Raw genomic sequence first — 72089 nt, 5'->3', positions numbered from 1 at the left:
TAATTAATCAAGCTTGATCTTTATTTAGAGTGAAATGTAACCCAAGATTGTCTTCTTGGCATCTCAGTTGGGTCTGTTTTGATGTTCGATTGAATCTTTAGCAATTCCAGCTTCTGTAGTTTACTAGTGTGCAGGTGAAATTCTTAATGTGTTGTCCTCTCTCCCAACCTCTAAGCTTGTTAACAGTGTCCCTTTGAAAACACTTATCTGCCCCCTTGCCAGTCTGTCAGTCTCTGTGACTTTTGTCTTGTTTTTGTTCCACCTTGAACTTGTGCCTTGGCCCACAGAGAGACAGGAGGCAGATTAATGCCATTCCTTTGAAATCTCAGTCACATAGCAGCTCCACCTCAACCATGAAAATAAATCTCCAGTTTCCCATCTGTCAACACTGACTAATGTCCACTGCCGATACCCATCCAGATTTCTTTCCAAAATTGAAAAGACGTGAGAGAGCAATTCTATAAGAGCACAGTCCACTTATCTTACTACTAGTCTGGAAGTGAGTTTGCAAAATATGATGTTTGGGGAGGGGTGAGACATGTTTGCATTGAGTAATAGATTTTTATAATAATTATTAGTTATTGATTTTTTGTGAATGGTTAATGTTGATTAACTCATCAATACAAGGTAAACTGGGTCCGTTTCATGGAAATTGTCATTGAATAAACAAGCCGTCTTTTTCGATTTTTCTCATTCCTACATTTAGTAACTTTCAAAAGTATAGAGCCATTCATGTTTAGGAGTAATGCAGTATCATTGTGTGGTGGAAGGCTGCTAAACTATAACTTATTTCAGAACAGAACAGTTTATTTATTTGCTATAATCACGGAATACTTAGGGGAATTAAGAAAAGAGGAACAGCTTCATGAGAAGAAAAAAAATGTTTTCAGTTGAGTGACTTATAATTCAACCAGATGTCTATTCCATAAACATAATGAGATGCAAATTGAAGTTGTCACAAATAATCAACTATGGCAGTGTACTGCAAATTATTATTTGTGAGAAAAGGTGATTTTACCTCCATGTGTTTGGAAATCTTGGACTATTTACCTGATTCAGTGTAGACCTTTGTAGTGTAGTTGCCTGGCATTATATTTTACTCTAGGGGGAATCAAGAGCTTTGGCTGGTCCCTTGATAAAAACCACACTTGGGGAGAGACTTGAAATGATACAGCCATAAGCTTGTTTGGTTTCCTAATACAAGCTTTCTTGTGTTGGATTTGACCCAAAATAGCAAGCTATGCTTAATACATCTTTACAGCATGAGACAGAGGATGAAACTGGAACAGTGACACATTGCAAAGAGTCTTTCTCTGCATTTTTAAGCAGCCTGTTACTTCAACATGTCATAAGGATTCAAGACAGAAATGCTGCATAGTGTAGAGTGACAATATTCTTCTGTTACATTTTAGAGGTTAGGGACACTTGACAGACCCCTGAGAGATCAACTGTCAACTGTAAGATTGATGTGTCAGTTTTTATATAGGTAGTAAATGGTTTTGATAATAAAGGACAAGAAAGCTTGAGCCTACCTCTTGGATTTCACTCACCACTAGCATTGGAAAGCCGCATGCCTTGATATTTTATGTTATCAACATAAAGGGTGACTGCTGTTTGCATGATTCTGTGTGTGAGTATGCATGCAAGTGTGTTTCTACAGTAGATGGTTGTGTCTCACAGTGTGAGCATTAACATGTCCTGACAACCTAAACTGAACAATGTCTTTTCATGCAAACAAACCCTTCCTTATATAGCTTTGTGTTTGTGTCTTTGATCTGAATTATTGATACAAAAGCATTGATTCCATGAATTAACAAACATTTGGTGAGACTTTGGAAGTAGCAGTATTGGTCTGTGTTTGTTGGAGTGAAAAACGATTACATATTTCACGACATGAAACCCAATTAATTCAGGTTCACTGTGTACAATGTGTCACAAATTCCATGAAAAATAACAACAAAAGGCATGTGACTTAAAAACACCCTTTTGTGTTCTAAATCATTCATTTATTAAACTGAGACTTGAACAGTAGAGCTGTGAAACTTTTGGCCACAACGTTGGTGTGTGTGAAGTAAATATGTTTAGTGAGAGGCACATTAACACGTAACCATAACCTACATCTCATAATATGGCTACACCCTCTGTAACCATAAGATCATGTCATTTCTACGTATCATGGCAAAACTGTATATCATTGGAAGAACTAGTAAACTCTTGTACTGCATGCTTGTTTTTTATGCCTTGGATATATGGCAGGTTGTTTTCTGCTAAGATTCTAAGGACATTGGCATCCATGCTGAAACCTGCCTTTGAAATGCAACGGGTGATTAAGATGAGTTTACTAATCCAAATTACACACACAAGCTTTGCAGAAGTAATGCCTTAAAATCCACCTCGCCCCAGGCACCTGATGGTAAATACAATTTTTAATGTGGGTAAAAAGACATATTCAGCAGGCCGAGTTTACCTAAGTAAATTTAGCTTGTCACATATATCAATTTGCTTCAAATTTTATAGGGTATTACAAGGTTTTAGAGTAACATTTCTACAGTGTGAGAAACTGAAGGCTATTTGGACGTGATTGATTACATGTAGTACATTGAAAATAATAATGGCTGGTTTTAAGACAGTACTATACATGCGCATTATATTGGTGTAATGACACAAAGAAGACCCTGAATGAACCCACATTTAATTGGGCCTTATTAGAGGCAAACAGGAAAGTAAAAAGACAAAGGACACAACACTTAAACAGACGAGAATCCAAATGTGCATCACATGAAATATGGGGGCATTTAAAAAAAGCTATTATGGGAGGAATTATGGGAGGAATGTGTACATTCCAGTGTTTAACGCCTACATCAAACTATGAAACCAACTTTACGGTGGTTGATAGTGACGTTAACAGATGGCGGCATCCCTTCTTTGCAATTTATTTAATTTATTACGTTTTTGGCAAAGTCAAAAGAAAGTCAGAATTGTTTTCAAATGCCTTTGATTATATGAATATGTAGACAGCTTGCATTTTAAAGAGATGCAATGGACATAGAAATGTAGTGGATATAGATTTCCCACAGGATTGACAAATGTTGTTGAACTAGGGTGGAAAAACAGTTTATTTATGTCAAAATGAAAAATGCCATATGGTGTAAAGTGAAAATGTGCTATTGTAATGATCCAAGCAGGAAAAAGTTGTTGGTTTTTCTTCTTTCAGTGCACCTTCCCTCTGAGAAAGTTATGTTTGAATGTGTTTGCAGCATACCCTTAACAATGCTGACCCATCCATTTCTCCACAAGACAAAGTAACAAAATTAATCATCTGTTTGGTGGTTTGTTTTTGGGTTTCATCTCCCACCTGCTGCCTGGCGACTTGCTGTGTCATAGCCTTTTCTTGCCAGCCCATTCATCTCCAAAGGGTTTGAAGGTTAAGCTCTACCCACAGAATCACCATGTATCATTGATTACGGAGTAACACTGCACAGCTATGAGAAAGTCACACTGTGCTTGTTCTCCTCCACTGTTCTTTCTAGAGAACCCCGACACATAATGGAACATGCTGGAGCTATAGATCTGTGATCCACCATTGCCGTACTGTCTGTTCATGTCTGTGTCGTTTTAGACTTGCTTGACAGTATTTTTGTGTGTCTGTGGGAGTGTGTGTATCCCATGCTAATACTTGGGAACAACTACATAAAACCAGGATCTGGGTGGACCAATGAAATTGCCAGGGCGGGATTTATACAGTGATGGACAGATGATCAACAGTAACGTAATCACCCACGTCACGAAAGAGCCCTCGGGTTGAATTCGTTTTCAACAAACAACATATTACGTTGCTCTGATTGGTTGTAGGTCTATCCAATTGAGCAAAGAGGCATTTGTTTTACGAGTTTGGTTGAAACACGCCCCATAGTCACAACCCAACTGAGAGTTTTCAGACTCATATTCTGACTAGAATTATGAGTATGACAACGTCAGGCAAGTCTGCTCTACCCTGAGGTCGGTTGCATATTGAATCAAATCAAATGAAATAGAGGTAGCAAGATGTAATGGGAAACAAAGTACCTGACATGCAGAGATGCAAGCTCATCATTTTCAGTCAAAGCCAATCCCAGACACCCCTACTTGATACAACCCCAATTCACACCTAGCTTACCTTAATGGGATACCTGGTGTTCTGACTTCTAAAACCATACCATTCAAAGTAATTTGCTAACCCTCACCAATTTTATGAGTCATTATGGGACTGTGGGGTACAGGAAGCATGGTTGCTCACTTCCTGTGGAAGTCCACGATGCTGCATACACCTCCCTTACCATCTCTCCTGTCTTCTCCAGACACTCACTTTCTGAACATGCCTACTGTCTTTTTTTCCTCACCATCTCTCAAACTATTTCACAGCTGCCCCCCCCCACACACACACACACACACACTGCCCCACCAGCCCCATTCGCCCTGCTGCGTCTTTAAACGTTGTCATCTGTGTTGCGGCGGTGGTGGCAGTACACCAGCAGGGCCACTGCGGCGGCACAGTGTGCTCCATGTCAATAAGCTCCCGGCTCAGTGGTAGTCCCCGGACTCCCAACACGCCCGGCCTGATCACACTGCCCGAGAACCGAAGCTACGGATGTAAATAGATCTGACCGTTGCCCGGCCACAATGTGTACTGAAGAAGCACACGCACCGATCCGCCTGAAGTTTAATAGAAAGCCTGGGCCCGCCAACTGAGCCATCGGCTTCTCTATAGAATTCAGTCATTAGGAGTTGACAAGGATAACAATAAGTGGGCCAGGTCATCATCTTCAGATCAAAAGTACAAAATTGGATGTTTGTGACCGGTGGACGGAGGGGGCCTTTTGTCCTTGCAGAACTGTGTACAGTGCAGGCACCACTGCAAGGGAGGGCAGCAGATCAATATGAACTAAAGGCTGGCTCCTATTACCCTAACAGGAGAATGATGAGTGGGATCATCCACTTTGCCGCTCCACCCCAGCGCAGGTCATGACTGGTCACACCACACACTCTGTTGTCTATTTTTGTGTTTGGAATGTTTCACACAGGCCTGGCATTAAAAAATCCTACACAGAAATCCAGGCATCCAAGAGAGACATTGTCTGTGGTCAATGTTTATCTGTAATAACACATCTTGCTTGCTTGTCTATTGAACTGTACTTGTCGTGCAACATTTGAATGCTGAGTGTCTTTCAGTTCAACTACCTTGATCATATTGGAACAGCACACTATAACAGCAAATTCTGACATTTATGTTGTTTTTCAGAAAAAAGCATACTGTTTCAATTGGTTTTCAATCAGCATACAAAACAAATGTAGTCAGTAGTTCAAGTAACCTCTTCTGCAGAGTGTTGCTGTGTTGAAAGAGCCTGTCTGCATTAGAGTTTAGATTTGGCTCAACCTTCTTAAAAGCAAATGTAATTGATAGAAGTGTTTAGACTAGCTGGGGACAGAATTAGCGACACCATTAGCAGGACTGGTTGAGTGCAAATCTGTTAAAAAACCAAAGGATGAGTGGAGACTTTTTTTTATTAAATCCACTGTAAACACTGTGACACTGGGGTTAGTCAGCTTTTGAAGCAAGACTATCAGTGGGGTTCAAAATCCTATAACCAGTTAATCACGTGCAGTTTACTCACATACAGATAGTTCACAGTGGAAACATACTACATACTGTTTTGAGCAATGCATAAATCAGCATGTTTCATTCCTCTTGCTGTGAACACACAGAGGGAATTTCCAAGAACACAAACATATCTGTAGATCCTGGGGCTAAGAGGCTTTCTGATTTACTCTGGTAATCCCAAGTGGTTTAAATCCACGTACTCTGTACAACGACTGAGCTATAACTGGAAGTGTACAGTGCCAACACTAAACAGTAGAAGTAGAGTGCAGTAAATTGTGTAATTATTGTGTATCTTAATTTCACTCTCTGGTAATTAGCCCTGTAACATCCTCATCTTGGCAACAGGTGTTGCTGTGCCACTAATGCAGAAGGTCTTATATGGCATGCAACGCTAACCTTTATCAGAAGTGACCCTGCTGAGCTCTTGGCTGAAAAAGGAATTTACAATGCCACCTTCCATACAAAAACAACTTGATTCCATTTTGTGCTGAAGCATTGTAGGTAAAGAATCGACCTGTTGTTGTTTTTCATGTTTGTTTTTTGTTTGTTTTTTGTTTTGTTTTAACGAGATAATGTAACAGCATTTAACACTAACAAGAAATACTTTCAATTGTGATAAATAAGAAAGGTAAAAGTTATTGACTGACTGTGGACAATAACTAGGGCATGAAAGCTTCTTAAAAAAACATCTGTTTCTCTTGACAGACCCAATCATTTTGGTGCGTAGGAAATTGTGATTCCCTGAGATTGGGCTTCAACATCATACACCACAGTAAGAGGAAATGACTTTCATTAAATTACTCTCAAATGTGTACATCGCGGTTCTATAGGCTAGACAAATCCCCAGAACCATGATTGAAGTCTACCATCTCCCACACTACAATACCAAGAAATGAAGTTTCTTTTCATTTTCTGCCCATGTACTGTATGTGTCAAGGTAAATGAGATCTGAAGATAAGAGGGTGACAATGTGGCAGTGAGAATATGGATATTTCCTATGTGTCTCTCGAAAGTATGTGCTGGAATACAAATGTGAAGCAGGCAAGTGTGTGAACAGTAGGCCCATTGTTATGCTTAGCTTAGTGAGGAAAGTTATTACAACAAGCAGATGCTTCAATCTAACGCTCCTAATCCTTCATGTGATTTGATTAGCAAATTGTCAATATCGAGTGAGGTAGGCTTTTAAGCGAGTCTCTTTAGCTGGCTTGAACAAGCTTTACAAGAACCCTCGGTTGCACAATGTTTACATTCACCTTAAAGTGATTCAAAGGCTGGGTCAGCCAACTGCATTAACCTTTTCAATGAAAATGTCTATGCTCTCATCTTCTAACCTCTGGACTGTTGGCAAGGGTAGCAGGTGTGTCTCGAAGCACATACGTGTTAAATTCCATATCTGTGGATCTGAGCTTCAGATTCCACCAGTAGAGTAGCTGGACGATGTCCCGGGGTTATCTTATGCTGGTGGTGGCGACTGTCCCAGATCTATTAAAGAGCGAGGTGAGAAGTCAGGGAGTGAGAGTGAGGAGAGGAAGTGCCACAATTAAAGCAGCCAGCCATCGCACATCCACAGTTGATTTATTACCAATTAAAGCAAATTGACTTAGCCTGGTGAGAACACTGCCTCCATTGGATCTTCATCAGTGCTTGTGCTTTGAGGTGGGTTTGGAAGAGAAATGTCAGCCATTGTATATCAGGATGCCTGCAGATGTTGATCCAGAATGAATACAGAAAATATAGTATGGAGTAATAATTACTCTTACTAGATACCAATTACTGTGGCCAATGGTATCTGAACACTACTTTCTATATTGACAACTGGCGACTCCCTATGAATACCCATGGTTTCGCAGTACATGTTTTTTGGAATAGCATATTCTGAATGACCAGCAAGCTCATAAGTGTGATGGTCAGGTGTCCACACACTTTGACCTTGCATTTTTTTGAGTAAGGAAGTAACAATTTCTTAATTTATAGTGTCATGCTTACTTATGTACAGAGTGAGAAAAATACCTTGCAGTCATTTAGAAACAGAGTGAATTGTATAACTATTTAAAAAAATGAAACTGAAGATACAGTTAGCAACAAAGTTTGGTATCATTATGGAGACAAGAGATGGAGAGATGTGCCTAAATGCTTAGTGATTCACTGCTGCTTTCGTCTTTGAAGCAAGTGATGAGGGGAATCTTTAGTTCTCCTTCTTGCCAGATTTTGTTGTTCCCATAGCAGACCCACATAAACCATAAGTGACTGGAGAAGGTTGAGGGAAATTGATGGAGGCAGAAGGTTTTTATAGGTCAAGATTCACAACCTGCCATCCCCACATCACTTTTCAGGGTGAAAGTGTTGTCATGTAGACTGGACCGGTGCCCTATTAATTTACACTGCTTCACAGCGATGTGTTGCAGAAGAGAAATGTTGCCAATAATCTAGATGTGTTGTAAATTCCAAGCATTCCATGCGCATATGTTTCTCTTCTCCTCTGATATGGATAAATTGAACATATCATGTAGATGCCTTGGTCATGTAAATGTTGTGTGGAAGCAGTAAATACAAATATTCATAGATTAAATGTCCAAAGTGACAAATTACTACATTACCTGAATAATAGGCAATCACTCATTTGTGAATAATGTTGCAGAAGAACATTGAATGGAAAACAAGCCTAAAGACGGAGCCACATTTTTCTGAATTTCACATAAAGACAGCACTACAAAGCAAATGTAAGCAAAGCTTGAAAACATAGTTACTAAAAATGAAAAAAAGCTACAGTTATGCCAGAGAACACAACCTTTATCTTTTCTTTGGAAAACCATTTCCAACCCTCTTATCAAAGTCCTTTTTATTCATTTATCATCCCTGGGTCTCCTTTACCCACTGTCTGGAGGACCCACTATCACAGTGGATGTTTGCATTTGGCCAGTCACTTCTCATGTTTTTTAATGGACAACAGTTCATCTGGAGGTGACTGATTTCACAGGATGAACTACAGTAAATGAACAATTCCAGAGGTCAGCCCTCTTCTTCAGCTGCTATGCATATAATTTACAAAGAAAAACAAAACTTCTATTCACCAGCTTCCAACAGCCCCACCAGATGCGGTATCACATCTGAAGATGAGGCTTCTCTCACAGGAGAGAACTATGCCAATCTGAAAGCAAACAAAACACAAGGAACAGTGTTGTCTTGTCAGCTCAAGATTGGCCAATTGTTGTTGTTATTGGTCCTGTGTTTAAGTTAGCAAGGACCTTCTTCTGAGGAAGCAGCCGATCAAGTCTCCATTTCAGAGACAATGTGACATAATTTGTGTTGGCTGCGTGTCATTCTCCATGTGAGGATTAAGGCGTATGGTTGTCAGATCAAATTGCAACTGTGAACTGAAGCAGAGAATAAGGCAATACAGAGCCATGTGTGTGACATAACGTGAGAACATTTGCGCATGCACTGATGTGGAGCTGCAAGGACCTGGTGACTAAGGACTTAACATTTGTGTGAAAGTAGAAAGTATAAGATAGGACAAATAAACACATCACAGAAAGCTCATGAACTCGTGTTTTGTCGCATATAACATATATTGTCACAACATATTTCAAAAAGAACCTATACAGATGTTCAGCATAAAAGGGAATGCTATTCAACCAGTTAAAGAAAGACACAATGAAGTGTGAAAACATCTACCTAGAGTGCATCAGGGTCCAGAAGGCTATTGTAGTCATCACTGTAGTGGTGGCCTCACTTAACCACATCTCTCCGCAGACTCTCCTCTGCTTAAAGGCTCTTGCCATTTACTTCCCTCTATCTAAGACTGATGGACAGCTGCAGTGAGTGAGTGAGTAGCAGTGTTTACCCGCTAACCCTGCTGGCTGGAAAGCTACCCTCTTGCAGTGAGAGCACTCAAGACTGCAGGCCTCTCAATCACATCTGGTGATAAAGCACAAACGCTCCAGGAATTCTAGATTCTTCATTTACAAACTTTGTATTTCCAAAAAGAGTTAACTGGAAAGTAACTATAACATCTAGGATGGATATTGTCAGTGCCTTTTCCCCTCAAACAACCATTACAAGTTTTATCAGAATTACTGTAACAATGTTTGTAACATTTTTTTGTTTTTTGAATTGTGCCAGATTGCCCTTGCGTTTTGTCATAGGAAAGCCCTGGAATACGGGTAAACTCAGTGCAAAGTTCTTAATTTAGTTGTGTATCTGCCTTTGTCATGCCAACAGATGTTATTGGACCCAACATATGCGTAGAGTCAGAAATCCAGATTACCAACTTGTTGTGTCACTGCTCAGGCCATATGGTCAGATTTAGGATGGGTGCTTTACCCTTAATCTGAGGACCAAATCCTCCAGGACCGAACAATAAAAGGTCTGCTCAGTGTACTACCTGTGTACTGTACTTTGTCAATTATAAAGAGTACCGGTACTTTCTTCGTGTTTTAATTTCTGCTAGTACAAATGGCTTTTGTGGTATCCCTGCGTGCCCTGGCGTCTGTGTCTGCATATTTTTTCCGTGTGTGAGTGTACGTGCTTCTTCTGTGTGTGCATGCTTACAACATCCTGAAGAGCTCAAATTTAAACCATGTTTGTGCCACCCTCCCTGAGAACATTCATACATACGCATAGTCACACAAGTAATCTCACAGGTCTTCAATACCAAAAACCAAGGTCTCAAAGATTTGCAGCAATGATCTAGTCTATTCTACTGTTTTGTATTCATCATCTTTGACTCAGAGAGGTGACATTTGATGTGTTTACCATGAGAAAGTCATCCTCTGAGCATGATAAGGCAAAAGGCAGATTGCTTGACTTCCTGCAGGATTTCCTTCACAGAGGGAAAATGACACAAGATTTAGTCAACATACTTCATGCCCATCCAAAGATCTTTTCAGAAGGCTGAGACTGGAATTTTCTGGAATTTGATTATAACTGTATCCATCTGGGTAATTTGGTATATGTAGTTACAATACATTCTATATAAATGGAGCAATAGCTGTACATCTATCACCATTTGTTCTACACTGTTCAATGGCACAGCACCAGTCCTGATATCTTCCATCAGTAAATCTGTAGCTATGTGACATGTTCCTATGACAGTTCTCAGATCCTAACTTTTTATTTTCTGGGCAGCAGATTCCACCATCTGCCTTCAACAGCAGCAGAAGGGCCCAATAAGAACAGTCTTATTTTGGATTTTGAGGAATATTTTTCAGAATTTAAATCACCCCTAAATCCCTCTCTGACGGAATGCGTAGAGATTCTCTCAGGTCTCAAATGGACGAAGCCCCGGGACAGGGCAGCATTCCAGGCAATGCTACCCACCTGACAGGGCCCCATAGCCAGTCTAGCCAAGCTCTTGAGGTGCCAATGCTGCGACAGCTGCAGAAATCTCAGCCACCCGGGTCTCTGTGACGGAGGATCTCTCCCTGCCAGGAGGACAAGCTCATTGTCTGGCTGCCTTCCCTCCACAGGACCATGGAAGATCACTGAGACTGACAGAGCCCCGGCAGAGTTCTCAGGAACAGGGGGGTGCCCGGGGGGAGGCTTAAGGCAGTAGCAGAGCAGGGAGGATTTCTACAAGAGCAGTAGGTGAAAAGCCTTCTAGTGAGCCTCAGAGCAGTTGGCTGATTGTTATCGCTGGGATGTATTAATTAGGGAAGCGCTGTGGTCGAATACACATCTGGTCATACAATGTGTCACCAGTATGGATAGCCAAATTGGTATACCCACAGGGGTTGCACTAAGTAGGCATCTCATTGTCCATAACAGTGCCCTGTGCTTGTCCAGTTAATTCTCTTATACAATGGCATGGTCAACAGAGGAGTCATTTGAAATGACATACAGCTATTCTGTATTGGAAATGATTGCACCAATAAAATGTGTATTAAACACTGTGCGTTGTACTATGCATCGTGTGGCAGAGGTTAAGGATGCTGTATGATGGTAGAGAAGCTCTACCTAGGATTTGTGAACCAGAATGAGCTGCATGGATGTCTGCAATGGTACTCTTGATAGCAGACGTGGACCCTGTAGGAGCTTTATGGCATCAATATATAGTTTGAATTCCACCTAGTACACCAAACCTAACATAGAACATGTTCAAAGTCCATCTGGCATCCTGTACCCTAAGTATTATATGGCCAGATTGGAAGTATCATTGAAACATGGACTTGACACATTTCATTCAATGTCCCTACTACTCAGCAATCTCTTGATTTGATATGTTTACCTAAAATGATGATGTGGGATTAGCCACACAATTAACTGGGACTCTGTTAGGAGCTACAGCTCTTTACTTTGTTTTCCATTGTGTCCAACACATTCTTTGCCAGGGCACTTGTCTGGCATTCCAATACTGTCTGAGTTTGGGTTGGAAATGCAATGATTCAGCATTTTACAGTTTAATGAAGATATTAAAAACAACTGAGATTAAGATTGCCCTTAAATAGCAAAGGTTCTTCATTACCGAGGATTCTAAATGACTTTTCCAACCCTTCACCCTTCATTGCATTGGTTGGACGGGTAGAGTATAATTGAGTGCCAGCTGATTATACCGAATAGCTCTGATTTAGACATTATTCAGACAAATGATCCTGCTACAGAATGCTGGTGTGTGGTTACACCCACAACTTGTTAGTGTACAGAGGGGTTAACAAGTCAAATTGGTCTACTGTCTAATGATCCATGTGCAAATAGTAATATATATTTTTTATTTAAACTTTATTTAACCAGGCAGAATCATTTAAGAACAAATTTGTATTTCCAAAGAGGGCCTGGCAAAAAACAAAAGCTTTTGGAGGGAGAGGGGAAGGGGGCTAATACTGCTGGTAAACTGAATGTTAATACAAAGGCGCAGGTCCAACGTGTAAGAATTGTATCTTATTGTAAGAAGTGGAGAATTGTGGAGAATTTAGGAGTACAGGCAAAATTACATGGGTGCTCAAGTAGCTGGTATGTTTTATGTTGGTTCTGGTGTGATCTCAGGACAATTGAGGAGTTCTCGTCATCATCTTCCGCTTAAGGAGTTTGAGGAGTTCTTTGTGACAATATTTGCAAAAGGGGCCAAATAAAATTTTACTTGATGATTTGATGTGGTTTTGGGATTGGATAATAGAGGATTGGATTGATGTTGGCTTCACTTTTCACCTGTGGAATTGAAGGTCCTCTTTTCTCCGTGTCATGGAGCTGCCTAATGTCTAACATTACATCACAACACTAAAGGCTCCCGATGGTTAGGATCCATTACACAGAGTACAAAGGCCACTCCCAAAGGCCAATAGAGTACACGGCTAAAATACTTTTCTTCCTTGAACCAACCAATCCACGTAGACCTGCACTATTTAAAGCCTTGCTACTGGAATGTCGCATTTTGAAGGATTCAAATGCCCTTGAGGTAATACACCAGTCTAAGATTAAGGCAAGGCTCACTCTGACCTCATGTTGAGAAGTGTTAATCTTGGGGTGAAATGCGTCCCTTTCCAATCCCCCACCATCCCTTACTGTCTGCAGAGCTGAAGTGCAACAGATGGCCTCCTGAAGTATACAATTGATTAGATATAATTGAAATGTTGAACTGAAGTTCTGATTTGTTTCAAGGAAAGGCATTAGAACACCAATGAGTATACAGAATGTTGATTCCGTGAACAAACGCCTTCTGGTTTACCTTTGCTTAACTCGACCTACTAACTGAGCCCAGTAACAAAGTTAAGCTCATGTCCCAGTATTCCCTTAGTGCTACAGCACCTTGTCGACTGTGGCTGTATTTAGCAACAGACACTGACATGCCTGACCTCTGTCAGTGAGACCCACAAGCAGGATTAGCTTGTGATATGCTCCTGATTCCTTAATCCCAGCTCTGTCTCTCAAAGATTACCACAGAAGAATCACCACAAGCAAGACTGAGGAAAAATGTTCAACCTGCCCCCAAAACATCTGCATCCATCATTCAAAAAACAGCATTACAAAGGTTATTCATTGTGATCAGCAACACCATTGTTACGATTATTTAATAGCATTGCAAACACCATTTGTTGAAATAGCTGCTGGAGACAGTGGCTTTAAAATATTAATGGAGTTACTTCTATCTTTTGCAAGCATTTTTCTCATTAGGTATGGAATACACCCAATGGTGTAGTGTAATGCAGGAAGTGTTTCCTAGTTAGTTTGTTCAGTAAAAAAGTAAACACATCCAAGACGTGTCAATGTCACGCCTAAATTTGAGCTGCGGTACGACCCAAAGCCATTTTCTTTTACAAGCCTGGCTTTCGTGGGAGGGGAACATAATGAACGCCACCTCCAGAGCAGGAACACATTGTGTGGGAGAGAGGAACTAAAGCCGAGCCCACATGCGGATTGAGAAGCTTGCAACATTGGAGATCGGTCTCGCATCCCAGTGGGAGGGTATTCATACTTGTCCAATATTTGGAGAAAACTTTCCAATCGAATAAACGCAAAGGGTGGTAAAAGACGATTAATCGTCAGTCATGATGCTGAAGGGGTCAGTGCCACTGGATGGCCTCTGCAGCACTGCCCACTAGTTGTTAGTTGATGAAATGTGGCTTTCACATGAAAGACCCAAGTAGGACAATGGTGGCATTCAGTTTAGCAGGAACAGACTATAAGGACGATTTCAAGGCGTTTTGTGTATTTGAGGCATCTTTCCCCGAGTTAACCATTTCCTTAGTCAAATACATTTAATATGTTGCACTTTCCCCTCAACATTTCCTTGTGTAGCAAACCAATGAACTAGCATAAGCTTTGATGTTTTAGTCACACCTAAATTAAACTTATTTTATATTATTTGTTCAGCCAGCATTCTGAGAAATACAATTCCAATCTGAGTTAAAATACAGTTAGTTAGTGTAAACAACTTTCCAAAAAATTATTACGTTTCATCACATGCAGTAAACATGCATGCCAAGTTTACTGCCTTTAGTGAATTCATAATTATTCAGTAGCCTGCTGTATTTTGTGTCCTTGGGGCATTGTCGACAATGTTAATGTTTATCATCAGATCCAACATGTTCCTGCCAACCCCAATGCCCCCATCTGACAGCTGAGGTGCACAGGTGCTCCTTCAGCTAACATTGTCTTCAGTTGAATGGCATCTGACAAAACAAATAGGACTCTTTGAATGCTCTTCAGGCCCCCGGCTCAGTCATAGGGGTTGATTGGCACAACAGCTTGAGAGAGGAACTAGACTTAAGAGCGTTAAACGAATACTTCTTACTGTTTCAATAATGATGTATTTCAATTTCTCTTTAAATGAAAAGAGTCTGTATAATATGCTAATAGAACACAATGTTTTTTTTTTACCTAACTAATGCCTTGAACTACTTGTGACTAATGGCCATTAAATCTCTAAGAAGTCTAAACTTGTCACCAGGCCTTATTGTTGGATTTGATAGAAAGAACCAAAGACAAAGGCTGACTTCAGTGTTATGGCAGATTATTCTAAATGGTTTGTGGCATTTTATTTAATTAATTCAATGTTTAAACATTTTCATTTCAAAATAAATTATGCGGATTTAACTTCAGAAATATGTTTTTGTCACTTTTAGTCAGACAACTAAAAAGCTGAAATTATCATCTAAAAAGTACCATGTTCCTTGGCAAAATTCAGGATTGAAAAAAATGCCTCTTTATACTTTACAAAGCCTAAAGAAACCTACAGTATTTCTGAGACTAAATCTAATGTGAAAGTCACATTTTGTCTTTTGAGATGATAGTACAAGATGGATATGTGTAGTAGTTACTTGATATCTGGCGCCTCTTCCTACGTAATCAATGTCCATCTATAGTGGATTTTTTTAGTGTCTAATTTTAGCACCAATGAAATTGTAGATATGATATTTAGAGTAAGAGCAGCATTAGCGACACAAACATCATCTGAATCCCAAAAGTTCATTGAGACATGTTGCCGTGAACTATTTCAGCAAAGCCATTTACTCTGGGCATTTTGGAAACAAAGAAGAGCAAAAACAGTTGTTAAAGTTAGTTTCAAACATAAAGGATGTGAAACGTCATCAGACATGCAGTCTCATGTACAGCTTTTGTTACTGGGAAGATTCAATGGCTTTGTGGTTACCTCGCCTGGCCTGATCCCTGAAGTCCTGACTTGGATTTCATCTGCAGGCGCACCACTCGGACTTGGTATTGATTGTGTCCTTGATACAAAAGGCATAGTGAATCACTAGATAGCCCTCAAAGATACTGTACACAAGCCTAACTTTTGAGTTTAGCTCCAGTTGGATGGATTGTGAAAAAAAGAAAAGAATAGCACTCCAATATATTCTTTTTAGGCAAGGCAAGTTTATTTTTTAGTTGTTTATTTTATTTCGCACATTTCAACATCAAGGCAATTCAAAGTGCTTCACATAAAACCATTTAAAGAATCAAAACAATGCAAAAGAAAACAAGATTAATACTATTAGTCATATTAGTCATAATATTAGACTTTGATGATCTTACATTCAGATGGTGTTTGTTACCCTGAAACTTGACTGGGCAGCACATCACCAGTGGTTGGTGTACTGTGAAAGGTTACTAAACTCACCTGCCCCTTCAGAATTTGTGATACCATGACAACCTTCCTGTTCAGAGAGGTACTGGTGTTTTATTTGTGAGTCACACACAGTATGCAGTGGCATCCACTTGGTAGCTTTCAAACAAGGACATGGTAATACTTTTACTTTCCAGTGTCCAGTATGATGACTTTAGATTCTGAGTTCAGGCTGGCAACGGTGGATACCAGGACTGTAGACCTTTCTGGTGGGCTCTGTGTGTGTTTCGCATGTTACTTTACCTGCTGATGAGAGAGAGACCTTTTGCAGTAAAGGCCAGGCAGTGCCTGAGGTAGTGCCAGGGGCAATGTATGACAATCCATTGTTAACTTTCCTTGTCTGCAGAGTTTGCCATAAGATCTCACTTCACCACCAGGCAATTGTGAAAACATCCCTAACCACCAGTGATACATTTCCTTTCCTATACAAATTATACAACACCATAACATTATGTTCATGACAGCCCCATGTCTCCCAGTTGCTTCAAGAATCTTTCTTTAATTCTCCAATGGCTGCCAATCATCAGAAGGAACCCAATGGTCTCCTGTCATGCTTCATTCATCTCTAAGAGTGGCAATTACTGCCTACACTTAAGATGTATAAGAACAACATGAATTCCAAAAGCATGTTTCCAGAGGGGGGGGGACAAAAAACATCCCAGTAGCAATAATTATTATTCCTCCACTGCCCACTGATCAAGGTTACACTAACGTTTTGACAAGGGGAGTAACCGTGTCCTGCTGAGCACCCCTTGACCTGCTGTAAGGCCTTAAGGTAGATTGAGAATGAATGCATCGGAGCACGACTCATTATTGCATATTAGAGAAATATTCAAGGTCATCTCAGAGCATGAAGTGGTCTTTCTATGAAGACAGAAATGTCCTGTGTTGGGCATGATGACTGTGCCTTTGTGTGAGGCAAAGTCTGTGCAGAAGCGAGACTTCACCAATCACACAATAGCTGCAGTAATACATCGGGGAGGCATTTTGTTCGATGGGCTACTGACGAGTATTGTCTTTGAGGGATACAGATTATGGTAATATCTCTGCATTCGATTGGAATAATCCTTCCAGAGTAATCAACAATATATCATAAATATTGTTTTTGTTTTCCCTCAAAACACATTAATTTCGTTTTTACTGGGTAAATCAATCAGCGCTTGTTTGAAAGAGATTGGATTTGTCCATATACTTTGGAAAGATTCATATTCCTTGACCCAGTTCTGTAATTGTACTTCCTGTTTTCATTAGCCGTTGTTCCATCATTCATTGGAGGTTCGGCAGGTCTATTAGCAGTTATCACTCTTCACTCGTCTGTCTCTGCACTCACAATTTCCTGTATTTACAAATTTCTTAGACTAGCACCAAAAGAACATTACATGATGCCAGTCCTGTGAACTGGTCTGTCGTTTTCTGAGAAAAAAGTGAAGGGGGTGTATTTTTACCTGAAGTGAAGTGACACGCTGTTCACATGGTTTCACAGGGAAATTCCATACTTACGACCCGGATGTACTTGGAAATACTTTTAATGAAGTAGGTCACAGACTGTGTGAATTGGTCATCTTTACACTCAATGTTAAAGTGTCATCACATAATGTACTGTACATGCATGTATTGCATATTATTTTCCCCTGAGAGTTAAATCTAGTCTATATTCAAATTATTTTTGGTGTTGTGTCAAAAGTGACTGAATACATGTAAATAATGTGAGTGTATTGTAAGCACTATCAGCCCACATCTCAAAATATAATCATGCATTCTTTCCTTTAATTTTTTTACATCTATAAACAATTATTTATTGTGGAAAATGGCTGGTCTTTGAGCACAGACGATACGATTACTTAACATACAATGATCTCAGATGGAACACAATATGTTTACAAACTGAAAGAAAACTACTTATTTGTTTGAAGTCAGCCTCTATTTGTTTATGCCTGGGGAGAGAACAAAGGCTACTGAAATCACATTATTATGTACATGTAATAAAATGGTGTCACAATATATCAATGGTTGTTTATGGATGATTGCAGGTTAACCTTGATGGCTGGTCTGGCAGACATGAACTAGACAAGTTACAAGAGGCTAACATTATTTTACACTGGCCTGGTGATGTGTCTCTCCTGGCACCTCTGGAGCTCACTGGGTTAGCCATTTGTCTGTGTCCCACGCACCCACTCACCCAAACCAGTAGCTTGAAATGAGATTCACTTGGCTGCATAATCTCTCAGTTCTGCTTAGCTGTGATTAATTGGCTAAATGTTTTTATATGGAGAGGACACACCATCTCACACATTCCTTCTGTACCTCACACAGCCTTCACACAAACACTGTTACTGTAAACCAGCAAAGAGGCAACAAGGTCCAAACCGTGACAGCCATGTCTTGAGTCAAGCCTGTCTAACATGGCGTATCATTTAAGACTCTTTCGCAATTAGCTCCCTTGGTGAAATTATTTAGAGAGCTGTCATTAAATGGCTATCAAGGAAACGGACACCATGCAGAGAAATGGCCTTTAGATCAATACGCACAGAACCCTGAAAGACCCCGGGAGCAGGCTATTAGGGAGACGTGTTCTATGCAGAAGTCTTCTCTGTCAGAGGGGACTGAAGCCTTTCGACCCCCATCAATAAAACATCAATAAGCTCCATTCACTTTCCTCTATAAAAGCACATGCATTAACTGTAATTATTGTACATTAGTGAAAGTATATAAATGAATGTCCATATATAGGCTATATATGAACTTTCACTATTTATATATTTTCATATAACCATCAACTAGTTAAGTGACAAAAAAGGTCATTTTTGTGGACTGTACACTAAGTCCAAAGATTCCATGTAAAAAAAATGAAAGGGCACACGGAGAACATTTTCTTTTGTGAAAGCTCAGTTCATTGTTCATCTGACAGATCTGTCTTACAGTAAAAGGCGAGAAGAGATGTGTTTGAATTATTTAGCAGACAAATAAGCAATCTGTGTAGAGAGATGTGGTTCTAGATGGTAAATGGAACAGAGGCACTGTGTTGAGGAGCCTATGACGTCTTTCATTCCCCTCTGTCTTTCAATGTCCGTTTTCCCTCTCATCTTGGTCCTGGCCTACTTGTCTCTTGAGCTTAATCTGTCTCTCTGCTGAGCGCCCTCTTTGCTTTATAGACCTCCAACACCCTCAACTTCCCCCACTTTGTACATCCTCCATTCTCTCCCTCTCTTCTTGTCTCCCTAATTGATGGGTGAACACTTTGGAGTAGCCCTCCTTCCATCTCTCCCGATGTTTCCATGATCCTGAAGGGGCTCTTTCTCTCAGCTGCCCGTCTCCTCCACCTCCTCTTTCACTCCTCTGTTCATTATTCATTAAGTTTCCCTTTGGACCCAGAGAGAACGAGAGCAGCAGAAAACGAATTCAGAGGCGGACTCCACGGCTAGCCCTAGGGTACCTGTGTGTGCGTGTGCGTGTGGTTTGCGTGTTGGCACCGGCACTCATACGAGGGCTTGAAATTGTCCGTGTACGAGCGTTAAAAGGACACAGAGAGACGTTGAGAAACAGAAAGTGTGGCAGGAAGAATAAAGACATGTGAAGTGATAGAGGAATAGAGAGCGAGAGAGAGAGAGAGAGAGAGAGAGAGAGAGAGAGAGAGAGAGAGAGAGAGAGAGAGAGAGAGAGAGAGAGAGAGAGAGAGAGGGAGAGAGAGAGAGACAGAGAGAGAGAGAGAGAGAGAGAGAGAGAGCAAGAAAGAGAGAGAGAGAGAGAGAGAGAGAGAGAGAGAGAGAGAGAGAGGGAGGGAGAGAGAGAGAGAGAGAGCAAGAGAGAGGGAGAGAAAGAGAGAAAGAGAGAAAGAGAGAAAGAGAGAAAGAGAGAAAGAGAGAGAGAGAGAGGGGGAAGGTAGTGTGGAGACTAAGAGGCTGGTGGAAGCCTGACAGACATGAATTGAACACCAAACTGACCAATCACAGCTCAGCTTCTCCTTGAGCTGCTGCAGTCGGAGAGCCGTAGCCGGGCAGGATTGGAGGATGGCTCGTCAAGCGCTCACACTCACTTGTTCCACGGCGCACACACGCCAGAGTGAGAGAGAGCGAGAGAGAGAGACAGCGCGAGAGAGAGAGAAAGAGAGACAGAGAGAGAGACAGAGAGTAGAGAGTAGGCTCTCCTCCAGCTAAGCTCTAAGCCCTAGAGAGACTGAGGAGGTAAAAAGAGAGTGAAGAAATGAGGGATGCACTGAAGGTCCTACAGCCTCTTCATAGAGCAAGAGCTGTCATGAGCGGTAATGAAGAGATTCCCAGCAGGTATGGAAGACAAATTTAACTTTCACCAAGGCTGCCGGTTTTGTACTGTTCAAAGTGTGTGAGTGAGAGCTTGTAGGTGTGCGTGTGCACTGTGTAAATCCTGGTGAGCGTTTGTGAGCGTGTCGTTAGGGAGTCTTGTCAGTGCGAGGCTGCAAGCACGTGAGTTTTTCAATCACGCTAGTGCAATTGTGTATATTAAGTGACTATAAAGGAGAGTGAGAGACGGAAGCACGCGAGAGGTGTGAAGAGGGGTGGGGGTAAAGGTTCGGCGGCGGGAGCTTCATCTCCGGAGTCCTTTTTGGTGATAACGAGCTCTCCTGCAGCTTTTCCTGGCTTCTTCTGTCTCTCCCATGGCGAGCGGTCCATAAACCTGGCTAGAGTTATGGATCGCTGGTGAGGAGGAGGAGGAGGGGGGGGTTATCTGATCTGCTCTGATGCATGAGCTCCGCTCCTATGAGCCTACACAGAAATATACATGTGCTGCAAGGAAACTGGAGTCCACTCATCGATTTCAGCCTTTTATTAGCAGAGGTCTTTCTCCACGTCCGATTCCATAACTTAACTGAGGTACGAAGGGTCAGATCAGAAAGACGTGACCCTGGAGACATTCGCCATTGAAGATAAATGTTTTAAGTCTGCTTAGCAATATTAGAACCATAGAATGTTTAGTATGCTGCTCTGAAAATACATCTGAGGCCACTCTGACACCATTTTGATTTGAAAGCATGTAGCATAGCAATATGTTTGAGTTAATATTAACAAATGTTTTATTGCTGTAAGGGTTACAATTGACTGTTCCCTCAAGCTGCTTTATTTTAGGGGTAAGGTGAAGTTGGTCATTTTTGACCCTTTGGACAAGGGGAGTATACAGAAGGGTTAAAGAGCATCTTTTTCAACATCATGCCAATGTATACTAGGGCAGGTTTCAATATCAGCTGTTGGGATTTTTGTAAAAAAAAAAAAAAAAATTCTATCAAGATTTTTTTCACTTACTGAAAAAAGAGCATATGTCTGCCAGAATTGAGGCACTCTATTCATCACAACTCATGAACAACAATCTTTCAATTCTAGACAGTTTTTTAAGCATTCTTTGGGAATATAATGTCCCAATTGTCTCAACAGGCACAGTCAATTCCTTCTCCCTGCAACCATGGACATTCAAGGAACAAGAGTATGTGACCTATCATGTCCCCACTTTAGTTTAGAAGATTTGAGACCTTTTTTAACAAAATATCAAACCATGGGAAATGGAGGAGGCTCTTGCTGGGGGGCTAAAATTGCTTTTATTTCTTCTGCTGGCTCTGCAGAGACTGTGTGTGTTCATACTTTTCTTGCTTGTGTGTGTATGTGTTCATACTATGTGTGTGTGTGTGTGTGTGTGTGTGTGTGTGTGTGTGTGTGTGTGTGTGTGTGAAACTAGTGAGGAACTAGGCTTCCTATTAGTTGTACTGGATATGCAGAGGTGTTTGTTCCCACCAAAGGATATACTGTAAATATACACATCCACAGAACATAATATTTATTACAGAATCAGATGGTCATGCAGTTGATCTGTCACCAAGCAGTAGTCTGTGAGCGAGGATATTGTACACACACACTGACTGATGTCCAGACTCATAACAGCCACATAAAATCTCACTAAGTTGACATGGCAGGATTTATATCTACTGTGAAAGTACCATTTAACAATCTCATTAGGACACTGTGGGCGTAGCCAGCTGTCTCTCATTCCCTACCCTAGAACATAACTCACAAAAGCACACAAGTATGTGCTAGGATCCACTATGTTCTATAATATGGACCCTGGAGAAATGGTTCATGCCTAATAGGATACAGCGGTCACATATATTGAAAGCTGGAACACCTATGGGACTGTTAATTGCCATCGTCTCTGAGTGGAGTAGGTGGATGATCAGTGGTTGACTATTCAAAATAAAACAATATTACAACTGAATGATGTTGTCTGGATGTTGTGTTAGACGTGGTGTGAAGCTCTAGTTTGTATTTTATGTGGCTAAATGCACTGCAACGTCCGACAGGGATTAAGTTCACCTACAGTATTGTTTTTGGAGAGCCAGCTGTGAGTAGTTAAACAGCAGGACTGCACAGTGGTAGCAACTTCTCCATCTCCTTTCTTCTTTTTACTTGAATTGATGAAATTCTAAAAGTTGTGGAAGTTCTGAGCGAGAAGGGCAAAAAAATACTAAGAACTGCAACCAGCAATGATAAAGCTGTACATAGCATTCATCCATTTCCATTGAGACTGGGAATGAACTCTTCAGATGAGTTTACAGCCTGTCAAGCGAGGAAGCAGGAGGGAACCAGCCTTCCTGTTTTTACACTAAACTGTCTTTTTCAACCTAAATGTTTTCAGAATTGGATCTGTTTGAAGTAAAATCCAGATATGAGTTGATTCTAAAATTAAAAAGAAACTGACTTTTTTTTTTTTACAGAAGATTTCTATAACTTGCCATCTTTGGACATTGAGATTTTTCTCCTTGTTCTTTAGTAGTTGTAATTTACAAAATGCCCACGCTTGGGGGACCTTTTTAAATGTCTGTATTGATATATGACAGGCATCAAGGGGTCAGATGGCTGAGTGGTTAGGGAATTGGGCTACCAATCAAAAGGTTGTAGGTTTGATTCCAGGCAGTGAAAAAAAGACGTTGGGTCCTTGGGCAAGGCACTTCTCCCCACTTGCCTCGGGAGAATGTCCCTGTACTGATTGTGTCAGTAAGACTTTGTATGCATTTCATGAGACACACAACCTATGCTGGACACTCTGAAGTTTCAGTATGGTCGTGTCCGTTGATTTTGCACACACTAACCCTATGCCATGAGCAGTCGCTTAATTAACCACACAGTAACATATAGCTTTCTGTGAATTGCATGCAAAACAAAGAGGCCTGGAATAGTGTGGAGACTGAGATAACAGTACATGTGATTGGTTTGGATTGGGACGCCACAGGATATGAGCATAACCTTTTGGTAGTATATTTATGGTTGTTTCCTAGCCTGGCTGCCAGCCCAACTTAGCCCCGCCCACAAAAAAATGTGGTAGGGAAGTCGGGTCTGGGGGGGCACGTTTGGGGAAAAACTATGTCCGAACAGCTCCCCAAACGTGCCCCCCCAGACAAACAGGAGCTGTTCGGACCAATGATATTGTCAGGGTGGGCTTTATACAATGATGGACAGATGATCAACAGTAACGTAATCAACCACGTCACCAAAGAGCGCTTTGGTTTAATTTGTTTTCAACAAACAACATATTACGTTGCTCTGATTGGTTGTAGGTCTATCCAATTGAGCGAAGAGGCATGTTAGAGCAAACACGTTAGAGCAAAGGGTGAGACATTGTGCTCTACACCCTCCTGTATGGCTGACATGCTAGATGATGTGATTCCTGGGAGAGCAAAACTTACAGTCCTTATTTCTAGTTTTGCCTTATGTTTAGACATAAGGCACTGCACTGAGGCATCCACTGTGGTATCATTTCAGGTCCTTGCCTCAGACAACCGTGAGCCCAATACGAAATGGCAGACTAATTCTCCCAATTAGCCAGCTAAAGGTCACTGAAGGCGCTGTGTAATCATGGCGGTTGCTGTCTAAGATGCAGAACTACAGAACAGTGGAAGGAAAATGGCAGCACAGTTGTATGATGGAACAAACCTTAGTCTCCAACACGCATCATGGTTGTACATGTCAAATAACCTGCAAATATTTATAAAAACATTTGAAGAAGAAACTTGTATTGGTTATACAGTGGGACATACACACATGCAGGGTGCAGCAAGACACGCACACTCGGGTTTGCTTTACTATCCAAGTGAGGAACACCCATTCACTCCCATTCGAAATCATGTCATCCCTAACCCCTAACCTTAAACCGTAAATCAATGAGCCTAGTCTGACCCTAAACCCCCTAGAAACAGAAATTAAGTTGCAGGGCCCAGGGAAATGTCCATAACAAGATATTATTTTTCTTAGTTTACTATCCTTGTGGGGCCTTCTGGTCCACAATTACATTTTTTCCCCTGCATTTTCCCATGCTGTAGCCCTTCCTCAGGCGGCAGCCAGGAGCAGTGAACAGCCACATCAAGGCAACCAGGAAACCAGTCCAAGTGCTCATCTCATGCCTGGCTAGGGGGTTGGGGGAGAGCAATCTGTTCTGCTCCCTTTTCAAGGGGTTCTTTTTGTGATGGAAACCCTTTTGAGGACAGGTTGAACATGGAAATTCCTTATAGGAAGGCCCAGGAAATACCAAAGAGTGCTCCAGAAGGAATCGAACCCAGGACTTTCTTCCTGTGAGGCAACAGCCTCAGTGCAACCGAAGGAATTCAGTGGAGTTACTCTGGTACTCTGGTAAAATAAATGAGATGTCTACTTTGCGTTTCAAGCAATATCAGAAGACGGAACAAATATCAGTTGTTGTTTTGATGGGATTGAAATGTGTGTACTTTATGTAAAAAAAACGAATGCGTTGGCAGACAAAAGTACAAAATAAAGAAATAGGGGGAATTATTGGCAATATGCCGCATGAATATTTCATGAGGCATTACGGGAACGGATTTCCCTCTCTTCTTCATCTCTGGTTTGAGAGTGTTTGCTCAGACCTCTTTTCCTTTTTAAAGAGCTGTTAAGAGGCACCGATCATTATGTAATCTTTGTGTGTTTCTGCTGGGCACCCGCGGGCTGCCTGCCAGTATTTTCTTTTACTTCATTTCTTATCTCTGACGATATACAGTATGTCTCATGGATACATTCAGAAGGAGACACCTGTGTTGAGTTCACCCACTGTAGGTTCCTCCTTATCCCACCTTCCCTTCAGCTCTCCTGTATGTGAGGGTGAAGGAGAAACAGTCAACAGCTGTCTTTACCCAGGAAGATGTCTGCCGCTTTTGCAGAAACTATGTTTTTCAAGCAGATAGCTGAGTACACTGAGTAGTCTGCTCAGCTGTGATGCAAAGATGCATCATGTGGCATGAGTCATGAATTCAACTACCAGGCTAGCCAGTCACTCAATCAATCAATCAATCACTCAATCACTCTCACTCACCCACTCACTCACTCACTCACTCACTCAATGACTCACTCTGTCACTCACTGACTCACTTGCCACTTTTGGAGTGCAGCAGAGGAACCTTGATGTGTTCCACCAATAAAACATCAGTGTGCCGAGTGCCTAGCTGTCAGCCCGTCCGCGCCCCTTCACGTGCAATGCAGAGGCGAAGGAATGTGAGACAGATGCTAATGAGGCAGTGCCAACGCCCGTCAGAGATGGGCAGGGGGGGATGGGTGGGGGGGGGGTTGAAATCGTAGACAATTTGCAGATCTAAACTGAATGTGGGAGCCACCACACATACACACACACACACGCACAGTCTTGTTTACCTCACCCGCTATCCTCCACACAACTAATGTATCTCTGCTGACCACTCAACGCTGGTACTGCTTTTGTCAGGCAGCCAATGAGTGGAGGAATACTTGTCTGTGGAGACCCCCCCCCCCCATGCACACATCCATCTTTTCTGGACACTTCAAAAGGGGAGCAAGGGTTGGTGGGGGGGTGGAGGGACTGTGAAACCTTACACCTCTTGTACTCGCCTCCGCACTCATTCTCTCTCACTAGGGAATCCACCTGGTGGCGGGCAGACTTATCAGTGTATGAAATGCTAATGTAGATGGCCCTGGCACAGCTTTGAGGATGGGGAGTGCAAGGGCCTTTTCTCCTCAGTAAAAGCAAGCTGCTCCGTGTATTTAGCATGTGTAAAATGGTGGAGGATGCCAAACTCCAGTAGCCTCACCCTCTCTGTAAGCTTCCCAGACGTGAAAGGAATTCAACGCTGCAGGTGATCTGAATATATTTACCACCCTGTCTTTTCTTCTTCTTGCTTTTCTCTCTCTCTGTCTCCGTCTCTCTCTCTTCCCCCCCCTCTCTCTCTCTCTCTCTCTCTCTCTCTTTCTCTCGCTCTCTCTCTTTCTGTACTATCAAAGGGATAATCAAGGCATGAAAACAATGCATTGTGTGGTGTAGAATCCCATTAATTGCTTTACAATGTGTCTTGTGTTCTCTAAGGACATTGTTTCCTTTTTTCTGTTGACTTTGTTCATGTTGTTTTTCCCCCTTTCCTGACATGCAGCGCACCTGCATAATCATGATGGACTCTTGTCTACATTCTGCAGCAGTACTGCAGTAGGAGTGGAGAGGAAGAGAGGGAAAGGGAGAGAGAGACAGAGAGAGAGACAGAGAGAGAGAGAGAGGGGGGGGGGGAAGAAAAAGAGAGATGATGATGAGAGTTGAAAGTAAATAGTGTATTTTTCCCTGCAGTGGCCAGCAGATGGGTGCTGTCTGCATCATCCTGACTATCCTACTCTGTATGATGTGAAACCAAGAATACAGCCATTAAACACACAACAGATGGGATGTTTCCCATCTTTTACTCTGTTCTCATTAAGAAGCCAAGCCACACATAAGACGGATAAGGAGTGGAAAGGATGTTTTTTTTCTGATTTACCACCTCTTTCAAAGGTGGCATTCAACTCGTTTAACTTGGCATATCAACACGACAAAATACATGCATTAGTGGGGCTTGCACATCTAAGGCCTTTCTCTGCCAAGGAGAGGCAGGAAGTCACTCCTAGAAGACAGGTGATCATGACTGACGCGGGGTTGGGACAGATGGCGTGAAAGAGAGACAGAGCGCAAGGCGTTGTTGACTTTGGGAGCGGTGGCAGGCAGGCGGGCAGGTGGGCGGGCGGGCATACAGGTGCGGGGGTGGGTGCGGGGGTGGTGTGAGGGTAAGTGACGCATGCAGTTCTGCCCGCTTTTGTCAGGGAAAGTAAATTCAGCGACAAGTCTAATTACATCATGGCCTAGTCTGTGTTGAATTAATTACCCACAAGTGTTGGAAGATATTCAGACACCATATTGCGTCCCTGACTGCATAGGCCTCTGTATATTTAGATGTGTTTACACTTTGACTGGTTTGATTTACCTTGTTAGAGCAGGTTGCCTTCATTTCTAAAGCTCACACCTCAGTTTCAAACCCTCATGGAAAATTCTTCAGTTGTTATTCCTGGCGGAAAATAAATTGGAAGATTTCAAGTTTTATTAGATTTCAGTTTCACTCACAACATCCATAGAGAACAGGTTATCCTTTTTTGGATGACGTGAAAGCATTTTCATGGAAACTATGCACCTTGTAAGGAATCAAAACCCTCATTAACAGCAGGTGCTAGGCTGTCAGCTTCCATTAGACTTTAGAGAGATTCAGAAAATATCATTCATGCTGTTGCCAGACACATTCTTGCTGTTATGAGAATGTGTTTATGAATATTCATCATGCGGTTGGATTTTTTTTCTTCAGAATACCATTTCTGTGAATCTGGAAGACTTCCAAATCCAATATTTGGAGTTGTATCTGAATACAAGTGACACATATATAAGATCAGGAAGGGCCCTGTGATTTTTCTCACCTCACACAGAGACATATGACTATAATTATAAGAAAAGAATGTATGAAAAAACATTTACAACATAATTGGTGGAATTAAATATAATTTGGCTTTAGATCAACAGGGATAGACATCACCCAAGTAAATTATGTTTTTTGTTCTCTCATCCTAACTGCTGTACTTTGAGGTGTGTATCTAGACGTCACCATAGCTCCAAGCCTGACAATTACTGATCTAATACGGTTTATTAAGCCATTTGTAATTTTATGTCAACATTCTGCAGTGACACGTGGAATCTGCCGTAGCACTAGAATTGTATTCTAGCAAAAGGCTTTTTCTTTTTCTCTATCTCCAATAATCCATCTCTCTCGTTCTACCCTTTGCTTTCCATACACTCTCAGCTCAAGGGGGCTTGACATGAACCTTAAAAGTGAGCATATAAATGGTTAAAGAAATGTTTGTGTCATTCCATTTGGGGGTGAAGGGTGAACAGTTAAGATCCTCCTCGGTGTGGCTCTCTTTCCCCATTTGGCTCTGAAAAGAGAGCAGCCGTACAGTGATGTGTGTTTGAGCCAGAGAAACTTACACCTGACTGCTGTTTGACATGGCAGAAGGTTGACACTTTGAAATCGAATGCAGGTGTGCTCTTGGTGGGAGGTGAAACTACGAGCCATGAACGGCAGTGGGTAGGGTTCTCTCTCTCTTTCCTCATCCAGTTGCCTTTTCCTTCCTTTCTCTTCATCTCTGACTTCCCTGCCGTAAGCCGTCTACATCATACATTTGCATCATTAAACTCAAAACCGCCAGTCACGTGTCCATCTTTTCCAAGAATACTGAGCATAAACACACTGCATACATTCTGCATGCATTCTGAAGCCTACCATCCCAATGAAAAAGCCAGCTGCTGCAGATTTCATGGTTCTCTGAGACTGGTTTTTACTTACAATCAGCATGATAATCAGACAATTAGAGCACTGATTGAAGAGTAACTCAGGAGGTACAAAGAGCTAGCGGGGGAAATTACGCTCTCACACTAAATCTAATGTAGGCTACATGCAGGTGGATGAACCAACCTACAAGCATACCATTTTATGAAGGTATTTGATGAGGTCTTGGGACCAATATATGAGGAGGCTGCTAGGGGAATCCCTCGAACATGCTTTAAAACAAAATAGAAATAAATAAATAGATCCAGATAAAACTTGGAAGCTAGTTTCTGAGGATGGAGGAAATACATTGCAAACTTTCACTATGACTTTGCAAGATTTGTTTATAGTTTATGTGAATCCGTGATGATGGGAAATCATGTCAGAGATTTGCAATGTGGGATATTTGGTTCACATAAATAGCAGTGCCCTAATCCCCATTGCCACTGAGTAGGTTTGCCTCTGAGTGACGAGAAAGGCGCCAGGAAGTACTCCCAATGACCCATCCCAGTTGCAGCACATTCTCCTAAACTACAGCTGAGCGGCATCATTTGCATTTGGAGATTTCTGAAACATGGGGATTAGTCAAGGACTCCGAGCATTATTTTAATCCATATATTTTTAAAGGGATTCTGCGATTATCCTCCACAGAGTATGTGACGGTTGTGACTGCATTAATACCTAATTCCAGCATTTTCACAAGTTGTCAGATTACATTGTAGGTGATAGAATGCTAAGCAGTTGCCTTTGATGTCTGTCAGTCTCCATATCCCATGTACACTTCAAACATGTGTTTTTCATTATTCTTACAATAATCTCAGTAAAAGCCATAGTTGTACTGAAATACTTAGTGAATAAAAGATTTATGCTCCTGTCAAATGGAACAGTGGTAAGGTTGCTGTTAATATTTACTTATTTTGTAGAAGATGAACACAGAGATGCATATTTGTGAAAGTACAATGGCTTCAATTCAGTTAATATTCAGCAACAGCAGCAGTTACGGATTTTGACCTGCACAAAGGACATTCCTGTAAAAATAACTTATTTGTGTAAGGGCGCAAAGCATTTATTAAACAAAAACAACTGTGTGCGTTCTGTAATGTAAAGCTTCTGTGTAGTACTACATTGGATGTATTATCATCAGGAATTAGATGTAGGCCTTAACAAGATGAAATGTACTTGTACAGATCAATATTATAGAAAGATATTTTGAGATGTTTCTTTATAGACAAGCGACAAGCGTTTACAAATCCACATTGTACAGCAACCTAATTGGCAATTTAGTAAAATAATATTTTATATATCGGGGGATATTGTTTACCTTATTTGCCGCCTCACCACCTAGCCACAGACAAGCTTTGAATAACTAAACTACTTGTTACATTCAAAGTTGTTTTATCTCACCTTTGCTATAGGTGAGGAGAGGAATGCTAAGCAGTGACTTTCTTAATTTAAAGTATTTGCGTTATACTTTTACTTGGGCCTCTTTGTGTTATGAATTTTTATGGGTTTCAATTTATTTGGGAATAATTTTGTACCTCCAACCTGCATACTATTAATGTTGGGTTTCTCTCTCTCTCTCTCTCTCTCTCTCTCTCTCTCTCTCTCTCTCTCTCTCTCTCTCTCTCTCTCTCTCTCTCTCTCTCTGTTTTTCCTACTTGCTCTTTTTTAGGACATACATAATGGTGTACGAAGTCCTCTACCGTCTCTGCTAAAACTGTCTCCAAGTCTTCATTCACCTGCTGTTTCATCAAAGGCCTTGGATGTTCCACCACAATGTAAATAGACACGGCCAGTTTCCCTGCATCAACACTTGTAGGCCATGAGCCCTAGAAGATCAATCAGGACCACGTCTTTTTCAGTTGGGATTTAGCAGCGCCGCCACCCCAGACCGCTCTTCGACACCGCAGCGGTGGCCAGTGGTGGTGGTGGAGGCGGTGGAGGACGGACCTTCATGCACCCAGACGAAGGGATTTACTTGCAAACACGCACTCCGCCATGAGGCTATCCACCACCGCCTGTCTCTGTCCCTTTCTCATGTGCCTCTGCTTCATCCAGAGGTTCTCTGGGGCCAACCACCTCTCCAGCTCTGCCAAGGTACCAGCCAGGAACCACACCAAACTAGCCAATGGAGAGACAGAGGTGCACCACAGGCCTAAACGGGGCTGGATCTGGAACCAATTCTTTGTTTTAGAAGAACACATAGGACCGGATGCTCAATATGTGGGAAAGGTATTTATTGTCTCTTTACTTTGTGTCTCCCTCTTAGTTCAGATGGTAAGCTTTTGATGCCAGAAACCATCTCTAGCTGTTGCTGTTTTTCTCCTCCTCTTCCCCCATGTTGGGCGTAAACGTGTTATTATGGCAGGGACAGGTTTGTTTGTGGAGAGGATTGCATGTTTGTTGTCCAGGTGTTTTCATTCTGTCTACTGATGTGGAAATCAAAATCTCGCTCTTGTTTGTTATTTCACAAAGAAGATGGTTGGCCAGATTACTTCTTATGACAACTCGCAATGTTTTATTCAGGTTAATTAAGGACTTACATCCAACACTTATCCTTTTGAGCAGCTCTAGAAGAGTGCACTGGAGAATTTTATTATTTTCTGAATAGCGTTCCACATCAAACTCTTGAAACCTAAAACAAGACTCCCAGCTCTCGGTAGGGGATAAGGCTTTGTTGCAAATTGAACAATAGTCTACGTGGGTCCTAGGATGTCGGGTTGGATTACTGATCAAATGTGTCATGAATCTATTACCTTTGAGCTCTGAGCTGTCAGAGTGATTGATGTCATATAGAGCAAGTGTGGCTGGAGATAGCCGGGGTTTCTCTGTCGTTCTCAGAGGGTGAGAGCATGTTCCAGCAGGTTGAGTCTGTGATGGCAGTGACTTGAGTTTGTCGTTTGTTCCCTCAATAAGCCACAGGAAACTGGTTAAGTCCGCTGCTTGCAGATTGCCATGCTGTCCCGTTATCTCCTGCAACGTGGAAATGTGTTTCTCCGCTGCAGTGATCATTATTCTAGGCACTTAGGCACAGGATAATCCCCTGCAACTGCACTCAGAGAGAAAGAGAAAGAGGAAGGCAAATCACCTCTTTGACTGCACACATGTCTGTATTTCAACAAGCGCATGATGAGAAATTAGAAAGAAAAGAAAACTGATAGGGAGGTGGAAAGAGAGTGTGAAATCCACCCACTAGAAATCAGATACCCACAAAAATATATGACCAGAAACATATAAATTACTGTACCATGACAGCTGAGCACGGTATTGGGTATTTGTACATCAGAGTTGCCTTGTTGACAGTGCAGAGAAAAACATATTGTTAAAGGTGTTAATCATCGATGAAAACATTGCGTCTGTTACGTTAGATGCATGAGCAAATGTAAAAAATCCCAAGGTGCCACCAGAAACAGTCTTTGAGCATTAACATGGCATTGTAGCTGAAGTGGTACAAGGGTATTAGTGAAGGGATTCAGAGCTAGAGAGCATTCTTCTATAATGGCAGTTTATCAGACCGTTAATTGCATGAAATACTAATTACTTTCACGGATTATATCAACATTAAATTCAGCTGCAGTGCTGCTTTGAAGTCAGTGATTGGCTGGCTGGCTGGTTGATTCTGGCACATTAAAATAGTCCTGGCTAGCTCCTTGACTGCATTCTCTTCTCCGCCTGTCCTTTCAGGGTAGATGTGGGAAGGGCTGGTTGTGGCAGGGGGCATGAAAGTGGCAGCAAAGTAAATACAAACAGCTAATCCGCAGGGCGATAATGATGCAGCACTAAGAAGCAACGTACACATTATTAAGGAATCAATTTGACACACATGTTTGGAAGAAGATGAAGTCTCCAGATGTTTCGCTTTAAACATTTAATTACGTGGGCTGGGATTTCTGCGCCACGTCCTATTGTGGCCAGGAGATGGAATGACCCTTAATTAAGCTCAGACAGAGGAGGATTAATTCTTTCACACATTGTTTCCATCATGTTGCTTGATTAAAAACTGTAGACCCAAGCAAGCGGCAAAATACTATTCCCCTTCCGGGATTGGCAAACCCTTTCATATGTTGATTCTTATAGAATGTTCACTGAACCAGAAACACATCTCCACTTACAACATGAAGGACTGTGAAAGTGCATCATAGTTTCCTTCAGGTCAAGCCTCGTGTAAACTACGGTAACCACATGGGACGCATGACGGCTATTGGCCCACATGATTTTGCCCCCCATCCTCAAAAATGCTCTGTTCAAACAAGGAAGTGGACGCTGGCAGGACCAAAAAACTCACCGGAGGAGGGCCAGTTTGTCAAACGTGTTTTTAATCCCCCGGAGGTGTCCCACATAATCCCCAGTGACAACCCTGTGGGACCCCATGCATTTGGGAAATGGCAGGTTTGTGTGTGAGTGAGAGGCAAATTCTGAGCCAGTGACAGGTCTTGTGGAGATAGGCTCAATTCCAGACAGGAAATGACACACTGGGCTTGATGGGCGGTGTGAATGTCTGCGTGTCACTCATGGGGACCCATGGGTGACGTGCGAGGCTGGTCACTTTCTAGCTTTCAGTCATGACAAAGACATTGCCTGTGCAGTGGAGCTAGCCTGCTGGTCTGGATGGTCAACTTCATGAAGAGTTGAGAACATTCTGGTTAGTTTGAGATTGGTACTGGGGAAATGATCATGACTATAGACATGTTCTATGAAGGATCTATTCAGATACTCTAAATCTGGCTTTTTTTTACAATTAGCTTTATCCTCCAGAGATACGTGTCCAGGTTTTCTATCTAATTTGGAAAAGTTTCTACAACACAAATAACAAGTGTCCAAGCATTTAACAATAACTCAGACCATGCCAATTGCCTTTAATTAACCTGGGAAAGTGTTGTGGATGATGTCTGACAGATCGGGTGCTTTGAAATAAGAGGAATCGCCCCCATGCATGTCTTACTTTATGTTCATTTGCAGAGCAAAATGCCAAGCTCTAGAAAGGTGCCCAAATGTTTTATTCATACAGCTATAAATGGATTGTGCTGTGACAGAATCAGGCAACTGTCTTGTACCTAATGGTTCAACGGTAGAAAAAGTGCAGTAAGGGATTTACTTAAATTACTTTTCTACCACATTTTGCAAAATAGGAGCATAGCGCTGAGAGTTTTGAATGCTCATTACACATTGAGTGGTAATTTAGAATGAAATAAAATACACTGTCACAGCTCATGTGGGTGTGCATTTGTAATAGTGATAGGAGAAAGAGCTCTCAGCGTTCTCCTTTTTTATAATAAACAGACAGTTACTGTATAGTACAGTTAGGCAGCAATCAATATGGTAGACACAAGCAAGGCATATAGATTCTTTTGCTATGCCGCAATACCTTTTTGTACCTGGATTGTACCTGTGTGTGTGCAGCATGTGTCTGTGTTGAATGCATCTTTGTATGTGTGTTTGCTGATGTGTGGGCGTGCATCTCTGGTGTGGAAGCCTGAGTGTATCTGAGGGAGCAAGAAAGAAAGAGGGATTGATTTTTCTCACCCTTCTCTGAGGCCATTTGGATTAGTGCACACCCTTAGTCTGTCTAGGGCCCATGTCCTGTCAGTGATCCAGTCAGCTTACGAACTTTCCAGAAGGCTTGTCCTTGATGGCCCAGACGGTGAAAGCCCAAACATCATTACAGTAAACAAGTATATCGGCCAAGGCCAAGTAAATGACTATAGATTACATAAAGTTGGGGATTGTTCAGCTATTGTGATGGGCCCCAATTTAAGACTTTAAACATTGACATAATTAATAGTCTGGTCTGTTTCTCCATCCTCCCATATCTAAAGCCATGCCCGTACTGTCGCTCAGCATATTATTGCTACACAGATCCCAGTTGGGCTTGTTCGATTGCAAGTTGTAGAACATGGCTGCCAAATCTTAAGGTTTTCCAAATTTGATTTGCTGGAGTTTTCATTTATGTGTCATTAAACCGCAACTTTGAAATGTAGGAAATCGTCCAGAGTAGAGCGACGCTATTAAATGAGTGTCAAGACTGATTCCCAGACTCTGATAATTTCATTACTGTACATCAGGAAGTCAACCATCCCCATAGGAAAGACGTTTCATTTTACTTCCTCCTCCCCCCTCCTTCTGTCTCTCCCTTGCCGGTTGCTGCAGAAGTCAAAATAGAGGACAACCATTAGGGCGGATCACGGAGATGTGCATCAACGGCACGTCTTTATCACGCCCTTGCCATCGCCCAATCTCCAAACGGCGCGGTCATTAGCCTTGTGCTCCATCATCAAGGTGCCGCTGACTGTGACTGTTGCGAATCAATTGCGTAGAGAGCGCTCGGGAGGATTTGATTGGGGGTTGGGGTTGGAGGGGGGGAGCCTGGCCAAAGCGCAACGATAATCAGACAATCAAGCACACCCACATAAAAAGTGATTAAGTCCTCTTGAGCGAAGAATAAGAGCTGAGATTTAATCAAAAATGAGCCCCCCTCACTAATTGCAAGTATGAGGCCTTAGCACTGAGGCTCAGCCCCCCTCACCCCCCCTCCCCCTCACACACACACACCTTCTCCTTACCCTTTCTTTCTTTCCCTCCCCTAGATTCTCTGCCGCTCTCCTTTTCTTTTTTCTTCCATTCATCTTCCCTCATAACATCCCGCCCTAGTTTAATCCCTTCTGTTGGTTTAATAAGTAGACCCAACATTTCAGGACACACACACTTTTAACCATATCGATGGCAAGTTGAATTTTAAACTTTCATCTGTAAAAGTTCTGTAACAGGTTTTTTCCCATCAAAATGATTGAGTCCATTTCTGGCAGGATATATATCACCCAAGTGACAGGTGCAGTGTAATGGCACACATATTAAGACAAACTGATGAGTCCAGGTCATCACAACCCAATGAGAGGAGCTCCTAGCGATATAGAAGATTGACAGACAGGCAGGCTGCACTCTGTGTTCTCTTATTAAATCTGTTTGGAGGGGGGGAGGAGTAAGGGGGAGGAGTAAAGAGGGAACGAGAGATAAGCAAAAAACCCTTCTCAGCGCCCTACAAAGGTAAACAGGCTCTTCTGTGCTTTATGGGTTGGAGAAGAAAAAAACAGGGTAACATAGGCCACCCACAGTTCCTCAGCGGCCAATCATGACATGCTTCATCTGATTATTTTATTCTGGCCTTCAAGAAGTGCATTGAATTTAAGGGGATTTTCTTGTTTCCTTTTGGTTTTTATGAGAGCTGGCCCACACAAGCCTCCTGTTGGGGTGGTGCAGTGGTTTTACTCTTTGGCCTGTGTGTTTCCCACACACTGTGGTGTGTTGAGCTCTTATCATCCCCGTTCCGTGGATTAACAAAATTGACGTTAATTACATTCAAAAGGCGGGGAGTCATGAAATTTTCTGTGTGATCATCATTAATGAACTATAAATAAAAGATCCCTGTGCTGAAGTCAAATCACTGCATTCATAAGTGAAGGCCTGTGAAGGCACAATTTCACTGCATTCATAAGTGAAGGCCTGTCTGAAGCATTCTGTGACAGCACACTTACAAATTTCACAAAAGGTTAAATAAATCCTTAGAGACTAATCGGGGTTCAGTTAAACAGTTTAAAACTTTTACACTGATCTACCTACTTCCTTTTAGTCATATCTCTTTATTGTTTTCATGCAGTGTCACAATGCTGTTTTGATGTTTGGATTATTTGTCGTCTGACCTGTTTTGCCCAAATTCTTTTTTGAAGCATCGGTAAAAAAACAATAGGTGTGATTCTTAAAGTGATGCATAACTATGAACTTTCAAAAGATTGTGTCCTCAAAAGGAAAAACGCACAATTAAAAGGGTCACTTTCCCACAAATTTCAGCAGCGACATTTCAATTCAAAATTAGGCCAAATAAAAGTGAATTTGATGCGAAATAGCAATGTAGCAGGGGTGGGGGCGTCCCTTGTGAAATCTTGCCAAGCCTTACCTCTGTGTTTCCTGTCTGTGTAATGACCCGCAACCTGTTGACACTTTTATCTCCTCTAGCTTTGGGAAAGCAAGCCATAGCCACCATGTGCATCAGTGGTTCACCACCAAGCGTGATGTATTAGCTCCTGCCAAAGAAGTCAATGGCTAAATTAGCACTCTGACTGCAGGCTAAATGAAATTTATGTGCTTGTGTCGAGGGGTGTTCCTTTGGACACGACTGTACTGTAAGTGCTAGTTCGTGGTGGTGTACTACCTCCAAAGTAAAATCAGATTTCTTATCTTACAAAGATACAAAGAATCATTTGTTCAAAATTGAAAGCTCCTATGATATAACACACTTCCTGGTGTTGCCAATGTAATACAGTCATTCTGAGGTAATACTGATTGTCAGTGTATTGTCCCTTTAAAAATAAATCACAGCTTTGTGATAGGAGGAGGATCAGCCCCGCCTGATTAAAAGTGCCCTTTCCACCATGTTTTCCTGTCCTATGAAGCGGGTGGAGCTCAATCTCATTATTGATCCAGGTCTAGACGCACCACCATTGGATAAGTAAACAGAGTTGATTGTGCTTTTTCCTCATGGTGGTGGTTCATAACGCCTTAATCCTGCCACTGATTAAAAGCTCAATTCAATGGGAACTTTGACTCCCCATCTAATTACAGGCTTGATGTTTACTATAGAAAACACAATTGAGAAGTAAGTTCGTAATCAGTGAACAGGTTATTAATTAGTGATTCATTTCCTAGTCACATGTTTGATTAGATTTGGCCACAGAACCTTCCCTTGTTCAACTTAACGCTGGGCGATAAAGAGGTAGGTAGGGGCTGTGGTTCTAGAAATGCACAACTGCAATTAAGACAAGTTGTGAGCCATAAGCTGCTTTTATTTTGCTCATTTGGGACTATCCATTACACAGGGATCTGCTATTGGCATTGCAAATAAGTTGACATATTTAATGGGATTTAAAACATTTCCAATGGGAAGGTTTTCAGGCATGTGTGTTCTCAAAAGCTAGATACAGTCAAAGTTATTTTAGTTGAGAAATTGTGGACGTGAAAATAGAGCATTTACTGTTCAACACAAAGGAACAATGTAGAATTAGTATAGAATAATTTTGTTGGAAGTGGTCTTTGCTTTGTTCCTACTGTTCTTACTGTACCTCTATTGAACTTGAGGAGCCTAGTATGTTTTATTCATTGGAAATAATGTAAATTCATAAAATTATGATTGTGTAGTGCCCTGTTTTAAAACTGAAAAGGATATATATTTTTTTTTTATAATCTATGTTTGTAATTAAGTTTTAACAAAAGCTCTGTAGAGTAAATAGCATGAACACATGATCGTGTTGATAATAATTATGACATTACATATTTAGATTTCTTCCCATGTCTTACTCCTTGGATGAAATAAGTTGTAGCAAATTCATATTTAAGGGTTTTATAGATTTCACGAAACATTAAACCGTTGTCTCAAATGCTATGCTTCTTTTGACATTCTAAAGAACAGATGCATTTAAAAATGAAATGATATTATTATATTATCACCTCAATCAATCTAAGGTGAATTGTCTCATAATGTCATAACTCTGCTAAGGTGGTCAGATGACTGTTGGACATGAAGGCTGTATAAACTCTGAGGTCATCCCTATGATCAGCCTTACACACAACTTTGTTTGTGTGTGAATGAGGATTGATGTAGATTATCATCTGAGATTGTCTTCTGAGAACTCATGATCTATATCTGGTTTCTCTTCTAGCTTCACTCAAACTCGGATAAAGGGGATGGATCGGTCAGGTACATTTTAAGTGGAGAAGGCGCTGGAACTATATTCATCATCGATGAAGTGACAGGAGACATTCACGCCACCAAAAGTCTGGATCGAGAAAGGAAGTCTCACTATGTCCTGCACGCACAAGCTCTCGATCGCAACACCGAAGAGGCTCTGGAACCAAAGTCAGAATTCATCATCAAAGTCCAAGATATCAATGACAACGCCCCCAAATTTCCAGATGGACCCTTTGCAGCTACAGTGCCTGAGATGTCTGCCCTGGGTGAGGACAGAACAATGACTTAACAATTTCACTTCTAACTCTTGTACTGTTCACAGTTTGACAGTTTGAAATACTCAACATTTTAGTATGGCATGAAAGGTTTTGTGTATTGTGTTAAGGGCTTCCCATCCCTGTTTGTGGAGGGCTACCATCATGTTGGTTGTTATTTCAACGCCAGTTTCAACACACAATCCAGCTGTTCAATCAGCAAATGATCAGAATCAGGTGTGCTGGATTAGGGTTGAAATGAAAACCTACAGGATGGTTGGCTTCCAGGAAGAGGGTTAGGCAGCCCATTATGCACATCACTTATGTCGGACATACAGATAATACACGATAATTGTAAACATTAAAAATAAGCTTTTTTATGTATTCAGGCACCATGGAAAGCTGTCAATCATTTGACAGAAGAAGAAGAAAAAAGATCACTAAATGGTTCGGTAACACTTTAGATGCGCTCACAAAATTCATAATTTATTAACAAATTTGTTACCTATTAGTTAACGGTTTGTTCAGCATTAGTTATTTATTGTTCATACAAAATGTATCATTATTAAAGCATTTGTTCACACAGTTAGGGTTAGGGTTCGGGTTTAGGGCTAGGGTTTAGGTTTAGGGTTTAAGTTTTGGTTAGGGTTTAGCTTTGCTAATGCTTTACTAATGATACATTTTGTATAAACAACAAATAACTAATGGTGAACAAACCGTTAACTAATAAGTAACAAATTGGTTAATAAATTATGAATTTGGTGAGCTAATTGAAAGTGCTACCAATGGTTCTACTGTGTGTAAAACCACCTAATATTCCTTTGACCTCACTTTGTCTTTGATCCATTGAACATGTCCTGCCCGAGCAGACTGTTTCTGGTCTTGTTTTTCTTTCAGAAATATATCTAAAATATGTTTTTGTGTCTTCAGCAGTGTTGAGATGGGGGTTTTGCTGACTGCATTAACCTATGCAACCCCCCAGAGGGCCTGTGTGGCTTCTTCTGTCAACAGTCAATAAATGCCATGACATCCTAATGCATAATTCTATACAAAGATGCTTGCCTCACCTTGAGCCAGGTCCATGAACATGTACAGGCCACACCCAGCAAGTGTAAACATGCATGTATTAATCTCCTCTTAGTAAGTGTGATACAACATGATCAGCAAGATCAATGGACATTCAATTGACGCTGGGATTCGAATAGTGCTGTGCATGTAGGAAGAAAGGAGTTCTGAGTCTCCAGGAGATCTTAAAGTTTCCTTGTTTGGTCACAAACTTCCTCGCCAGTTGTACAGGGAGAATCAATCAACATTGATGACCCGGGGGAAGGAATCAGGGACCGCGAAGGGGAAAATAATTAGCCCTTTTCCCGCCCCCTCCTTTTGCTCATGTCCATTAAAGCCATTCCTCTTCGGCAATGGCGTCTGGGGCGTCAAATCGGCTGTAACAATCAACTGTCCTCACACTCCAGAGCACTAATCCCCCTGCGTTTGTCAATACCAGCGCTCTCCAGCGCAGGAAGGGGCTGTCTGGGAGTATGGCGGCTAATTGGCCGTGATGTTCTTTTTTTTTTGCCCTGTCTAAATTGATTCGCTGGGCATGTGCCAGGTGCTTTGGCATTGGTGTTTTTTTAACTCTTCCGTTCATCTGCAGTATACAATTTTGCAGTCCAACCTAAAAGGGATATCCATTTTTTCCCCCTTCTGCCACACCTGCACCAAAACAATGAACATCTAAATGGTGTTCTATTCATCGCACCATTGCATTTTGTCTCTGGTTTCTGAGGATAGCCTAAGCCTATTTTTTTTATCAGACATGGTACTCAGTGGGCTTGAGCCAATATTGTGACAATCTGCAAATCTTGATCTAAGAGTTGAGTTGAAAAGGCATTTATTGCAAATATAACGCTCATCAATTGGCATCATGTCCTCAGGCAACACCTCTCAAAAGTGACAAATAGGATTTCAAGTCGGCATCATCACCAGTTTGAAAATATGTGTCCCCAGACTACATTGGCATGGAAAAAGTGCATTTTCCAATCCATATTACATGAAAACTCATTTATGTGACTTTTATAGAAGTATTCAAATTCCTCCTGCCTATTCTGTTTGGATTAGAAACTTTGTTCAGACACTCCGGCACATTCCGAATTTCCAAGAGCCTATCCTAAGCTCTCCCTACTACAAGTACAATAATACTTTTTGTACTTGTACAAAATACTTGTTTGCATCACTGTAATGCATTATTTGAATTATAAAGTGTGTGGCAGTCAATGAAAGCATACACATACCTGTCCTAACCAATCATTGTAGGAATGCTGCTTCATGAACTTCAAGTACCTCTAATATTTATATTCTGAACATACATCATGCACTTGCACAAAGTTTAAGAAAACTTAGTGGAAGGCAAAAACAATTAGCAAATATGGCCTGGAGCGACAACACCAACAGAAACACACATGCTCCAGTGTCCACCAATTAAATCTTTCCCCTGCCTTTTCCCGTCCTGTTGTCTTTCCTCCGAGGGCAACCAGGAGCAGGGATCAGCCAAATTGACCTGGGGCCAAGACAACCAGGGGCCAAGTCCGAGTCTGATTTGTTTTACATGTTTTTATTTAAATTCTTGAGGTGGAAACCCTGTTGAGCACAGGAAAGACTTGCAAACTCCACACAGTAAGGCCCACGAGACAATGTTCAGTGTCCCACCTAAGAATAACACAGAAACTTCTCGCTGTGAGGCAACAATGCAAGGTGCAATACAGGGTCAAATTTACTGTGTTTAAGTTGCATCTCACTTACAGAAGAATGAAAGAAGCATATGCTTTGTCTCTTTACAAATGCATTTTCTAATTTACATTTATCAAAAAAACAGCTGCCTTCACTTTGCATATTTCTTATTATAGTTGACTATTAAGTGTTGTTATAAATATCCATGTTGTTAATGTCAGTGTTATGAGTAATGTCATCTCTTAATGTTCTATATGCTGTAAAGTACTTAGCTGTGCCTGCAAAATACCCTTTGGTCTAGTTTTGACCTAAATGTGTTTCTTTCAGGTACTTCTGTGTTCCAGGTTACTGCAACCGACGCTGATGATCCTACCTATGGAAATAGTGCAAGGGTTGTCTACAGTATTCTTCAGGGACAGCCATATTTCTCTGTTGATCCCAAAACCGGTAAGAAATACCATACATCTTCCCATTACTGGAACTTGTACACAAACAATGCGGATGTCCTTGCAATGCACATAATAAGAGCTATGAAGCATGACTTGTTATGATGGCCGTGGGTATTCTAAAGTTCTGCTTTTCATTGTTTATGCTTGTTTACGGTCACGTTATACACCAAAGCTTATTCTGACAAAGCACTTTAGGACTTTATGGTTATGGTCTCTCTGTGATCATATAAAATAGCTGTAACCAACAGAATAACGATGGGGAGCAGTGCTGCAGTGGTTCTGTTTAATATCACAAGTACGTCCGTCCAGGCTAGAATCTCCCTGTGGGTTTGCAGAAAGCTAAAGCATACAGTAGATGCTCTTACAGAACCATTGTCTTTCTGCTTTGAAAAGAAGAAGTGCTTAAAAATAGTCTCTGTTCAAAAAATCCTCTTTTGTTTGAGAGAGACTTACAAGAATCTATAAAATCTTAATGAACAAACCGAAGTGCATACTTGTGTGGCTGTATGTGCATGCATGCAAGCACATTTTATACCTGTGTGCATGCAGTGGTATACTAGCCAATGTTTTGTTTTTCTGGTAGAGCAAAAAGATCAACTGATAAAAGTCTGGTATTTATGCTGGCCCCCACAAGACTAAGCAGCATCAAAAGAAAGACTGGAGAGAAAGTGAGGGACGTTAACTGAAAAGCATTGCAGCTTCACCTCAATATAAAAATCATTCCATTGTTTTGTATGAACTCTAGTCTGGAATACAGCACATGGTAATGACTTAAAATATTCCTATCACCCAGGTTGTTGAGATCTCATCAAAAATCTGTTAGTTAGTGTTGACATTTCTTTCTTATTCTGTCCCTGGTGCAATGTCCATGCACCTCTCCGTGTGCAGCTGTGTACATGTGGTCATGTGGTCATGTGGTCATGTCACATGGGTTGTTTTCCTGTTTCCTTTCCTTACGCTGCATCTTGTCTGCATTGCAATTCAGTGTGGGGTAGCATGGGAAGAGAAGGAACAGGGATGCGATGGAAGGGTTGGCCAGATGCTACAGCTGCCCTCTTTCTCTTTCCCTCTTTTGTTATCTCCCTCTCTCTCTCTCTCTCTCTCTCTCTCTCTCTCTCGCTCTCTCTCTCTCTCTCTCTCTCTCTCTCTCTCTCTCTCTCTCTCTCTCTCTCTCTCTCTCTCTCTCTCTCTCTCTCTCTCTCTCAGCCACAATCCACTGCTTTCCACTACACACACTCCCACACGCAGATAAACCACAACTTCAGACTCTAGGCTCATAGGGCACAGTATGAACACAATATGTACCATACAGAACCTGTAATATTCAAACAGAGGCCCTAAAGTCTGTTGGCCCATAGCCCCATGCGAGAAACGCACAAGGTTGCAGAAAGATCTTTGGATCTATTCTGGAGCACTGGAGCATGCTATCTTGCCAAGATAGCTTCCTTGCCAATGTGGATCTGGTTCCAAAGACACAACTCCAGCACCGCTGTGGTCGTCGTTGGCTTTCACGTAATACCTAGCAGATCAAAAGGTGTTTTGCTGTGTGTTTGTGCTTTGTGATAGCCACTGTTGGTCTGCTGAATCAAAGAAGACCTAATGTAAGGTGAAAGATAAGGTCAGATGGGGACAATGTTCATTTTGATTGAATGGTGCCCCCTAAGTTCTTCATATCATATCTCACTGGAGTGTCTTTAAGGCTGTTTGAAAGTTGACCCAAATCCCCAGAGAAGATCAACATAGGCTGATAAGCGTTTACAAGTTGGTCTTTTTCTTTCTACTCTTTACAAGAGTTGGCTTATTTAGATCTTTCCCCTGGATATTGAATCACAATTTAGGACATGTCACCTGTCCTAAAGTCCCTTCATTGGTTGTCTGTCAGTTTTAGAATACATTACAAGAACCTTTTTATCGGTGTTAAAATCACTCACTTGAGTGATGCCTGAATACTTACTGAAGACATGCTTTTAATATGTGCTCCCTCAAGATCACTCAGGTCGTCTGGTGATGGCCTTTTGCTGTAGGTGTTCCCTGGTTGAGGACAAAGAACTGCAGGGAGGCAACCTTTAGTGTTTGTTATGGTCCCTGCCTCTGGAACACCCTGCCAGAAGAGCTGCGGGCATCGCAATCAGTACACCTTTAAAAGAAATATGAAGACATACCTTTTTTTAAACTTAGCATTCTATTAATTAATTTAAATGCCCTACCTTCTACTGTACAACAGTGGTCTCTTCGTTTCACCTTGTCTCTCATTTAGTAAATTATCGTTTTCCAATATTAGCATTTTTATTCATTGTATTGTTGTATTTTCATTGAATTATCAAGCAGCTTGTATTGGAATTTTGCACGAAGATGCAATCAAATGAGTGATTTGGAAAATAAGTCGGGAGAGTTGAACTGCAGCCAGACACAGAACAAGCGTTATACAGTTACAACAAGCGTTGCACACAGCTAACAGGAATACTTGAAATAAACCAAATTGCCTAGATCACAAAATTCAACAAACTGCCGATGAGTAGATGACGGAAAACCGGGGCCTGGAATAAACTCCAAACACGTACAAACACTGATCCGGCCTAGCCTAGGCCGGGGAATCAACACTTTAGCTGTTAGAGCATCGCAAGCCAAATTATTATCTGAATTGACTGAAGGATAATTATGTCACATTATCGAGGTTAGTTCCAACCAAGTAATTTGAAGAGGCATTTCATGGTATTGATCATTTGAAAAACAATCGGACTTTGAGACAGGTGTGGTTGAGTAGCAACTGTAGATAATGTGTTCCATTAGCAATTAGATGGGTTTTTAAATGGGAGGTTGTAAATAGTAGAATCATTGAGTACACCAAAGTCGGGCAGGCGGGAGGGATTCAAATCAGAGACTCCTTCATTGCTCTGGGGAAATTGAGGAAGAGATACACAAATCAATTCACTGGAGAGCAGAGAAATGGAAGAACTACTTACCCGCCTGTTTCTTCCTTGCCAATTTTTTTCTTAATTACACAGTAGGACAATCGACATGTTGTCTGTGGGTTCAAGATGATTGCGATCATTAGGCTAATAGATCAATTCCAAAGGCAAATATATTTGCATTATCATTCAAAATCTGATCAGAATGCCAACAAACCCCGATGGAATTTTGTTGCACAGACAAGGAGGATGTTGAAAGCACACAAGAAAACATCCACAAGCAGTCAATCCAGTCACCTTTCAATCAATATCTATTCAGGCAAAAAACAGGCTGTCATGTTCGGTCTCTCTCTTTCTCTCTCTCTTTCTATTGCTTTGTCTCTTTTTCTGTTTTTGGCTCTTCTCTTTTTTCCATGCATCCACCCATGCCATTAAGAATAATGTTGCACAATAGCTGTAACATAGCCGTTAGACATGAAGAAGTGTGAAGGAATGAATCCAACAACTAAAGATGTGTCGGAATTGTATTTCTGATACAATAAGTGAACAATGCATTTGTTTTACTTTTAATGAGCAAGTGAAATGGACATGATAATGCTTTGAAAATCTCAAAACTGCAAGCTGGCTCTTTTTTCTTTTTTTTCTGCCAATGAAAAAGAGACGATGATTACATCCTTTCTTTCATAACCAGGTCATTACTCTCCTATCTCACCCATCACCTGCCGGAATCTGTAACTCTCCCACAGAGATAGCAGAGGAAATACCTCTGAGTCTTGAATGCTGATGACCCGACCCCAACCCCTCCCCATTCACCCCTCTTCACCCGGATCCCTTAGCCTTTTAAGTAGGTTAATTTCACTGCTGATCTGGGATTTGGAAATGTTGGACTCCCAATAAAAGAGCTGACACAGATCGAGACGTTTTCTCAGAGCCTGGATTAAGTCCTTCCCCCAATTGGATCTACTTAAATGCTATCACTTTGTTAGCCTGACTATGAATCCCTCCTTACTCTGCAATGCATGCAAGGACAGTTTTTTAGCATGCAGCACACCGTTGGTGGCTTAAACTGCTTAATGATTGGGGGACTGAAAAATATAAACTCCAAATAGATTTAATTTACAGTATATTTGTCCAGACTAGTGCAAGTTCATGCAGTAAAAACGCCTCTGTTGTGTTTCTCTATTATAACATCACAGCAAACATACTGAAACTCTGAAGTACACAACCCAAACATATCATACAGTGAAAACAAACCTGTCCAAGTGTCTACAAGTGCATTAGTCCCTCACTTTCACAGGCCTTGTAGTTTAAGAGAAACATACTATATTAGAGAACTGTGTGGACTCTGGACCCTAGCTCCCAGCTCCTGAAAGCAGGCGCTGGAAGAGAGCCTTAGTAATCTTCCATAATCCTTTTTGTTCACCCAGGAGATTGTCCTTCTTTAGAAGTTTCCAGCCAGACAAAGAGGTGGATAGGGTGATGGTATCAACTCTAATAGACTGGGGAGGTTGAGGAAGAGGCTAACCACCTCACTCTGTCAAATGGACCCAAGTTCAAGGAAGTCAGTTCTTTCTCAATTATTTTCTAAATTAACAGCCCTGCTTCACGGAATCCCAAAGCTTGAGATTGTGAGGGCATTTTGCTGCCGGTGAAAGTCAGAGTGGGAGACTCCAGGAGATGGTATTTCTGTTCAAGTGTCAAGATGCTTTTCACAATCATAAATTCACCACACAGAGATACTCGTAGGGACAGGTTAGAGAGCAGACACATGGTCTGTTTGGATGTGCTCCTTAAAACATTGTGTTGGACCCCAATGCTTATGTCTTGAAAGGGATTTGTAAAGGGATACACAGCCTACTGAAAAAAGGCATTTGAGTCTACTGTGCAAGGTATTGGAACATTATGCCTTCTGTTATGCAGTTTGGAATGTTGTGTTGGATGCAGCTCTTCATAAGCATCTTGAAGAGCTGCATTGAGATTCATGTTTGTTGTATTATGGTCACGTTTTCAATTCAGTATTTTAACATTTTCGGTTTTGCAAGTCCTGCCACAAAAGTTGTTAGTGAATTTACTAGACGGAAATTTGCCCAGAGCAAAGAATACAGCTAAACTGAAGAGAGTAGAAGGATTAACAGAGTAGAAGAAACAAAAGAGACATGAGAGAATATCAAGCTAGCAGGATGCCAATTCAGATGCCACATACAAAAAGATAAGTGTAAAATACACCTGCCTTTTCAGTTTGCGTGGTGTGCACACTGTTTTTACTGTAAACAATATCCAATGAGTGATTGCTCGGGGGCGATATGCCTTTGTGAGTAAAGCGGAGAAAAGGGACTGGAAAGGTCATATCATTTGTCTCTCTATATTGTTTTAATGGAAAGTGTGGCTGTCTGCCAAGGTCTCAATTTCTTTATAGAAGATACTTACAGCTTAAGTAAGGCTAAGACTCCTGTTAATAACTTGAAACTTCCAAGAGCTTTTTGCACATACTCTCACATGCATCGGGAAATATTACATATCATAAGGTGGTGAACATGAGATGATTCAAAAGAATGAACAGAAAAGGTTGCAGCATACATGTGTGCCAGCTAGTGGTCAACAGTGAAAGGAAATACATTTGTTCTCATCTCGTTCACATAGTTCTCAGTTTTGCCTTTTGAAAGGTTACATATGTACATTCTGTACTTCAACATTCTGCAAGACAGTGTACCATGTACAAGACAGTGTACCATGTACAAGACAGTGTACCATGGATTAAATACATGTCGAACAAAGCAGGTCTGAGGTGTTTTTAGAAGGCCGGTATTATAGGTGAACACGCCTCTCTTTTATACTGAATATTTCACATGACCTGTTTCTCCAATGGGAATTTCTCTGAGGGTTTCAATTCTCATATTCACAGACATTGGCAAGGAAGTATGAAAAATCTTTTTTGTGTTTGTCGTCTCTTTCTCTGATTGGTGCCGTTGTTTTGTTGATCAGCTGGCAAAGAACAGAGACAGAGGGATCGCCTAAACTACTTTATCTCCCTCCTGTCCCTGTATGGCAGATGATTTGTAACCTTGCTTCCCCTGGATGTTAATACTGTTGGCTGTCTTGTTCCTTGACCCACTTCTAAAGATTATTCTGCCCAAGGCGGGTGGATTTGTTTCAGCCTACAATGTCCTGAAGAGATCTGAGAAAACTGGGATGAAAACGATTATTGAAGCCTTTTATTGTCACAACAGGAAATTACAGAGCTTGATATAATCAACTTTGAGCCTTGTTTGGTGACTATATTTGAAACGACAATGCCATGCAACAGGATGGTGTTCATATTAAATGCACTGTGAACTGCAAAAATCTGTGTGAAATACAGGCTGTAATACGGATTTGGTTTGTTGTTGCTGTTTTAGAAGTGGTTTCAGGGTGAAAGAATAGATTGAACATGTAAAAGAAAATAACATAGAACCGTATTATTATGCATACAATTTGTGATGTACATTGCATTTTTTAAATCTTTTTTGGGGGGGGCCACATCCCTTTCTGAGGGCTATTATAAGAACCACTTGTAGACATTCAACTACCCTACTCTTATTTTCATTTGATAAAATGTGTACTCAGAGACCAGTAGTCAACACACACTTATTTTCAAATACCTCAAGCATGAGACATTGATAAATACAATTTTAAAAAATTATATTGCACTTTCAGTCAAAAATTAACAACTTCAGTCCACATGTTCAAACTAAAAATGGCATATAGTCCCTTTCGCTGCCCTATTCCAGATGAAATCCTGGGATGCCACCCATGATGTATTCTATGACCTTATCATTGGCAGGTGTGGTGTCAAACAAAGCACAGACAGACGAGCAAAGGCCATTTTGGTCATGTGATAATGTTTTCCCATCACTGTAGTGATCCTGAGGTTCTTGGTATTATTGTCATAGTAGAAGGTTCACAAGTTCACCAGAACACAAGATTACCAGCGGCAGTAGGTTTTGCCTCAGGGGGGGAAAGACGTATTTTAAGAAAGAACTGAGTAAACCAACAGCAGATTAAATCAGTCTTCTGTATGTCGTTTAAAGAGATTAAAGAGATGGTGGGAGGACCCACACAGTGCCACAAACACGCAAAACCTGGCACACACACACTCACTCACAAACAGTATGTAGTATTGACATGGAGTATTTAGATTATTTGAACTTTCCTACCCAGTAATTGCTAGTGAATGAGTGGCCTCTCTTCATTGTTTTGATAGCTTCCTCATTACCATAGTCTTAGTGTATAATGGCCACCGTGTAGCCATTTGTGTTTTCCCCCAGTGAAAGTTCATGACAATGTTTTCTGTGTTATTGTAGTGATAAACATGATTGAATGGGTGCCTTGGAAAGCAGCAAGCTCCTTCCCACCAAGGTTGTATTGCTATTTGAAATATAATGAAAAGTGGCAAAAGGCTAACCTTGGCAATGAAAAACTGAGAGAATTAAGAATGAAGGAATACTGGAGAAGCCTATATTTATGTTATTATTCTTTTATATGAACTGTCAAACTCTATGATTATTTTCCACAAAGCCCTTGATAAAAAAAAGAGAATTTTGTGGGAGACAATAATGGTACATCAGTTTAACTTCTAAAATATGATCCCGTCATGAACTATTTTCTCTTGTACTGGTGAATAACAGACATAGATGTCCTCGTCCTTTGTTTTGTCCTCTGTTGTTTTCTACGCCTTCTTTAGATGTAATACTACTGAATGTCGACCAAAGCTTATCCTTCGATGTATTGAAACGCTTATTTGTGACTTGACCATAAAGTGGCATTCTTACAGATTGAGTAACAAAACATTTTAGTGTAACAAATGTTCATATTGACACACAGGGTTGCATTTGATATTTTCACTATGATACAGTCTTTTAAATTATATCCTGCGTAGGGCATCGTTGGTGAAGAAGTTATCTGACCTTGTTCATGTTCATCGTGCTGTAAAGAAAAGGTGGTGAAATTTGTGATATTAAAAGGTTTTTAATGAACATTACCACAAGAACTAACTTCTACCCGTATAAAAGTTACAGTGCAAAAGAGAGCGCATATGATGCCACACAGTATCTACAAATGTACTCAAAAGGATGCTTTGGTGAAATATCAACATGATTCCTATGGCATTATTACTTCTATCGAAACCAATTCAAAATCTCCTCACATATGTTCCCACTCTGCATCTGTAGGAGTCATCAGGACTGCCTTAGCTGAAATGGACCGGGAAGCAAAAGAACACTATGCTGTAGTCATTCAAGCCAAAGACATGGCAGGGCAGGTGGGAGGATTGTCCGGTTCCACCACCATTAACATCACGCTGACAGATGTCAATGACAACCCACCCAACTTTCCCCAAAGTGAGTCTACACCAGCCTCTCTCATGTTTCTACTACTTTCCTTCGATTATGTTTTACATTCATTTCTGAATCTTCAGTCTAATAAATGGTTGACATATTGCACATTATTGGTGAAATATTTATGTTCTGTAAACAAAACCCCTCTGTTGAGATGATACTAAGCATTATAGCAATATGGGTGGTATCATGAAATAATTATGCTTCATTCTAACATGATTCATCAGCCTAATAGCATTGCAAGGTTACATTTTAGATGATCAACTCAGTTTTAGATAATTGGGAGAGGAGTTAGAGAAGCATTCAACGAAATATGTATGTAAATCAAACCAATGTATTTAGATTTTTCTCAATTTTGTCTTTTTTTTTAATAATACATGATACCAATTTAATTGTAGATTGGAAGAGTGTTTTGTGTCCAAAGAACCAAATGATTTGCAAGACCTCATGCTGCACTCAATAATTAGTACACAACATACACATTGTTCCATGACAATTTGACTGATGTTAGATATAGATGACTACACTTTTAAAGTGCCATCACACACATACTGTAGAGCAATACATTTCCATTCAATGTTTTTTTCATGACCTTTTCTTATGACCTTTTCTCTAATAACACCTTGAGCCACGAGCGTCAAGAGCATTAAGATGTTCTGCTCTTTCTTAATTGTTGTCTTATTCTTTTTCTTCACAGAAAACTATCAGCTCTATGTGCCAGAGTCGGCACAAGTGGGTAAACCTGTGGGCAAAATCAAAGCCAATGACGCGGACATTGGCGTTAATGCAGAGATTAAGTACAGCATCATCAACCCTGAGGGAGCAGCCATGTTTTCCATCTCGACCGACAAAGACACCAGAGAGGGGGTTGTAAGCCTCAAAAAGGTAAACTACTTCATAGAAAAGCCATATATTTCGACAAGGTCTTATGGCTGTATATGCAGAGCACTATCTCGATGTGAATAAACACGAATGTCTCACATCAGGGTGTGATCTTTTGAGATAGATGAGCGGATACAATATTGGCCAAGGGCTTAGTTCGTGTGTTGGGGGGTATTATTAATGTTGTGTTATGTTACTTCAACACCCCTAATGGTTACACCAAGTCTACGCCCTTGATATTGGCAGACCTTATATAGTATACTATATTGTAATATTTGCTTATATGTTTTCCTGTGAAATGTTGAGTCTGTAGTATGTTCCTATGGTTAACCTTTGCTGGCACCTTTTCCCATGTACAGCCACTGAACTACGAGAGGAAGAAGACTTACACTCTTCACATCGAAGCGTCAAATACAAAACTTGACTCCCGTTTTTCCTACTCTGGCCCTTTCAAAGACACCGCCACCCTTAAAATCACTGTAGGGGATGTGGATGAGCCCCCAGTCTTCTCTATGGACTATTACATTATGGATGTGTACGAGAACGCTGCGATTGGCACCGAAGTGGGGGCTGTAACAGCCAGGGACCCCGACAGCAGGAACAGTCCAGTCAGGTAAGAGTCTCTCTCCCAAATGCCTTTTTGTGAAAACATTATTCAGTTATTGTCAACGCCAGTGGTGGATTGGGAAAGGGGGAGGGGGCGATGTGGTCGATTTTAAGTGGCTCTACACACTAGAATTATCTCACTGTTCAATCTGAATGTTCTTATTTGCCTGCCATGCATCGTCAGTCTCGCTGTGTGCTTTCTGGTCTTTCTGTCACATCCTCAGTTCTGTTTTATATATTTATTTTTTTCTCTCCATTTCAACGCATACTGTATGGAAGGAGCAACCGCCTAATGTCTTTTGGAGATATACTGCCCTTAGTGCACATCAATAATTTGCAATCTTAAGGTCTTATTACATGATATAGGATCTTGGTTTGGTTGAATGCCTGCCATGCCTGGAGCCCAGGGATTTCCTCAACAGAACCTCAGTCTCCCTTCTTGTTATTGTAGCCGTATATCTTTCAGTCATATTTTGTTTTGGTTTTAGAATGTCTCTTTCAGCACCATGTCAGTCCAAATTATTTTTTTATACCTTGGCAGAGGGGATGGGGGGGATAAAACGAATGCATGATTCACGTAAGAATCTTAAGATATCTGAAAGGATTTGCTGTAAACAAAAAGGAAATCTACATATGAAAGAGTCCTGGAGTCTTCCTGGTGGGATACCTCCCCCTCGTCCATTTCTGCAATGTTCACTACAGACAGGAAGACAATAGGAAGAGCTTGGATGACATCCATTTGAACTTAGAAAAAAAATGAAACAATTCATGCTCGAGACTCTTCCTTGTGTTGGCGTTGAAATGCAGTAGGGACAGATATCTTCCTCTCTTTGATCAATGATGTTTCTGTTATCTTTTGTTCATGCATGGAGAGAGAGAGTTCAATGGATGCAGGCCAGTTTGAACTGACGTTTAGACAGATATTACTCTGTGAGTGACTCATTCTGAAAAGCCAAACTAAGTGAGAAGTCTTCCCAACCCTCAGAGAAGCCAAGATGCTGTCAGGCATATCACATCCATAAGACAACTCTATTGACAACTTTGCAATTGTGTGTAATAGAGTACTACAATTGCATTGCATTATAATTTATATTATTTTGCCACATACTCTACACCAAGCATACAGATTTACATTTAGTCATTTAGCAGACGCTCTTATCCAGAGCGGCTTACAGAAAGTACAGGGACATTCCCCCAAGGCAAGAAAGGTGAAGGACACAACATCATTTGGCACAGCCGTGAATCGAACCAGCGACCGTTTGATCACTAGCCCGATTCCCTAACCGCTCAGCCATCTGACTCCCTCGAGTTTTTCAAATGTATTTATTTTCTCCAAAGCGGTCACCAACCACTTGCTCGCCACTAGTTTTTTCAGTTGAGATTTGAAAAGTCAAATGCTCCCGTGAGTTTGAGTTTTTCATGAACCATAACAGCATTCTTTTGTATCCCAGCTAGACTTTTAAGCAAGCCATGCTTAGTGAGATTGATGCAATCCTTTTGCTTCAATAATTCCCTTTTCATCTTGCAATTACACATTTTCACCATGTCAATTGAAAATTGTCATAATACAATGTTGAAAATGACTGCTGGATGAGAGGTATAAACATGTCATTAAAAGACCTATTAACAAGTACACAGCCAACTTACATCCATTCAGTCAAAACAAATGTACCAATACCCAATTCACTTTCAAAATTTTCCACTGTCACAAATGAATTTGCTTGAGTAAAAAATAAGCCATTAGAACAATCTTCACACAGAATCACACAAAAACGAGTAAGCAATTTTCCTTTGAAAAGGCCCTGGACAATATATTAATTTTTTTAGCAGTATTTATATTTTTGTAGCTCACCCAATGTTCACAACTCTAATAGACACACAGCATAAATTGGGTATTATAACGATACAGCAAAAACTATTTCTGTAAACTTCCCCTTAAAGTTGGTACCTGGAGAAATGGCTATTCATAGCGATACCCTTCCTGGAAGTGATTTGAACATGTTTTTATTAGGCCCCTAAAAGGCGAATGTGTGTAACTCAAAATCTAAAAACAGGTACTCCATAGACAACAGTGTGGATGGAGTGAGGTACTTCAGCATAGATGAACAGAGAGGAATCATAAGGACGATCCAGACCCTGGACAGAGAGGACATGCCCTGGCACAACATCACTGTGATGGCCTCGGAGGTTGGTAGGTACCCAGCTTACCATACCTACATGTGTGGGTGTGGGTGGGGAAGGGAGGGAGGAATTGGTCCTGTAAGTCTATAGTAGTTTCAAAACATGTATGTACTGTATATAAGGTGGGCACTGCTGGTTTGCAAAACCAGGAAATGCTTAAAATTAGAATTTGGAGGAAACATATTTAATAATGAGCTCTGCTTTGAGTTTTTTTGAAGCTATTGCCCTTTTCCTTACCCAGTTTACAAAATCCTGATCTACTCATTGTTCTAAATTTCAGATTAATAACGATAATGCACTGACTTATGAGGGTACTGCGGGTACTTTTTGATCAACTATATGTCTTGGTGTGGTAAAATAAGATAAACCTACAGTTTACATGGAAAGTGTTCAGCGATTATATTTGTAGAATAGTGATATATTGCTGGGAAGGATATTACCACTGTAACAAGTACGATTCAAAATGCAAACCTACCTTATGGAAACCAAAACATGTAGACCAAAGATGAATTCCCTATGGTATGGCAGGGAGAACAAAGTTTTCAACATTGATGCCAAAGTGACTCTACTACATACAGTAATGTTGATGTGAAGATGTTTACAAACAGCTGCTGCTGAGGAGTTGGATTGCCCAGCATAGCAATGCCTGTAATAGTCACATGATTCTTCCACTAAAGCTTAGACTGTTCTACAACATTAAACATGTAATGAAACAGCACACAGAAAGAGGGATTTGTCTGATGGGTGGCAACAACACATATTTGTATTTGAAATAACAAAAATAACAATCAAAGAAGTGTTCATTTTTGTCAGATTATCCAGGATGCTTTTCTCACAAATTGTACTTTTGCCATGGTGTTTTACAATTTAACCAGAAGTTTGTGTAACCAAGTTTCTGTAGTAAAAATGAACAAGCACTGCTTATGGCTGCTTTGGATCTTTGGATGCATAGATTACAAAACAAGCACCACCGCTGACATACACAAATACATATAATTCATACACTTTCAGACAGTAGATATGTGAGTCAACTGGGCAAACAATATCATTAGAAATGCTAACACAATGTGACATGATTAATGGTGAACAAGAGTAGTTTCCTGAGGTTATTTGTTTATTTTGCATTTTTATAAAAGCTGGTGAGGTAAAATTGGAATGTATTTCAATTATAATTTGGAATGATAAACTAACAAATGAAATTGATCTCAATGTTTCATTGCCCTGTGTTCTTAATACTATGCTGGAAATTAATTATATTTTTCTGGCCCAAATGACTTTCAGAATTCCTATCAGGTAATTTGGCTAATTTGTAATCACAATTAGACAAGTCCCTCAGCAGTTGATGGAAGGTATTGCATACTAATGTGTCTATATCTCATTGCCCTTCGTTAGTATTCAGAGATATAATAGCATGTTTTAATGTTGATTATTCTGTTAAATGAACAATGAGTTAGATGTGGCAATCATGTGTCTATCATGTGGATACGCATTTTTGCCTTCTGGACCACTGTAGACACTAGAATACAGTCAATGTTCCCATGATCCATGGGTGAGTGCAGGACAGTGAGTGTCAAGCTGGTTATTTTCAGGCAGATCGTGGCACTTTTACCCATAATAAGCAGGCACACATGGCCTGGTGCTGTGTGTGTTTCTCTGTGCAATGCCTAAAATAATTGCTCAAGTGAGTATTCAACCTGAATGATCCATCACAACAAATGAACAACCACCACAAAAATGTCAAGAAATATGCAATCTGGGACGTTTTCGGCACACTGTGTACTGCTACACCCTGCCCAATAAACCACCTTAACCCTTTGATACAAAAGCTATGCTTACCCCCTCTAATGCACAACATGGGTCTAAAATGAGGCACATTCATTTCCTATGACATGCCATGTATGGCTGAGTGTTTCTATGCTATATATTTTTAAATCAATTCATTTCAAGTACCTTGTTTTTGAGTACCACAAATCACTATGTTTATCTTCCTTACTTTCAGAGCAAAAAAAAACGTTTTTGTGGTATTACTTCAAATTTACAGACATGGGTCTAAAATAACCCATATGGATTAACTATGGAATTTCATAGAAACTTTGGATATTTGCAATTTGGAACATATTTACTGTGGATAACTGTTCACCTGCCACATATTTTACAGCTTAACATGGCTGCTTTTAGGTTGGAAGATGTTAATCAGTGGAGAAGCATCGACAAACAGGTATTCTTGGCCTCAGTCGGTTTGTCCCTCCTTCCAAGGGAGGACACAAGCCTAAATGTGGCCTTGCGGGAGAGTTTTTGGATCCAATTGCAAAATCTAATGTTTAAAGCTACCATGGGGCTAAAGAGATGTGAGGATATCCTCAGCTTCATAAAGTTTGATGATAAGAGCTCTTCTCGTGGCTGGGTGGTAGTTGCATTTTGTTTTTAGCCCACATCTTTCCATTACCTCTTTAATATATTTTTGGAGCTGTGACTTGGCCTTCATGCGCCTTTTTTGTGGCATGACAAGGTCCTTGCCTAGCTCCTTGATGAACTGCCACTTGGTCTCACCACCCACGTAATGAGGGTGTTGGTATAGAAGTTAGTGTAGGCATTGAGGGTGGCAACATCCAGCACATTGTGCCAGACACCTCCGTGTTCTCCACTTACATGAGTAGTAGTAGTGCAAACTGTCTGATCCATTGTGTCCACTCCTGCTGTTCTTTTATTACAGAACTGGATCACAACATTGTTGTCATCCACTGCTTTGTCATCATGTATGGTGCTCAGAAGGACAACAGCCGTTCCCTTCTTCAGCACATAGCTCACCATAGTCATGTTGCCATTGAATCCAACTTGAATGGCAACATGACCATGAAAAAATTTGGAACTTGGCATGTCCCTTCATTTGGATGTCTTTGTGACTTTTATGTTCGGCTTCCCCGCAATGTTCAGGTTTTTCCTCAATAAGCTTTCCATTCAGAGGGATACTGGAAGGGGTGAACACTCAGTTTACCACATATGAGACCCTCACACCGCACATCCAGAATAATTACACATTTTTGCAGGCCTGCTGGGCATGTATTGCGAACACTGCTTATCTCTGGTGACAAAGTTACTGGGAATGAACCATCTTCTGCATTTAGCCAGGAAACAGTCACACACACCTGAATTCTGCTATGTGATGGGTTTCTTATTACAAAGCCCTGTTCCTCTTGTCATCAAAAGTTAAGCTGGTGATATCATCATATCTCTTTAGGCCCATGGTGGCTTTATACATTGGATTTTGCATTGGATACAAAAACGCTCCAAAATGGCCACATCTAGGTTCTTGTCCTCCCCTGTAAGGAGGGTCAAAGTGATAGAGGCCATGAGTTTCTGAGAGGCCACTCTTTCCCTTTTGCTGCTGTAGCTCTCTTTTAAGTTGTTGCATTTCAGGACCTCATCAATGATGTCACTTGTGAACATCTCCCAGCCTAAAAGCAGCTGTGTTGAATTGTGAAATGTGTGACAGGTGAATAGTTATCCACAGTAAATATGTTCCAAGTTTCAAAAATTAACTAATATCAAAAATTCATATAAAACTCCATAGGAATACATATGGGTCATTTTTGACCCATGTTTTAAAACTGAAGGTAGTAACACAATGGTTGTTTATAAAGTAATACAATAAAATAAAAGTATTTGTGGCAATCAAAAACAAGATATTTATGAATACTTGGAATATTAAATTATGAAATGAGTTGATTTCAAAAGATATGGCAAAGAAACACTCAGCCATACATGAAATAACATAGGAAATGAATGGGGGTCATTTTAGACCCATGTTGTGCATTAGAGGGGTAGTGTTACAAAAATGATTTTATTCCAAAAGTAAGAAAGAAAAAATGAAAATAAAGACTTGTGATAACCAAAAACAAGTTCATCGAGGAATACCTGGAATACTATTTTTTTGCGAAGATATAGAAAATCTAAAGTCTGCCAGGCCATTTTAGACCCATGTTGTGTATCAAAGGGTTAAAAATAATAATGCCTAAATGTGCTCCACACAATGAGGTTTTCTTGAATTAATTTAATGAGGAACAAGGAATGTTTGTAAGTGCATGCTCCTATCATGGGTGTGATGTGGTTCAAGTTTCAAAAAAGTAAAGTCACTAAATGCAGTAATTCTGTTTCTTATGTCATCCCCTCTATTTTTGTTTATCTATGTTTGTCTGATTATCCTGCTGCATACAGTAATTACTTTTCTTCTGTGTGTCTGTTTGTGTGTTGATATGTTTTCCTCCAGATAACCCAAGCCTCCTTAGTCATGTTACCGTTACAGTTCAGGTCCTGGACGTCAATGATAATCCACCTGAAATAGCCACTGATGAAGAGGTTATTGTTTGTGAAAGCTCAAGGCCTGGACAGGTGAGCATCTAGTGTGATTCTTGACACGCACATGTACTCACAAACACATAAGTCCCAACTTGTGCACAAACCTAAACACACACACGCACATACTTTCACATACACACACATCGAATATATCCACACTCACGCACATATACCTCAAACAGAAGTGCTGAGAGCCACGGATTATCTACTGTCGCATCTCCACAGCTGTCTGGACGACATGCATTATGCAGAAGACTTGCTGTTGTTTCCCTCAGCAGTGTTTGTCCGCTCTCTTGTAGACCCGCTCAGAGAGGGGTGGAAGGAGATGGTGAGGGAGGAAACAAGAGAGAGAAAGAGAGAGAGAGAATTTGTCATCCCTCCTTCTTAATACAAATCCAAGCAGCGAAGCATTACCGCTCTGACTCACAGTTTCTCTCAATTTGCTTTGGGTACTTTCAGATTTGTTTGAATGAAGGCAGCCGAGACGTAGGGCAATCAGGGAGAGAGGGGCAGGGAGGGGTTCAGGAGGGGAGAGGAGAGGGTTAACGTGAGGTTGTGGATCGGGCGAGTCACTGTCCAATTAAGCTTAGGGATGCTTTTGATGGCACAATCCGGGGCCAAGTTAGAAAGTGGTAAGATCAGAAAGTCTGCTTCTTAATTAAAATAACTATTTGTCAAGGTCATATGAAAAGATCCATGTGTCCAGGTTGTCGGCACCTACACATCAATGCATACTTTTGTTGAACTGTACAACCCACTGGACAATCAATTATCACAGATGCCAAATGTCACAAGTGCAGTTGACCACCAGGTTGAACTATGAGGGTCCCTATACAGCTCTCCTCTCGTATATAATGGGGGTGGCACACACCTCCCGACCCCCCCATCCCACCCCCACCTGTGGTGGCAAGGTCTGGCAGGTCGCTTCTCTCCCAGGGTGACTCTCCCTGCACTGGATCTCAGCCTCTTACCAATTAAGGGGAACAAGATGACACAAATGGCAAAGGGGTCAATGTGAGAGGGTCCTGTGTCACGTCTTTGATGTTAGCTCTCTCTGGCTACATAGCATTCCCAAGACCTGTAGTCTTCTACTATTATCCCCCCCCCTATCATGTAAGAAATAGGAGGCTGGTCCACAGTCAAAAAATAAAAAATACACTTATTTTCTCCAATTATTGATGCCAATATTCATGTTCAAACCTTACCCGCATATGATTGTTTTGACAGTCTTGAATTTTTGCTCTTGTGTTTCTCTGTAGTTTTCTCCTTAGTGAAGTGTTGAGGTGTGGTTATGCCTTTGATGGCAATGTTTTGTATGATGTTAATTATTAGTATGGTAATCATGTAATAATTGGTATGTATTGCTGTATGTAGGTGTAAGAGGTTTTAATGTATCTTTTTACGTCTCAATTTGAACAACAGATAATCCAAACTATCACTGCATTGGATAAGGATGACTTTGCAAACGGAAAGCGATTCTCCTTCGCTTTGCCTAGCGAAATACCGGTTAATCCCAACTTCACCCTGAAGGACAATGAAGGTAATTACCAAGTTCAATATGTTTTGGGCATTTCTTATGAGTTTCCTTCTGTCTTTTTCTTTTTTTCTGCTCTGTCATTGGGGCATATATCCCTACCAAAGCATTCCAACATTCAACACCACACAATATTTTCCAAAGACCCCCAATCTGTAATTACTAATGTGGACTATCAATTCCTCTATCCCTTGTTGACATGTGTGGGGCCCCTCATATCCACAGGATATTCTTCTGGGGGGGAGTGTTTCATAAAACACTGGCGCCTTGGTAGGGTTGGCATGTTGGGCCGTTGTGTTGTCAAAAGGATTACCTGCTCAGTTCCTCTTCTTCCTCCCTTCCTCCCTCACCTTATTGTGTGGCGGCAAAGGCCAGTGATGAGGGTTACCATAGCAACTGGCCAGGTCTCAGGTGGATACCTAGCCCCCAGGTTGGTCTCAGTCTGCAATCACAGGGCTTTTAAAGCTCTCAGCCAGACGGAGCCGGGGTAGCCCTGGGAGACGAATCTCACCAATGCTCCTCCTTGGATGAACCGCCAGAAAGAGAGCAAGAGAGGAGAATGAGAGAAATAGAGAGCAAATAAAGAGAGGAAAAAACGAGAAAATCAATGTGATAAAAGGAGATAAGTTGAACCCTAAGTCCAGCAGCTTCCCACCACCAACCTCTGCTAGCCTGCTACGCCCTTAGTGCTGGTGCACAGCTTGGTTTTACTGTATTTTTTATTTAATTTAAGTGGCACTCACTGGGCTGCATCCCCTTCTCTCCACCCTGCATCTCAAGATGTGACTGGTTCAACAGCGATTGCCAACTGAATGTTGATTGCTTAACCACCCAGGTTTAGTGGTGAAAGCCAAAAGCAAGTAAATTGGAAATACACTGGACAAAAGTGAAAAGAAAATAAGATGGCATTGCACCACACTGTTTTTGCCCATGCTCCCAAGATTGCTTAAAGTATGTGTAGTGTGAGGAATATATCTGATCCTCAACGGTCACACCCAGTCACCTGCTACTTTGATTATCAGCATGCAGTACATCATCATTTTCTTAATACTCTTTTGCAGCTTAAAGAGCAGTTATTTCAAACTTTAAAATCCTGTTGTTCTGAGCTATACAAAATAGAGGCTTTGAATGTGTAAATCGAGCACTGCATTACCTGAGAAAGTGGTGGCATTTTAAGAAAATGTCATGGTGGAAAGTTGTAGAGTGTGGTTGAATGTGTGACAGAATAAGAGACAATCGGATTGTGTGATTCTACCTCAAATGAGTTAACTCTAACACACACACAGTGGAACCCATGCAAATTTTTCACATACGGCTGCTCAATTTGCAGACTCACTTATACCATCATTGAAAGTTGCATCACCACAGTTGCAAGCTCTGGCATGTGCTTTTGTTCTTGAAACCGTCTTCTCTCGCAGGGTGTCATATTTAGCTTTCATATTTAGCTCTGTGAGGTAGGCAGTGGGAAAATATTATGCTGTTGGTACCGTTGTTTGTTAGGGTTAAAAATGATCCTGACGAGGTACTGTGTGTGTCCCTTTCATCCCTGATACACTGCTCCACAGTCGGACAGTCTTAGGAGGATTCATCCCAGTCCTCTAATATCATTATCTGTGTTGTGAAGATGTTGATGAAAAGACCATCAAACTACTGCTCCCCCAGACTAACTGCACCCCCCCCTCCCCCTCCCCCGGCTAACTGCATCTATGATTTGTTGCTGCAGTATGCTCTTTTTTTATAAAGAAAGAATGAAATGCTGTGTGAATTTAAACTGTGAATTGATTGTGATTGGCCTGAAGGTTTTACACTCTTTGTGTCTGTCTCCTGCTCTGAGAGACCCACGTGTGCTCTGTATCTCTGGCAGCCTTGGTTTGGCTGACTTAACATTTGCAAGTTTTAGAACAGCCATTAACTAAAGCATTACAGCTACTTCAGGATCCAATTTTGCTGTCTGCTCATAACTGCATCTGAATCCCTAAAAGCTATTACCTGCATTTTAATCCCATTGCCAGCCATTCCATGGGAGTCTGGTGAAGAGTAGTTGCAGCTCCCTTTCAAACGATTAAATCAAAAAGCAATTTTTTCAGGCGTTTATTATAGCAACAACTGGTGGGTTGCTTTTAACAACAGGACATGAGCTGCTTGACCTGAGTCTCTCACACTTTGTCTCCTCGTTTTGTGTGGAGGAATCATAATTATCTGCCTTAATTTCAAGTCAAAGTCCACACATTAACTCACCATTGTGGAAGGATAAGCACTCAAAGGAAAAGGCCAAATTGAAGAATTGAACATTGTTAAATAGTCATGTTTCCAGTTAATGTACAGAAAGCTAGAGACACGACTGTTTGAGAAATGTACAAGCATTCTTTGTCCGTAAAGCTCTTTAAAAGAATACAATGCAAAAATACCCACTCTGTGTTTGTTGTACTATTGTTATTCTATGCTAACTTTGACGTTGATTTCCATTTTCTGTTGATTTTCATCTTGTTGTTGGTGGCATTTGTTTTTTATTATGTAGATAATTGGGGTGTGTGATCTCTAAACAGCTCAAATTCTTAAACAGATCAGCTTATTTTATGGCATATTTCCTGTGTTTGCATATAGAGAACATTTTAAGATCTACACTAATCCACTCAGTCAAAGGCAGATCTGTCAAGGTTGTTGATATTTTTTAATGAGCTTAATGAGTCATTCAGACACCTCTTTTTCTATCATTTCAGACCTTATTTTCTAATGTCAGTGCCTTCCAGAACACACTGTATCTAGAATCTAGAATCTGTCTTCATTTCCCTATGCTATTTTAACATGTTACTGATAAGCAGGCACTGTTTCAACTTCTAATTAATCTGAATCTAACAAATCACAATTACCAAAAATGTGCTAAAATATTTGAGATTTTCTAAATGATGAGTGTTCTATAATCAAAGCATTGGCAATCTTAGGAACTGTTTATTATTTCTGGTATCAGTTTACTTTGTGTGACAGTGTTGGATATGACTGATTTTCCTAGACTTCATTCCTAAATCTAATTTTAAAAAAAAAGGGTAACTATTGTTAGTCCGGACAGAAACCAACCTCATAGTCCTACTAAATGTATGCTATGAGTAAAATGTCATGTAGATTTCTTTCTGACATGCTTTCTTATGCTGACATCAAACTAATTACATACTTGCAGAATTGCATGAGCCATAAAAACAAAACAATACATGACATTTGAACGCTACTCTCATGCATATGTTGGCATTCATTAAACATTCATTATTGATTTGTCAACCAAGTAAAATGTCATTAGAGATGTTTTGCACTTGTTATCTTTGTTCACACATGACATTATCTTGGCTGTTATGTGATAGATAGGACCTTAGCCGGTTCTTCAGAAGAATTTGAAAATATGCTGAACCTGAACCAATGACAACTACTGTATCATTATCAAATTACAAACAGGAACAAATGAAAAATCCAATGAACAAGCTGTAAACTGCCAATGGCTCATTTGTAAGTGATGACTGTGAAGCTCTGAAGAACATGTTTCATAAGATTCACAACAGAATAGATTAAAGGCAAACTCTGTGCTTTCCCTACCACTGACAAAACATTTGGTCCTGCCAAAATTCTATCCGTTCCTCCTTTTTTCTTTCACACATCAATTTTGTACACGGATGCTTACGCGTTGCGTAAAAGATGTCTCACTCAGTGCAGGAATGCACCAGCAAATGGATATGGCAATGGAGAAATCAAGCCACTTGCTGTTGAGTGGCTCATACTTCTGCTTAACGAACCCGATGCTGAGGGAATACCCATTGGTTCTTCATACTGCTACCATTGCACACTGCAGGGGCTTGGTTGCATAACCAAACTTGGCACATGGAAAATGAAGCCGTGGACAATGCATGAACCAAAGCATACATCCAGGTTGAAAATTAGCTGCATTATAGGAAGGAAGCCTTTTTTAGGAAACATTTAGACTACGTTTTTAACTATTTAAGAAGTCATGGGTCTTTGGTTCACTTGACATAACAAAAACTAAGATGTGGTAATGCTGTGAGTCAAAGGCAATAAAGCTGGAAGAACAAGTTGTCATTCCAGCTGTCATCACTTGGACATGGAATAAAGTTTAGAGTGGGAGGTGAGGTCTCACTGCAGCTTGACTCTTTACTCGGGCACAAAAAGCGTTTACAGTCATATTCTTCGTTACTCAAATCTAAAGACTGTTTACGGTTTAAATGCATTTTCAGAATAAATAATTATCACCCTACACTGCACAATATTTGAGGTAACTAAACGGTGGGAAAAAAAACCCCAAGGCTGAAGTTACTTCTCTATCATAACAACAACATTATTCATTCATAGGCTCTGTCTTCAAATTTGTCAGTTTTCAAATAGTTATTTTTATTTTATTTTAATCTTTAAGCCTTAATATTGAATAATAGCTGGTGTTACCCTAATAGCCGAATACAGGTCTATGTCCTTCATTCATGGGTATGTTTATTTTCTCGGTGTGGTTCAGTTTTTCTCCATGATGCGTGAGGTGGTTGGCCATGTCTATGTACTAGAAGATTAAATGAATGGTCTATCTGGGTCAGAGCACCAACGAAAAATACACTAACAATAAACAAACCAGATTTAGCTGTAGGTCTTTATTTCCTCCATCTCCTGTGTGCAACTTTCTCTCAACCTACGTTTTCTCTCATTCTCAATTTTACAAAATCTCATCTTGAACCTTCTTGCTATGGGTAGAATGACACTGGCTGTTCAAGGTGGTCTGCTCTATTGGCAGACATGTCAAGGGGAAGGCAAACAAGACAGACAAAATGCCTAGAAAAGGACTGAAAAGAAAGAAACTGTGATTTCGATATTTTTTTCAGTCTCGTCAATGTATATAATTTCCTTTATCCTTTCAGTAATGGTCCATCTGTTAAAGCATGGTCCTCCACTGTGGATGGAATGCAGGCAGAGGAGACACAGCCACTCCAGAATGTCATGGCTCATGTTCAGTCGTTTCCCATCAAAACATCTAATTTACCGTTCTGTCATTTTGCAGACAGCACGGCCAGCATCATAGCCAGACGGCGGCGCTTCAACCGCTTGTCCCAGGAGCTGTATGAGCTACCCATCGTGGTGTGGGATGGTGGCGAGCCCTCACTGAGTGGAACCAGCACGCTCACCCTGCGCGTGTGCCCGTGCCAGCGGAGCGGGAGGCTGCGTACCTGCCAGGGCGAGGCCTTCCTGTCCTCGGCGGGTCTCAGCACGGGGGCTCTCATCGCCATCCTGCTGTGCATTGTCATCCTGCTGGGTAGGTTTGTCAAGCGGGGTTGGGGTGAGGCAGGAGGAATGGAGGAAATGAGACAACCAGAGGAGAGATGCCTGTGGGGAGGTTTGGGGGGGGGGGGGTCTGTTGGGGCAGAAGGATTGGTTGGGATAGTGTAAGAGAGGAAGAGAGGAAAAGAGTGGAGAGGAACAGAGAGATGACAGGACAAGGGCAGTATAGAAGAAGAGAGGGATGAGTGGAGGGGTGAGGACACAACTGGAATTCAGAATGAGAAATGGGGGAGGGGATGTGAATGAAGGATGAGGTTATGGGTGTAAAGAAGAAAAAAGAGAGGGAGAAAGGGGGATGGAAAGTGAAAGTGAGAACAATGTATATTTTCGAAGTGCAGAGTAGCTGTCAGGGCATTGATAAAGCATGAGAATTACAGGGTTAGAGAGAAAGAGAAAGAGAGGGAGGGAGATGAAGAAGACTTGGATATCATATGAAAATTTACTGACACGTCTTATCATTGTGTGTTTTTCTAGTTGTTATTGTTGGGATGGCGGGGGGGGGGGGGGGGGGGTAGGCCTGACCCACAACAGAGTATTTTATTTATTTTTTACTAACAAATGTGAATCTATTTCTACCTACTAATGGACAGGCCCCTTCATATATCTCGGACCTCTTAAAATTGCACACACCCATTAGGTCAGTGGATCCCAACCCTGGCACAGGCACACAGCTGTCCTGCATGTTTTAGATGTTTCCCTGCTTGATTCAAATGAACGGTCATAGCTGGATAACGACCCGTTCATTTGAATCAGGTGTGTTAGAGCAGGGAAACATCTAAAACATGTAGGACAGGGGTGCCCTGAGGACCAGGGTTGGGAACCACTGCATTAGGTCACTGAGGTCCGCGGACAAGCTATTTTTATATACCCCTCGATCACGCTGTATACGCAAAGGTGATAGGGCCTTTGCAGTTGCTGGTCCTAGGCTGTGGAATCAGCTTCCACTGTCTATTAGGCAGGCTCCTTTATTGTCTGTTTTTAAATCCAGATTAAGGACCCACGTATATGTTCTGGCGTTTCCCATTACTTGAGTTGTGATGTTACTTGTTTTGCTGTTGTTGACTGTTTTGTATTTTGTTTTAACTACGTATTGTATGGTGGTTTTTTTATATATTTTTTTATTGTATTATTATTTTTGTGCTTTTGTTCGGCACCTTGGTCAGCCTTGCTGTGTTGAGAGTGTGCTTTATAAATAAAATGTACTTACTTACTTACTAATGGATAATCTCAAAAAAACAGTTGTTAGGTTAGATAATGTCCGTATCAGGTAAATTTGCTTTAAGAAACAAGCCAGCTATGACACTGCAAATGTGCAGTAGTTAAATGTGCACAGCGTCATAATAGTCTACCATCAGGACGTGAGGCCCGTCATCACCTTTACTTGCTCAGCTTATATAAACAGTTCATCGTCTGAGATCAAAGAGCATTCATCAAACCTGGCATAGACAACAGCAACATCAGCTACGGTGTCGATGGTAGGGGGGTCGGGGGGTGGGTGTGCACCAGCCAAACACAAGCAAATAGTCCTCCAGTGTGCAAACAGAACAACGGTAGGACACCGGGTCGGAGCAAGAGCGTGCATAATTACACCGGTGCACACACACCAAACACACACACTTAAGCACACACACATGTACGTCCTCAGCGATTATCCGCGGACACCGGTGCGTGAAGGTGATGCATATTCATATCGGCAGCAGCCCCATTCCACGCAAGGGTTGTGCCGGCTGACCATGGAGGAGAACAAAAGGCCATCATCACTGTTTGGAAGCCAACGCATGAGTGAGAGACAGCCCCTGCATGACTAATCGCCTTCGACATGAGACTGAGACCGACAGAGCAGGAGAGTTCGAGAGAACTGGTATGGGAGGGGGGAGAGATAGAAAGAGAGAACTGGTAGGGAGGGGGGGGGGGGGGGTAGAAAGAGAGAAGCATCTGGACCTTATTACAGGGTGTGGTGAGCTATTGAGGCTGGTGAGAAAAATTGAGATAAGGTGATGAATGGAGTGTGAAAGAAACAAAGCCTTTCCGGCCGAGAAGGAGGGAGGGAGGGAGGGAGGGAGGGAGGGAGGGAGGGAGGGAGGGAGGGAGGGAGGGAGGGAGGGAGGGAGGGAGGGAGGGAGGGAGGGAGGGATTGTAGTTATGGTATCCAGACTGCTGTGGTGTTGCATAGTACTACAACATAAGGAAAATACATTCTGAACCTTAATTTTCAAACACAAAGGTTTGATGCCCCCCAACTGTCACAAATAGATTATTCTTCTTAAATACATTCAGCATCTTAATTTTGTCAATATGTTCATGATTTTGCTCTTTTGCAATGTCCTGACACTTCTCTATAATATGTAAAGGAAAGAATATGACTTGCTACTGAAAAGGAGCTGGAAAAGACAGCTGGAAAATGACCTTTTAAAAAGTTACTGTGCTGCCTTGTGGCCTGCATTTCCTCTCCTTCCTCTCTCTCACTCTTTCTCTCTCTCTCACTCTTTCTCTCTCTCTCTCTCTCTCTCTCTCTCTCTCTCTCTCTGTCTCTCTCTCTCTTTCTCTCTCTCTCTCTCTCTCTCTCTCTCTCTCTCTCTCTCTCTCTCTCTCTCTCTCTCTCTCTCTCTCTCTCTCTCTTAAATGAGTCAGATGCTAAAGGTGCGGCCACTCCAGAGATGAGACAGCTCTCACCTTGCGTTTATTAAAACGTGTTTCATTGTTTGGCGGCCTGCCTCATGCACAGAGTCTATTTCTCCTCTAAATATAGTTTGGTGTTACTGTAAATGACATGCAGAGGTTATAAAGAGCAGGATGTCTACCACCTGCACTACGTCTTTCTCAAAACAGTGTGATTTCCAAGGCACCAGCCATCCCTACAGTATACTGTAAAGAAATTATGATTTTTGCCTTTTATTTAATTTGATTGAATGTTGACCGTGCTGCTATTGATGGTACACATCAATATTGTATATTACAGAAGAAAAGAGCTCAAGGTTCTTTCTAATTTTCTCAATTTAAATTCCTTACCCAAATGTCATTCATCTGTGAGAAACAGTACAGTACACATAAAAAACGATACCCTTTCTGTTGTGTCACAGACACAATATATTTGGCCCAAATCAATGTTGTATCTGCTCTAGAGATGATAATGGGGAGACTCTCATCATCCTACCAGCTTGCGTTCAGAGAATCATCATCTCAGCCGATGCTAATGATGGCTAATGTGTATTATTGATTTACAGCTCTTCAACGGCTGAATAGCTTTGTTGCCCTAATGGAAAAACGGATAAATATGCACATAAAAGAGGCCGTTTTTTTTTTAACTTTCATTTTGTTGGTTGTTGACGAACAACAACGTGTTAATTTATGTTGAGGGACAAATTTGCTACCAATACAGCAGCACATGAAAACAGCATCAGCGTGCAATCAGGATTTGGCACGTCTTAACCATGTTGAAGTCCTCTCTAATGAAGGAATGTTGTCGAACTAAACGTTTCGTTGATGTCACTCTCATTAATGTTTGTTTACCAATCGTTGTGTCCCAGCCCCACAAAGACACACACTTCCCTCGCTAACTGATCTCCCCCCATCACAACTCCTTTCTTTCTCTTCCAGCCATCGTGGTCCTGTTCATCACGCTAAGGCGCAGCAAGAAAGAGCCTCTCATCATCTCGGAGGAGGACGTGCGCGAGAATGTGGTCACCTACGACGACGAGGGCGGTGGCGAGGAGGACACGGAGGCCTTTGACATCATCGCCCTGCGCAACCCCGCCGCCGCGGAAGAGCTCAAGTTCCGACGGGACGTGCGTCCGGACGCCAGGCATCGCGGCGGCGGCAGAGGAGGGCCGTCGCGTGGACGTCCCAGCCCCTCGTCCTCCCTGGAACTGGACCAGGTGGACGTGCAGGAGTTCATCAAACAGAGACTGGTGGAAGCCGACGTGGATAGCAGCGTGCCGCCGTACGACTCCCTCCAGACGTATGCGTATGAGGGCCAGGGCTCACCCACTGGCTCCATCAGCTCACTGGACTCCCCCGGAGCACACTCAGAACAGGACTACACTTACCTGGACGATTGGGGGCCGCAGTTCCAAAAACTAGCAGAACTCTATGGAGAGGAAGAGTCAGAGGTGGTGACCTAGCCTAAGCTCACATGTTATTTTGCTGTCTGGGTTGGGGGGGACCAGAATGGCTCTCTTCTCTATTTATTTTCCTGGTTTCATGAACAATATAAACAGAACCGAGATGCTTTCAAACTGTTCCAGTTGCTCCAAACTTCTACTGTTTCCATTTGACTGCCCTGTTTTTTCTTTCTGTCCTTTTGGATCATGGGTTGTCCACACCGAGGAATTCAATTATCAGATTTTGTGTGGGGAACATACAAGAATAACGGATAAAGGAAAATAATATTTTCCGTGGTGTATATTTTTTATTGCTCAATAAAGTCCTGAATTCCATATGAGTGGAATGTATGTGATGCAAAGTCTACTTCAGTTTCTTGGAGAGGATACACACATTACATTTTATTTCAGGGGAGAACATAAGATGAATTTTCTGATAATTTGAAGCACACAGTGGGTTCCAGGGCATGGAACAACTTAAGTATTTGAAGGATGTCAGGTGAAATGTAAAAAATAGCACATCATTATTTTGTTCCTGGTATATCATTGTAACAAATGAGAAAGGGACCATTTCACCCTGTACAACCTGAGGTAACTTTACATAACAAAACTGCAGTAACAAAAAACTGTATTTATAAGCAAACATCAGATTGAGTTGGAATTGCATCAGTTTTAGGTGGTATGTTTTTAGCTATGCAGTGCAGGCCTGACGCCCGGCCTGGCTCCCCTTCCTCTCCTATGGCCTGTCATGCTCCCCTGGGCCCCTGGGTCTTGCGCTGGTGGGGGCCTGGATAAAGGGATGAGAGGTTGATGAATATTTCAAAGACCCTATGCTAGCTGCTCTCTATGTCTGTCCCTCTACCTCACTCTCTCCTGCACTTTTCTCCTCACTCTCTCTCTCTTTCTCTGTCTCTTACTCTCTGTCTGATTGTCTTTCTTTCTCTCTCCCTCTTACCCTTAGGATGAAAGACTGGGGGGGAGGTAAGGCCCCCATGACTTTTCACATTTGTGTCAAGACATTGAAACAGGGGTACAGTCCTAAGTTATGGGTGATGGGAGAAGAATTTGGAAAGAAACAAGTGAAGCAGCCATTGATATAATAGGGAGTAGCGTTCCTGCAGACTTTCTTCCATGAGCAAATGTAAGTGGTGTGTGTGCACATGCATAAGTGTGTAATGTGTGTGTGTGCGCGTCCAAATCTGCCTGAAATACAAAAGCCAGCTCTCATTGATATAGCTACAATTAACACATTTCATCATATGCAATTAAGAATCTCATTTAAACAGGAGGTAATCATTTTGACCTCCAAGTTTGTGTTGGTCAGGCACTGAGCTCCACAGCCTCCAGTGCCTGTTCTAAAATATCATCAACCAACAATCTTTTTCTCATTCCACAGCACTGTACACAGTACAGTAGATGGCCTTCATAATAAAGTCTCGCTCATTCTCTTGAAAAAAATATTATTTGAAGGAAGGTTAACAAATATTTCATAAATGACCTGTCAAATTAATCTACGTGCAATTAGTTACTTGTTCGTTAATTGAGCGTACACAAACAACCTCCTAAAATATGAGTTTCATGTCATTAATTAATACAGTGTGTTGTGGGTTGAGCTAGCAGAAATAACCATGGTAAAGGAAACCAGAGTGAAGAGGTCTACATCTGAATTGATATGTTGCTCACTGATTAAAGAAGTATTGAAGCCTAATCTGTCAGAACAGATGCCATATGTTGTTGAGATAAGGCGGAACAATATTTTACAAGCACTGCAAGGATGCCTGCTTGAAGAAATATGTGGTAAGGTTTCCTGAGGAGATCAGTGCTGCTTGCAAGGCAAGGCCCTATATGCTACAGCACTGGATTCAACAATAATTTTGATTTTGTCGTCGTACAATTTGTTGTACATTTTCTAAATCCTATATATTAAAACAAATTTATCTAAAGATAACATATTCAGCTAACACTCAATTCCAATGGATCTTGTTGTTACCATAGGTATATTGTTATGTAATTGCATGGCAGTTAATAACCCTATTGTTCTTCACCCTTGTTTTATTTTCGGGTCATTGTGACCCCCCCACGTGTTGCGACAACTTTACCCTAAAGTGAAGCATTTTATTTGAACTGTCTGGCTGTCTCACACCCCCGACAGTGCGAAGGTTGAAAGAAAATGCTTTTTATTTGTTTTTGTATTGAGTAAAGTTTTCGCAGCACAACGATGGGTCGTTGTGAACCTTCGGGTCACTGTGACAAGGGTTAATGCAAAGTGATGCCAGGTCTCTCTCTTTCTCTTATGGTAAAACCAACGTTATCCTAGGATTTGCAAGGGGCATTGACAAATAAAGGGATGTGGGGATGTCACTCATTTCTTCCCCTGAAAAGGTTTCAGTTGTGATGTTATGCCATTGTTGTTGCTGTTCAGCTGTGTTTGAAACAACGGATGTGTGTGTTGCCGTATAGTTTGGGTTTCCTAATGAATAATGAAGGTATTAACTTAAACTGCAGGTGGTTGATTTAATCTTTCAAGCAGCTAAAGCAGTTAAGATTGGGTTGTGGTGTACAAATAGAGCCAAAATTGTAAAATTGTGCTTTCAAAAGAAAGAGTGGAAGTTGGTTAAAATGGATAGGTTACAAAGTAAACTAGATCCCTACACTAAACAGGAAAGTTATGTAAGAGTTATACTTTTTAGCCAGGTTACCATAGAAACTATAACGTTAACTCTGACCTTCTACTTCATGAAGGGTAGTGGTTGTGTTTTCTTAAGCCACTGCATTACATGTAGCAAATCATTCTGACCATCAAGCAC

The 72089-nt window shown here is 41.2% G+C and overlaps 1 protein-coding gene across 1 annotated transcript; it reads left to right on the top strand.

The window, feature by feature from the left end:
• The first annotated feature begins 30855 nt into the window (after positions 1–30855).
• LOC146274995 (cadherin-18) lies at positions 30856–69547 on the top strand. Its single transcript, XM_084703684.1, has 11 exons — positions 30856–31089; positions 38565–38859; positions 41902–42021; positions 50140–50307; positions 51002–51189; positions 51546–51799; positions 53847–53983; positions 58241–58362; positions 59752–59869; positions 64905–65156; positions 68780–69547. Exons 1-11 carry the CDS (start codon positions 30856–30858, stop codon positions 69301–69303), a joined length of 2412 nt encoding a protein of 803 aa, XP_084559810.1. The 3' UTR covers positions 69304–69547.
• The last annotated feature ends 2542 nt before the right edge of the window (positions 69548–72089 follow it).

This window comes from Hypomesus nipponensis, chromosome 8, assembly GCF_054491055.1.
Source record: "Hypomesus nipponensis isolate SF chromosome 8, ASM5449105v1, whole genome shotgun sequence".
Taxonomy (NCBI): domain Eukaryota; kingdom Metazoa; phylum Chordata; class Actinopteri; order Osmeriformes; family Osmeridae; genus Hypomesus; species Hypomesus nipponensis.
Note: the sequence above shows the minus strand (reverse complement) of the source record. Positions and strands in the feature narration are given on the sequence as shown.

What these genes read in the sequence shown, in the direction of transcription:
- LOC146274995 (XM_084703684.1), top strand. Translation starts at nt 30,856, where the DNA reads ATGAGGCTATCCACCACCGCCTGTCTCTGTCCCTTTCTCATGTGCCTC. An exon ending in CTCTGTTGATCCCAAAACCG is followed by an intron (nt 42,022 to 50,139) that starts GTAAGAAATACC and finishes CTGCATCTGTAG; the next exon opens with GAGTCATCAGGACTGCCTTA. An exon ending in CACCCTGAAGGACAATGAAG is followed by an intron (nt 59,870 to 64,904) that starts GTAATTACCAAG and finishes GTCATTTTGCAG; the next exon opens with ACAGCACGGCCAGCATCATA.